Here is a 60,719-nt window from a genome sequence, read left to right on the forward strand (position 1 = left end):
GCCCCTGCCAGCAGCAGCACAGAAGTATGGGTGGCAATCCCACAACCCCCCTACAAGAGCTGTAAACATCTGAAACTGTGAAACTGACTATTTAAAAAGTCCTATAACTGTGAAATTGATGAAAATGGACCGTGAATTTGGTAGGGCCCTAATTATAAGTTATATATGTAGATATACAAAAAACCAGAAATTGCTATAAATTTAACTATGATGGAGCTATTGCCACCCCATAATACATAACCATGTGTGTTGTATAATTTAAAATATATGGGCCTGTTGACTAATATATGCTGACTAGCAAATAAATATATATCATATTAATAATATGTATTATCCACACCATATTTTATATATATATACACACACACACACACACACACACACACACACACATACATTAGTATGCATTAAGCACCAATAACATTAAGTACAATATTGTAACAGTGATATAGCTTAAATTGGCCTATATCATAATCTTGTTCACTTCTGCTAAGGATCCCAAAACTCCTTGCACTTGCTGAAGTAAGCATTTGGCATAAGCAGATAGGAAACTTGTCAAAAATCAATATACATTCATTCTATGTCTTAGCAAAGGCTAGGAAAGTACCTTCCCGGACCCGTACCTAGAATGCTAGTTTCCAAAACAAGATAAGAAAGGAAGAAAACAACAGGTTAGGGAACTGGGACAAACTGATGGGTTGGGTTTTAGTGAGATGTAAAGAGATGTGTAACTTGTCAAATCATCATAGAAATAATACCAGCTGAAATGCATAACTTGGGGAGCACAACTTTGCATCAAGTGAATGCAACATTGCTGCATCGGACCTTTTCCTGTATCATACCAATAAACCTGACTGACACTGGTTAGTGGGTCTCTTGAGTATATTTCATAGCAAGCCAAAGTGTGGTCGAGCAATTGACTATAGAAGTTATAAAAGGCCTGATCCAAAGCCTATTGAAGTCACTTTCCATGTCGGTAAAGTACTTTGAGATCTATTGATGGAAAGTGCTATATAAGAGCTAGTATTATTATAGTATTAATTCCTATGCATTACTATTACAGTAATTAACTATTTCATTATCATACTGCCACATTTCAGACTCTCCCAGCGGCGGCTCCAGGCAAGCGCGTGCCTGGGGCGGCAAGCTGCGGGGGGGCGGCCTGCCGGTCCCCGTGGGGGCGGCAGTCAGGCTGCCTTCGGTGGCATGCCTGCGGGAGGTCCGCCGGTCCAGCGGCTTCAGCGGCAATTCGGCGGCGGGTACGCCAAAGGCGCAGGACCTCCTGCAGGCATGCTGCCGAATCCGCATGACCAACAGACCTCCCGCAGGCGCGCCGCCGAAGGCTTCCTCACTGCCATGCTTGGGGCGGCAAAATACATAGAGCCGCCCCTGGACTCTCCACCACCACAATGCCTACAAAGCACTACCAATTGACAATGGTTAGTTAGTAGTAGTAGTAGTGAGTTCCCACTAGCACATATCATTCACCCACTACCAATCTATTTTATCTCATGTTGCTACAATATTTACTGGTAATGAATATAGCTTTACATTGATAAGAAAATCTGTTTTATTGCTGTCATTGGGTTTTCCCTTATTTCAGACTAAATGAATAAGTAGTTATTTAAAATAATAATTTTATCATGACTTTTTAAATTAGTCTTTATGTCCTCTTCTACTTAAAGGAATTGCAGGCTAGATCTCTTAATTAAGGCATCATTTCAACGAGATACGTATAGCCAAACAGCGAGGCTTTTACTCTGTTATTACTCCATTTTTACTCAGTCCACAGACTCAGGCAAACTCTTATGGAGTGGGTAAAAAGGGAGAAAAAAATGCAGTCCCAGTAAATTCCGTAGATTATGAGCAGTATTTTCACAAGTGCCAAAGGGAAAGTCAATGGGAGTTAGCAGCCTAAATCTTCTTAGTCCACAGTTTCTGATGCTGAATTCACTGACTAGAGAACTTGTTCCCCTTACATCTGTAATAGATGGGTGAGTTTTCAGTGAGTTAAGTGCACCTGGGAACAGCCCATGGAAACATAATGGAATGTCCCTCCACAGGGGGTGCTCTCTGAGAAATTATCTTTGACTAATGGGGCTATTGACCTGATGAGTCCCTGATTAGAGGCTGCTTGAGTTCATGCTAATTGATTGCATTCCTAGCAACTTCCTGTTCTTTCAGCTACTTCCTTATGTTCCTTTAAGCACATTTCCCCATCCCAACCCTCCTCTTCCTTCCCCACCTCACACTGGAAAGTGAAATCCTGAGTATGCTTTAACAATCTGTTTTCACGTTCTGTAGTTCTGATTATAGGATTTAGTACTGTAGGCTCCTAACACTGATACTCAGAAAGAGATAGGGCAAAATGTAAATGTAATTAATGAAACATATATGCAAAAGAATAGGTTTAATCGGTCTTATTTCTAACATTAAAACATAAAGACTCCTTCAATGCTTTGCAAGAACTTTACAATGAACATTTGTTTCCTGATGAAGGCAGCAATTTTGCGACAGGGCCGTTAGCTCTATCCATCTCCGACATTTTAGCAAAATTCCTGATACAGGCCCTGATCCTGCCACTAGATCAGCATAGTCCTTCTGAAATCAGTGAGACACTATGTGGATCAAGGGACTGCCTGTACAGATCCAGTTGTTGAACTGGATCCATAGAGGGTAGGATTGCACAACTCAGGCATATTTTTCTCTAATTGAAGCCAGTTGCATTTATGCATCCTACACCTTGATGTATTGTATTCATTTGTTCAGATTTGTAAAAGTACCATCACTTTGTTCTGCAGGGAACAGTTAAAAAACACAGAATCTGGAGTAACTCCGAATACAACGAAACACAAATAATCTGGACTGCTGGGAACCTCCACATCTTAAAGAATCATCCAGAGGATGAAAGAATAACTCCATTTAACTGCCCTTCCCCTTCAGCTCACCCCTGTATTGAATGTACAGAGGAAAGGAGGGGCTTTGCGGACAGGTTAAAAAAACCTGAACGCTGTAGACTGAGGCAGACAGCAAACTCCATGTCATGGGCCCTTTCTCAATACTACCCTGCTAATTGTCCCAATCCACTCGAATGCAGAGGAGGGAGGTCAGCTCACCTGTCTCCAAGGGCAACCCCTTCAGTTGTTACGCACAGAGAGAGGTGTTTTCTCATTGCCTTTGCATTTCATGCCCTAGCATGCTAACAGTCCCCCTCCCAATCATTTACATTATGCACTCTATCCACAGATGAGGTTTATGGAACCAAGCAGCATTGGTATAGAACAGAGCTTTATGCAAGGACACAGCCCTGTAATGCACACAGGAAGAAATTAATCCCATAGGTTGTAAAAACATTCAGGGCTACAAATTGTCTCCCTGACCCTTGTTTCATTAGCAAGAAGTGATGCTGCAGGCAGGCAAAGCCATAGGTTAGAAATCTTTATTAACCAGGGATAGAGCCCAGTGGTACATGCTGAGAGACCCATGTTTGTTTGGTAATAGTCTAGCCTTGGCCCAGTTTCATTAGCCCCTGGTGTAACATCAAAGTAGGTCCATCTTGAAACCTGAACTCTGTTTCTTCAGTTCATCTCATCTTATTAGCCACTTTATGATACTTAAGTAAATGTCACTCCTGGTTTCCTCTCTGCCTTCTTTTTTTTTTTTAATTATTATTATTCCCTTCTCACTCCCTTATTTTATGCAAATACTTCCACAGACTGCTTATGTAGTTATGGCAAGTAACTTAGGTGTCTCATGTGGGGCACCCAAAGTTTCATGAACTACAGTAGAATCCCCTTCTGAAAATACTAACCTTAACTCCTCTATGGGTGTGTCTACATTGCAATAAAATACCCGCGGTGAGCTCACAGGCTCAGGCTGCGGGGCTAGCCTAGCCCAAGCCCGAACATCTACACTGCAATTTTATAGCCCCATAGCCCAAGTCTGCAGACACAGGCCGGCCACGGTTGTTTTATTGCAGTGTAGATCTACCCAATGTCTCATTTCACCTATTTGTAAAATGGGGATAATAATACTTATCCACAATACATCAAAGGGGTGTTGTAAGGATCCGTTTGTTAGTTAATATTTATACAGTGCTTTGAAAACATAAGTGCTACATATTTTTATCTGGGAGCAGATTTGAGAGCTACTTAGTCTCTAAGGTACCACAAGGACTCCTTGTTCTTTTTGCTGATACAGACTAACACGGCTACCATTCTGAAAGTAGGAAGACAGTTGATCTTACTCCAGTTCTCTTTTATTTCTGTACCACCACCCGACACCCCAAGAAGAGACTAATCTAGATACCTATATGACCCTCATCACCATAGTATCTCAGTGCCTCATATCATTAATAGATTTTATCATCACAATACCCCTGGATGAAAGGAAGGATGGTATTAATCCCATTTTACAGATGGCAACCCAAGACACAGCTTAGCTTAAGTGATTGTCCAGGGACACAAGGTGGACCATGTGTGGTTTGTAGCTGGACCACAAACTGAACTCCAGTCCCAGTGCACTGTTCTAGCAGCTAGACCATCCTTCATACTCCAAGTACCTAACTGATCTACTATTACCAAATGATAATATATCTATTGTACACTCTTATCAAGGGAACACACAAGGGAAAAAGGAATCTTTATACATCAACATATGATGGACATTATGAGTTGCAATGGACTAATATTCTTGAGATGTTCTGGCCATTCATCCAAGAGAAACCAAAGGAAATGTGTTGTTTCGAGTTTTAGAAATTACCTTCGATTCTGAACTGCATGTAGCTTAAAAAAAAAAATCTTCCATGCATGAGTAGAGAGGAAACAACACAAATGTCATTTAATTTACATGACAAAGTGCTGCCATTATTTCAGTATGACAGAATGCCACTAAGGGCAATTTCCGAAAATTATTTAAACAATGTAATGAGTTAAATGTCAACGTTGGCTAATTATGTTTATGCTAATTGTTAATTAGCCCCATAATGGAGACAGTCTTAATTAACAATAGTTATGTGTGTGTATGTGTGTGTGTGTATGTGTGTGCGAACAGAGTGTGCGTGAGAGAAAGAGCTGTGCTGCAAAAGAATGTTGCAAGTAATTTAATTTCCTGTAATCATAAGTATTTCATTTCAGACATTAACAGGAAATTTTCAATATACTTTAGAAAAGATGTGATTAACGTACAATGTATCAGTAAGCAATCCTTTTTGTATTACATCAGTTCTGTCACAATAATAGCAGCTTTTTTTTTTTAACTCTGAATTGTGTAATGCTGTATCTGTCTCTATTTTGCCTCGTGTTTGTTCTGCGAAAGAGAAGACATACGCATCAGCGGCATAGGCAGGATTATGACAAAGAGGTCAGTATTACTGACAATCACATACTACAGAAGATCACTAATTTCCCAGATAACAGGAGACACTAGCTATACATTACAGAGCAGAAAACCCATTAATATATTGATACTCGTGCCTAATAGAGAGAACGTGGATGACACATGTATAATGCCCTAAATTATGAGAACAAACCATTCAATTTTAGAAAATTATATATTATTTGTTAAGTGCCAGCAATGTATCCTATATGGTACAGAACATATTAATACCCAGTCCCTGCCCCAAAGAACTTACAGCCTAAGAGCAAAGGCCCTGTTCAGAAAAGCCTTTAAGCACACGCTTAATTTTAATCCATGCTTAAATCGGTCCTTATTCAGCAAAGCACCTGAGCACAGAAGTGTGCTGCTGAATCAGGGCCTAAAATCATGAGGTTCTTTCCCGGCGTTTATTCCGTTCAGATTAGGGCAAACTCCCATCACTGTCAATAGGAATTTTGCATGAGTAAGTAGCTCAGGTGTTCGTCCTAAAAAAATAAATGTGCAATCTAAAATCAAACGGGCCGATTGCTCACCGCCCCCTCGCTCCCAGAGCCATTCAGAAATGAGAATGTCTGCGTACGGAGCCCCCGCTCCCATGTGTAACTGTGGGTATGTCTGCACTGCAGCTGGAAGATGTCCGCACTGGAGCTGGGAATGACATGCCCTCGGATACCAATGTGGCACTGCCCCGTCTTTCCACAGGCCAGCTGGGGAGCTCTATGCTGCTCCGGAAGGAAGCAGAGACTGGGCAGCTGAAAGGAGGAATGGGAGGGACGCATCCACTGGCCCTGGGGAGCTCACAACAACAAGCCAAAGGCTCTATTACATTTCCGTAGCCCCCTCCATAATGGGTATCCCACAGTACAGGAATGGCTAAGGGCAGCCACAGCCAGGGTAGGTCCAGGCAATGCTGCTCTGTTGGCCTGTCACTGAACCTTTGGGACCATGTGGATCCCTGAAGATCTGCCAGATTTGTGGGCACATCTTGTGAACCATCCCACTATGTGGCAAATCTCCACACCACGATGGAACAACCTGAGAGTGGGGGGAGATCTCCATGAGGGGAACTTCACAGAGATTTCCTCTCCCTCAGCCCATCCTGCAGGAGGGAATCATCTTTTCCTACAGTGGCTTTTTACCCAGATAATAATACATAACCTTATATAGACAGTGTTTTTCATCCATAGCTCACAAAGCACTTTACAAAGGAGGTCAGTATCATCATCCCCATTTTTCAGATGGGGAAACTGAGGCACAGGGCTAACCTGCTTATCTACAAGTAACTGCAAAGGACACTGTAGTTGAGCTTCATTGCCGACCAGTGAGCATGCTAAATGCAGGAATGAATGAACTGGAAGTTCATTTTCTTCTGTGACTTTGAATTTTTTAGTATTTAGGACATTCCCTCAAGTGCATTACTGTAATTAAATGGTCATGCAGAGTGACGGCTGTGAGGATGTTGGGGTTTTTTTTTTTACTAGCAAACAGCCTACCAAGATGCACTCACAAAAGCAGGGGAGCTGGGTTCTGGTCCTCATTCTGACACCGTGTGACCTTTGGCCTGTCACTTAGCATTTACAGAGCCTCAGTTTCTCCATCTGCAACCTGGAGATAACATTATTTAGCCAGCTGTGTAGTGCACTAGGAGAACTTCAGATCAATAGTGCTGTATCCGTATGAATATTGTTCATATTAGGCCAGGTCTTCAGCTGGCATATATTGGTGTCGCTCTGTCAACGGCAGTGGAGCCATGCTGATTCATTCGAGCTGGGGATCTGCCCCATTATTTTCATCTCAGTACTAGGTCCTCACTGGACTGAGGAAGTGGACACACACACATAGAAATGGAACATAACAGGGCAGGGAGAGAAGCAGAAACTACCAAATGTCTTCAAACCTCAAAAGAAAAAAAAGTTTCTGTTCAAGTTTTGGGTGCAGGTTTGGTGGAGGTTAGGCCTATTTTAACCACATCCTGTTCAGGTGATAGACCTGTGAGGGTGATTAACCACTGGAAAAAAACTACCAAGGGAAGTGGTGGGTTCTCCATCTTTTGATATCCTCAAATCAAGACTGGATCTCCTTTCTGGAAGATGTGCTTTAGCCAAACACAAACTACTGGGCTCAATGTAGGGGTAACTGGGTGAAATTTAATGGCCAGTGATAGACATGAGGTCAGATTAGATGATCTAATGGTCCCTTCTGGCCCAATGAACCCCACCCCATTGTGCAATGTGGGTTACTATAAATTGTCTAGAAGTGTTGGACAAGAGACACACGGTCATGTACCTCACCAAGTGGAAAATGTCCAAGTAATAGACCAGAACAAGGATGTCACCAAGAAATTGCATCTGGGGGAAAGGAAGTGAAGGGACAGGAGGGATTGTTTTAATGTTCATCTGATCCATAACAATCAAATTGACAGTTTCCATCAGTGCTCAGTCTCCTCTTTACCCTTGTCTGCAGGAAGCCCTTCCTTCCACTTCTCTTTTTAGTCATGATAAGATCAAGAGAATGGTTTCCATGAGTTTCATGGGTCAATGTCATGAAAGTGGCTACGTTAGGTGTTGCCGGCCTTTCCCTATTTTTAAAATTCCTGTCCATTGCTTCAGTGGATGGTTAGCAACTTGATCTCAGCATGAACATCCTGGACCGAAACCAGCTTGATCATTTATCTGCTGCCCTTCCACTGTTGGCACTATTCAATCCATTATGATCTGCTCATATATCATGTAGGTAGAACAGAGTAAGGATACTGGGTGGTAGTTCTTTGCAGAGTCAGGGTCTTCATGTGGTTTGAATAGTGCAACCACTTTAGCCCTCTCTCCAGAGCCTGGGTATTTTCATTGTCTCTATGCAAGAATTAAAGAAGTCAAGTACCCTCTTCTGTGCTTTCATCCCAAAGTGTAGTACTAGTTCATTGGGTATACTGTCATGTCCCACCGTCTTTCCACATTTTAGGGTTTTCATGGCTGTTTCAGCTCCTCGACGTTGAGCTGCTCATTGTGGACTTTGCTGTCTGGGGAACAGGCGAAGTTCCTCCTTGACTTGTTTTGTTCGGTGCTTTGCTTTGTGAGCTGTTTTACCATTTAGGATGAGTTGATGTGTGACTTGGAAAAGACTGCAGCAATGCACTTTGGTTGCTGTCCATCAGGGTTCAGCTTGCAAATGGTGACCCATGCTTTTTTGTTATTATGGCAAAGTCTTGCTATTTCAATCAGTTCCCTCCAGCGATCGCACTGCTCCTTTCCCATCTCTTTCATAAGCATTTTCCTAAGCCCAGTGGGTTTTTTGGCACCAAAAGGGACCTGAGTCAGGTAGTTCTGAATCTCTTTGTTGGTTTGTTTGTTCTGAAAGCCCAAGTACATCTAGTGTCTGACATCCCAATGGGATGTATTTTGGGGCAGTCTTCCACACCACGGAAACAAATTCTCCATAGTGCTTGTGTATCAGAGTAATATTACAGATGGAACCGTCCAATTCAGAGGCAAAATCTTAGTCTTTCTGAATTTGAATCGTGGCAAGTAAGTTGTTCTCCTGGGTTATACTGCAGCCTCTACTGTCACTTGCACTGGTCTAGGCTGTGATCTTGAAATCACTGCCATGAACTCCCTTATGAAGTTGCCTGCATTTTCAGAGGTGACAAAGGCTTGCTGGCTATTGTACCCTTTGTTCGTCATGCACTTTGGAAGGTACATTTATCCTTGAAGTAATAAAGCAAGATCAAGTGGTTTATTGCCATCCACTTCTCAAATTCTTCCCCATTGTTGGAGTATCCCAGATAGCGTTGTGACTGTTGAAGTCGCCAATGACAAGGCAGGAGAAAGTCAATTGGCCATGCAAACCATTCACCTGCTGGTATGTAAACAGAAACTACTGCTATTTGGTCGAGTTCAACCATGATAGGTTCCATTACACCATGGTGTTTCACAGTAGTGCTTTTCACCAGTCTTTTGTCATGTACCAGTATTGTTCTCCCATAGGTGTTGCTTTTGACGTTCACAGCAATATGCATGCCAGGATGTTTGATGCTGTTCTTTCTCTGTATGAATGGAAGGGCATCATTATTTATAAACATTGGGCCCAGTTCTGCTCTCGGTTGCAGCACGTAATCCCACCGACCTGAGTGGAGCTGCTCAGGTGTAACTGAGCAGTTTGGCTTGAAGTACGTTCCCTTAAACTCAATGAAAATGCTAATTTAGTTCTTTCTTCGCCACTGCTGCTAAAAATAACGCAGCTTTGATGTAAGTTACAAAACAACCAACTAGCGATGCAGATGATAAAATACTAACAATGGCCTAAAAATGCCACTCCAGGTCTCAGAGGACAGGGCAGCCTCCACTTCCTGCACTTTCTCGCACAGCTACCCTTTCTGTATACTACACGGTGCCTGCTTTTGACTGAACTAACGAAATACAAATGATGACTGAAGGCTGAACCCACTCGTCTCTACTGTGCTCTATAACTCCAGTGGGGGGTTAGCCCCAATCAAGACTGAGAGCCAGATTGTCCCCAGACAGGAGGCTGGAAGCCCTGCATGGTTCCTTCATTCTTTCAGTGGGGCAAGATTTTTCCCCACCCATGGAAAAAAATAGTGGGGGGTTGAGCCCCCCAGATTTCCCCTGAGATTTGCATGGATCTCTGAGGAGTCATTCAGGCCAGGGCCATCTGCCAGAGGCCCTGTAACTTTGCAAAGGCTGTCTTCTCTCTCCCCTTTCCCATGCTATGCCATTTTTCACCCTCATGGCAGTACAGCTCCCATGGAAAGCAAATCCACAGACTGGAGGGAAGAGGCACTTCAACTTAATGCTGCCTCATTGTGGACATTGCCCATCTCCAAGCCCTGGTCCTCCCCAGCAAGGGAACCCAAGTCCCCCAACAGGAGAGCTTCTATGGGGTCTTGGGAAGCAAGGAATGATGCCTAAAACAGGTCATTCCCAATTCTAAACCATAACCTTCCCCAGCAGGTATCCACTAGGTGTCCATCCCCTACAGCCCAGAAATGAAGGCGACCACCAAGCCTTGAGGAAGATCTACAGGATTAGGCTCTAAAGCATTATAAAGAAAATTTCTGATTGGTATCTGTAACTCTGCAGAAGGAGAGGGATTCTCTACCGCAAATCCCAATCTGCTGTTGTCACCCCTTTATGCCTTTAATCCGTTAATGAGTATATATGCAGAGTCCCTATTTCTAAGGCTACATCTACACTACAGGGGGGAGTCGATTTAAGATACGCAAATTCAGCTACGTGAATAGCGTAGCTGAATTCAACGTATCGCAGCCGACTTACCCCGCTGTGAGGACGGTGGCAAAATCGACCTCTGCGGCTTCCTGTCGACGGCGCTTACTCCCACCTCCGCTGGTGGAGTAAGAGCGTCGATTCGGGGATCGATTGTCACGTCCCGACGGGACGCAATAAATCGATCCCCGAGAGGTCGATTTCTACCCGCCGATTCAGGCGGGTAGTGTAGACCTAGCCTCAGAGACTTAATAGGTAGCTGAAAGAATTACTGTTGGTTTAAAAATACAGGTTTGCCATCCATGTTTGAGCCGTCTTTGTGCAGTAATGAGCATAAATGCGTGTGATTAAACATTGCAGCTTACCAAACAGTTTTTGTAGTTGGCTATATAAAATGTAAAAGCAGCTTTGTCTGAGACTTCACAGTTACATTCATAAAAATAAATGATGGGCATCTATTAATTCCACAACATATGCAAAAAAGAAACAGGCCCTTCCTTGGACAATCATTGTCTCTCTGGTTCTGTAGCATTCCAGTCAAATGTTGGACGTTATGGTTTGTGCAAGTGTTTAAACTATGCTCTCTGTTATCCGCAACGAGGGAATACCTACGGGCCTGCTCCTGCTCCCTTTAAGTCAATTGCAAAACTCCCATTTTCAGTTCAGCAATGCAGGACCAAGCCCTAAAACTGGGAGAGGCCTGGGGATATTTACTGGTAAGAGCAAGGGATTAGGAGTCAGGACTGCAGGGTTACATTCCCAACTCTGCCAATTACACACTGCAAAAAAAGAAGGCTAGATGTTCCAGTGAACAGAGCATGTAACTGGGAAGCTGAAGATCTGGGTTCTATTTCTGATTCAGCCACTGACTTGCTGTGACTAGAGCTGTGCAAAGGATGGAGAATCCATTGCTTGAAGGACTTAGGAACAAAAGTTCCTAAATTCTCCACAACAGAAAATTCTGAAAAAAAGTTTCCTTTGAGGTCAGTTGAAAGGGTTCATTTCCATTTTGCTTTTTTATAATTTTTTTCTAGAAAATTCTTAACAAAAAGTCACTTCCAAATGGGTCATTTCAACAGTGTCAGAACTTTTTTTCTTCCCACCTATGACTCCATTTCATAAAGCATTTTAACTTCGGTGAAACTGCGTTCTCTGTCAGAAAACAGTCCTGTTGAAATATATCTGACCCCAGCGCTATCTGTGATCTTGGGCAAGTCACTCAGCCTTTCTGTGCCTCTCTTTACTCATAGGTGAAATGGGAAGAGTGTTAGCTGCTTGGGAGGTTTTATTAATTAGGACCTTACCCTGCTGTCCTTGCACAGGAAAAAATAAATCACTCTCAGTGACTTCATTATGGGAGTTTTACTTGCATTAGAATGCAGGATCGTGTTATTGGGGCCAGATCCTGAGCTGGTGTAATCTGGGAGAGCGCCACTGATCTTGATGGAGCTATGCTGATTTATGGCAGCTGAGGATCCGCCCTTTAATTTTAAAGAAGCATTTTAATGTCAGGTGAAAGATGCTTGTTAAATGGATATTATTGCTTAAAAGATGTAATGATTACCATTGCCTGCAATTTACAAGTTAAAACTAATTACAGATAGGAACAATTCTGGAACAAGTTCAGGAATTCCTCATTGTCTTCATGTTCAGTTGATTTTTGTCCCATCTCCCGCCCCCCTCCCCCTTTTGCAGTGGATTAACTCATTATTAAAGTAGCTGTGCAGAAAAGGGCTGTAAATCTCATTTATTAATTACCCTGATCATTTGAAAAATATTGTAAAGCTGCATTTCTGACGGATGCCAGCTTGTGGGGTTAGCATGCCAGTCAGGGAGCTGTAAGAAGACTAGATTGCAACTTTGACAATACACTCATGCTAGGGAGAAAGGACGCTCCTTTCACCCCTGCATGGGCCATCCACCTGCACTACATATGGAGCTGGGAATGTGGGAGTAAGCAGGTGCTGGGAGCCCAATTAATCCCCTTCTCTGGAGCCAGTGAGGTGAGAAATGGGCAGAATTTTTGACTTGACCCACTGACCCAGTACAGCTAAGCCAGGCTGTGCTACTATTTGCCAGTGGTATAGGCCAGTAGCAAATTACTATACTACCTTTACCCCAGAGTAAGGGGGAAGCAGAGAGGGAAATTGTGTCTCAAAGGGTAGTTCCCTGGTGCTACCCCTGGGACGGTGCAATTTATGCACCACTGCCTACTCAGGACTGTGCCTAAAGTCTCAGTCCAGCTCAAAACATTTTTAAAGAGAACACACCGCCACTGCAGCTGGATATAGGAAAATAAAAGTCCACTTGTGCAAGCCAAGTAGTTATGCTGTTGTAAAGTCACAAGTCTGAGAAAGCTGGGGTAGATAGGAGAAATGGGTCTTAATTGGATACCCATACTATATGTGCTATTGCTCCACATTTATGTTATTAAGGAAACATATGTCTAAGGAAACCATTTTGTTGTTGCTTCCTTTGTAGGTTAGTTTCTAAACTACTCAGTTATTGTTTTATTAAGGCAGCGTCTTCCCTGATTGATGGCTTCATTCTCAGGATGACCTTGTCATTGTTTTCTCAAGTACTTGTAATTGTTACAGTGGAGAACAGTGGGCTTTAATTATCTGTAGTAAAAACTCATACACTCTGGTTACACTCTGCTGATCGTATTGGATACACTACAATATTTATTTGCCGAAGAGGGAAAAATGGCAATGGCAAGTCAGTCTAAGGACTCTCACATGAGAAAGTAATGGTGGATATTACAGGTGCCTAAACTACTGTAATAGCATACAGTAATTCAAGCAACCCTGGTAATCATTTGATGCTTGGGTTCAGTACAGATTACCTGCTATTACACTGGGCAGTCTCTCAATCTTGGGAATATATCTGTTAAATGTTTACACCTTAAGGTACAGAATGTAAAAACCATGGATTGGCAAATAGCGCATGCTGCAGACACATAGGACTTCTTAATCTTATTTTAAAGTAATGTATTCAGGTCATATGTCCAGACAGAGGTACTTATTACAAGACTTCAGTTACCATATACACTCATAAATAATTCAATTCAGATAGCCATTCTATAGAGTTTAGTCCACCCGAATTTCCTAGTGACTACACTGGGAGTTATACAGGTTGCAAAATGGGGGACAGATACATAAAAACTGAAAACATTATCAGGGGTGGAGGAGGGTGAGAAAGAGAGGCTGGATAAGTATGTGTGTATGATGTCATATAGAGAAAATTTATTTGTGCCAGGTCCAATCCTAATCCCATTGAAATCAATGGAAAAACTCCTCATGTCTTCAGTAGGAGTAATTTCAGGCTTGTGGGCCTAGATCCTCAAAAGGTATTTTGATTTCCCTATAAATAAGGAGCCTAAATACCTTTGAGGATCTGGGCATTAAACCTAATGTAGTTGGTCCCTAATCAGGTTACACAGTACCTCAATCAATAGAACTACTCCTGAGATAAGATACTGTGTAACCTGATTAGGGCCCAACTACATCAGGCTTAATGCCCAGATCTTCAAAGGTATTTTGGCTCCTCATTTATACGGAAATCAAAATACCTTTGAGGATATGGGCATTAAGCCTGATGTAGTTGGGCCCTAATCACCTGACTAGTGCCTTTAGACCTACTCCTGGAGTAAGGCACCAGTGAGCCTGAGTAAGAACAACAGGATCTCATCCTTAGCGAACAGTGAAGATTATCATATGGTATTTATTGAATGTTGGGATATTATACAATACAGAAGAGCCAAACTCTATTTGATAAAGACATGCAGGGGGGATAATGAATGATAGCAGCAGAAGAGTCGGGGGGAAGAGGATTCCCTCGCTATTCCTTAAATATCTAGATGTTTATCTGTGACATGTGAGCAATGTAAATGTGCACATGTATCGATAGTACAAAACTTCAGTTGCTATATGAACTCAGATAGGGCTTCATTCTGCCACTGTTACTCACCTGGAGTAGTACCTTACTAAATGAGTAGTCCCATTGACTTCAATTAGCAATTTACTGTTCTGCATCAGCAAGGGTGACCATAACAACTGTCTAACTGCCTCACCATCTTTGGTAACCAAATATTATGGATGCTTATGGCCGAGAACTTTGACATTTTTTAACCAGAAAATGTCACTTCATTGAAGCTGAAACTGTTGGTAAGAAAGGGTTAGTCTCACCAAATTTTAGTTAGTTTATACTAAAAGGTTAAAAATCAGCAGGTCAAAAATCAAGACAAAATTTAGGAATTATTGGTTGGTCTGACTGACAAAATTTTTGGACCATCAGTTCACTAAAATTTGAGATGGTCTCAAATTAGGATAAAAAAAATCACAGGGGAAAATACCAGAAACTCTTAAAAAAAAAAAAAAAAAAAAAAAAAAAGGAAAAATTTGCTGCCCAACTCTGCTTTTAAGGTGGTGTTAGAAAATAGAGGTAAGTGGGATGTGGTTTAGTACAGTCAGACATGGAAATAAAGTGGTTTTATAGAGATTGTGGTTAAAGTAACTACACAACGGGTTGATCATATTGAGATGGGAGTCATAACACCCATGGCTCTGCCCAAATTTGCTGTGTGACCTTGTCCAAGCCACTGAACCTCTCTGCAACTCGGTTTCCCTGCCTGTAGGAGGAAGATAACCAATTTCATCACTTACTAAAGCACTGCAAGATTGACTGAAGTATTATTGTTATTTGTGGGGTGGCTGTTAGCAGCACGGAGCAAACCCAAGACCTCTGGTGCTAAAAAAGTCAGTGGTGTTAGCTCAGAGCTAGTAACTAACTGATTAGTCTCTCTGTGAGGCCCAGCAATTAGAGAAGGACAGAGAGCCACATACTATAAGTGTGGTTACATTATAAAACTCTTAGGGGTATGTTGTCAACACAATGCATGCAGAGCTACACAATTCCCCCAACATCCAGAGGAGACTGCGTCCCTCAGGCTGCAATAGTTATGGCGTCATCCTGGACTCTTTGCACATACAAAACTCCCACTGACTTGGGGAAAGGTCAGTCTCTCAACGTTGTATCGCTTCAACTGAGATCAGTAATGGCACTCAAGCTGGAGCCCCTGAATTTTAAGAGAAGGGGCTGCTAGCAGAACATTCTTAAGGGTCCTCACCTTTGGCATTTACTTCTACAAGTGGGCCTGAAATAGCTGAATGTTGACTCTGAAGCATGCTATAAGGTCCATCTATTGGCATGGGCTTTGGGAGCAGGAGAAGGGTTGCAAGGATTAGTGCTTAGAGGGAAGGTGAAGTGGTTTTATACATTTAAGATATGGTTGGTAAGTAAAGTAGGGGAGAAAATAATCAGGCACTAAAGATATCTTTAATCTAACTAAGGCAGGCATCACAAGAACCAATGGCTGGAAGCTGAAGGTAAATTCAAATTAGAAATGAGGCACCAGTTTTAATAGTGAAAGGGTGAGTAACTATTGGAACAAATTTTCAAGGGAAGTGGTGGATTCTCCATCTCTTGATATCTTCAGATCAAGACCAGATATCTTTCTAAAAGATACTCTTTAGTCAAATACAAGTTATTGGGCTCAGCGCTGGAGTAATAGTGAAATGTAATGGCCTCAGATAGACAGGAGGAGGGCAGACTAGATACTGTAGGGGTCCCTACTGACTTTCAAATCTATGAAAAGTATCAATTTCACAGAGTGAAATAGACTCCTGACTGATGTACATGTTTTCTTTACTACGGGTTTTGAATTACAGGTAAAGGACCAGAGAGCACAGGTGAGACACTTTGGAATATTATATATATTCAAAATAAATAAATAAATAAATAAATAAATAAAAAGTATAGAGGACCCAATGAGAAGCCCAAAGGAGACAATTATTGTAGGACTTCTCAGTTCTAGGAGGGCTTCCTGGACACAATGAAGCTTTCAGAGGGCAACATAACATCTCTATGAAATAGACTGTCAAATTTAAACTCCCATAAAAGCACAAGAAAGTGTCTCTGGCTGAAAGTGGTACAGAGGGAAACATGCTCAAGGTACATGTTCCTTTTTTTAAGGAGTCACTATGCATGGTGTTCCTCTTGACAATGTTAATGCCATAGATGTTCTGTGTTTAATGCAATTTCCAAGATCCAGATTCTCTTGCCTTTACTGAGTGACTAGTGCTTCACTTCACAAATAATCCCATTGAAAAAAATCAATCTGATTTTTCACAGAATAAGGTACTACTCTATTTGAATAAGGGTGATGGAGTCTGCCCAAATAATATTTAAAATGCACAGACACTACAGATGAGATTGATACAGAAATGCTGCATCTGAACACTAAACACACATACCATACTTTGGGGGAGTCAGAATCCAGAGTAGGATTTCTTTATTCTATTCTAATTTTTGTATCATTTCCATCACTGTGTCAGCCTCATCTCTACTCTAGATCTAGCTAGAAATCATAGGGGGTTGTGGATGCTTGGATTTTATATGGACTGTATTTATGACAAGCAGAATATCTATTTTACAAAGCTATTTTAAAGTTGCCTCCCTCCTTAATTAAGCTGGTTAAGAGATACATGTATCTATTAGGCATGCTTTATGATCCATCTCAACACTGCAGTTTAGAAAGAAACGTCTGACCTTTTAAAAAAAAATATGCAAACAAAGTTAGTGTAGTTAGTTCATCTCAGTTCACAGAACACAAATTCGATAGTGAAAAGTGATTTGGGAGTCATTTAATTTGCTATTAAGTTTTACACAATATGGCAGCATTAAATAAAGAACATGCGCTAAAGCCCTTTTTTGGGGTCTTGTTTCAATTAAATCGAAATGGGATTGCACTGTGAGTTGACCCAAGCAATAGCAAAATAGTTGTGCCAAATTCGGCGCCAAAGCCAGCTGTATGATGCTGGTTTCCCTTTCCATGCCGATCATACCATCCTGCCAGCAGAGATTCTGAAAAGGTAGGAATATTAAAATGAAAAAAAGGATAGTTATTGCCAGTGTACACAGTGCAGAGTGGCCTGTATTTTTCTACTAACGTGACAGACACTTAAATGAAAGAAGTTAATTCACTGCTACAATAAAACAGTGGCCAAGCCTCCCTTACCTTTATTTTATTTCTAGTAAATGTAATAAAATGGCTGTTGGAGCTCACTCACACACACACACACTTTCAGTTTTGCTTCACAGTCAAATGAAGTGTTAGGTATATGAAAGTAAAATAACGGATATTAAACCATTGTTATTACACTGATTCTGCAGGCAACAGGGGCAGGGTTTTATATATTAACATTGCCGATGACAGTGTTCTGCTTTAAAAAAAAAAAAAAAAGCTTGGAGCCACCTCAACAGTTGTTTTTTCACTCAGTGGGAAAAAGTCAGCAAATGACAAGAAGCAAAACCCAGTTCTGGCAAAGCCTAAGTCACTCAGTATGTGGTAACGATGATGAGCCTCTGCTAATTATTTAAATACGGCCATAAAACCTGGAAGGCTAACAGACTAATTCATAAATATAACGTGTACTTATGCACAATATATGGTTTTACTATTGTTCCTCCAGCCTTGCGCACAGATGCAGACACTGCCAAAAGAAAGATTAAAGGCCAGCACAGAGACGGGGATGCACGGGCTGACCCTGCCCGTGACTGAGCACCCACAACTCATCCTATTGAAGTCAACAGGTGATACAGCTGCCCAGTACATTTCAGGCTCAGGCACTGAAGATGAACCAGCACCAGCTAATATACCTTAGGCCTCTATTAACTCCTTGCAGATCCTGCTATGCAGCTGCTAATGAAAAGCCACAGGGACTGCCAGTAGCAGCACAGCTCAAACAAACTGAGAGAAGGATACCAGAGCACCATGGAAAAAAGGTACTCACCCTGCAAACAGCTCCTGCCTCTTCAGATCTAAGAAGAGGAGGACCTCATTTGCACTTAGCTCCAGTATATTTCTTCCATCTAAAGTTCACACCCCACCTGCATATCCCCCTTCACTTGTAAGGATGCTTTATAGGCTGACCTTGTGGGATTGCCTATCTGATCCATCCTGGCCTTCTAGCCCCATGCCATGTATTAACCAGAGTGTTCCCTCTAATTGAGAAAGCCCAACACATTCAGCTACTGGGCCAATTCTTGTTCCCCCCATTCATGCATGTGTTCCCTTTAATCCCATGAGCCAATCATGCAGGATTTGGCCCATTCTCAACAGCCCTCTTCAGTTAATCCTTCTGAAGAACCTGTCACCTCAGATATTTGTGTCAATGAAGTTATTGATTTCATATCTTTACCACTTTTCCTACAGTATTTTGGGTCATGAGGTCACGTGACCCCACCTCATCCAATAGCTAGCTGGTCAATAGTTTAAGAAACCTCAGTATTGACTGCTGGGCAAATGATCGTGCAAAGAAAATGACCAAACATCCATCAATTGGATTGTGTTTGGCAACACAAGGGTGTTTGCAGTGAACCCAGACAGATAACTGGGTCAGTCTACTAAAGATACATGTGTCATCAGCTTTAAAGCAATTGATTCTTTTAAAAGTGAAATGAAGATGCAATTAGAACCGTCTTTGGTCTTTAGCCAAAACCCTTTGAAGTCAAGACTCCCATCAGTTGCAATAGGCTTTAAATCAGGCCCTTTGTGTGTATGAACAACAGCCCTTCAGTCTCCCAAAATAAATCAAATAAATGAAAAGACTTTTGTAAATTATTTAAGTGCTGCCAAGTTGCCAAAATGCATTTAAACAAGTCAGCTTCAGAGCGGATTTCCAGCCTTGTGTAATCCCACCGACACCAGGAGGATTATAATCTGCGGCCATTAGAAGTGAACTATTTCTGCACGCCCAGAAGGCAGCTGGACATTTCACATTAACATGAAGTCATGGCCACTACCTCAAATTGTGCACAATCTAAGTTCATAAGATACAAGAGTGCGTCAGAAGCAGATTGCAAAGGAGGAAGGGGTTACAGTAATTAGTTAATGTAGTTACACAGTAAGGCACATACATGTCTTGGAGTTTGTATGGAAAGCTTCCAACATGCAATCATATATTAAAGACTGAATTATAATACATATGCACAAAGGGTCAGAATGAACGTTGAATCTGCCAAGAACAGTTTCACTATTTACACCTTCAGTGGTATTAATTTTAAGGGACTGGGGCTCCCTCACCTCCCATGCAGACCAGTTCTAAATCTGATCCCCAAAAAACAGAAGGGACCATTAATTGAGAGATGATTGGAGCCATTTATTTATTATTATTATTATTATTGTTCTTTAGTACCTGTAGGTGTTCATGGCACTTTGCAGACACTGGAAAGAGAAAGTCCTTACCCTGAGGAATTTACAATCCAATTTTAAAACAGTGCAGCGACACAAAGGAGAAGACATTGAATTATAGTAGGGAACGTGGTACGGACAAGTGTTTTTGTCCGAAGGTTTGCTGAGTGTTTTGAGGATGAGGGGCTACAGAATTCTTCAGTGTTATGTTACAATAATTATAGTTTACCTGGATTGGCTGAAGAGGTTCCAAGTTTATACACGTGATTTTTACACAGCCTGTGACTGGATAACACCTTGACCAATACGATTTCAGCTTTCATCCATGCCTTGTGATATTTCCCAATCAAATTTCCATCATCAATAATAGCAGATAAGGCCTCACACTCAGGAGTTTTGGTTTGGTCTGGCAGAGACTTCCTGGGTAACCTCAGGGAAGAGACTCTGTGCATCTGTAAAATAGGGGTGGTAATATTTAGGTCACAGGGCTGTTGTGAAGATTAAGTCTCTGTCTATGTAGCGTCACTGTAGAGCTCCCATTAACTGTATCTAATGTTTGAAAAGAACTTTTGAGCAATCTGGGCCAATGTATTTAGGCTCCTAACTTCCATCTATTTCAACTGATCTGGGTCTTCGTGATCATCAGACAGAACTCACAATAGGAGTGAAAAGTAGTAGTATACAGTGATACAAGCACAGGGCCGTCCTCCCTAAAGAGATCAAGTATTGATTCAGCAATAAAATAACCGAAGCTTGCACAATGACTGCAGACTCCTCCTTCGCCACACCAGGTGATTTTTTAAATTTATTTATATTCTAGACGTGCCTAGAGTAGAGACCCCAGCAGAGACTGGAGCCCCAGTGAGAGAGGCACTGTAAATTTACAGTCTATGTCAACAAAATAGACCAAGGGGAAACAAAGGCACAGAGAAGGGATTTGTTTATAGTCACACAGCATGTCAGCAGCAGAATCAAGATTAGAACCCAGGTTTACTGATTTCCAATCCTGTGCACTCTCCATTGAGCCAATACAACTGCTCTGCTTCCTAGTGTTTCCAGGGCTCAAACACCAGACTCTGCTTCCTAGTAGAGTCTGGTGTTTGAGCCCTGGAAACACTAAATGACAGGGTCTATGTGGGAACTGAGTTTTCTTCTACAATACTGTTACTTTCCTCAGAGGTATCACTGCCCTTTTCCAACTTCAGTCATACTCACAGCGGAGGAGATTGAAGACCCTTCCTAACCCAAATCATCCTCCCCTTACTCCTGCCGGTAATGGGAGTGAAAGAGCAGCAAGCATCCCTCAAGCTAGTGGGAGCTTTGGCTGAACAAGAACTAAATTAAAACTAAGCCTAGAGTTCCAGATTTGCCCAGAGATCTGTCTGGTACAGGATATTTTCTTCAAAGAGAAATAAAACAGCACAGTTACAGGGGGTTTAAGGTATCATAGAATCACAAGACTGGAAGGGACCTCAAGAGATCACCATGGCAGGATTAAGTATTATCTAGGCCATGTTTTGTTTTACTTTTATTTTTATACTTGCAATTAAGATGATGGTTGTGACTCGCAGAGCAGTTTGGGATCTTGACATCAATACTGAGCCATTGTTTTATTACAAAGGGTGATAAATAATAATCCTCTAAGAACTCATTTATCTTACAGCCAGGAACTGATGGAACAAAATTGGAGTCCTTGTTACTTTCATCAGTCTCTATGTCTTCCCACTCCTGTATCCCACGAACCTGTCCCTAATGAATTGCTAGTTTTCCACAGCTATGAAATCAAAGGTATTGAATAGTAAAATCCCTTCATGCTAACATCTTCCATCGCATTACACATCTCTACAAAAGAGGTCCTCTGATGCCTCTGAAAAGTCCAAGATTTTCATCCACACAGGAACACCATCTAAAAAGTGGTATTTGAACTAAATAATTATATTGTTCATTAAGGGCCATGCCCCTTTCTGCGCTCCTTTCCTCTCTCACACACAAGAGCTCCAGTGACTTCAATGGGAATTCAGTACAAAGACTTGCTATTACCACACAGCTTTTAGCATCTCATTTTCCTTCTCCTATTTTCTTAGCTGAGGAGCCCTTTCCCTCTGTAGAGTAGTCTCAGCAGCGGTAGCAGGTCAAGTCACCCAATAAATTTCCCTGGAAATACTCTGTAGTATGGACCTTGTGGACTAGTTGCAGCAGTCACTCTGCTTGAGAGATGCCCTGAAGATTGCTAATTAAATGATTCTGAACTTAAACAACTATTTCCACCAGCAATCATAAGAAACTGAAGTTTCGTATAAGTAAGCATGGCCCAAAACCCAGAGTCCAGATGAGAATTCCCAGCTTGACTTTACAGCTAAAATAAAATTAGTCTCAACACCCCAGAGTTTGGATCTGGATTTCAGACCCCCAAATTAAGAAGTGTTGGGGCTTTGGTGTGACCCATTATAGAGATCATAGACCGGATTCCCCTCATAAATGATTGCACAGGGTGAAAGACATCAGGGGGGAGGGATAGCTCAGTGGTTTGAGCATTGGTCTGCTAAACCCAGGGTTGTGAGTTCAATCCTTGAGGGGGCCACTTAGGGATCTGGGGCAAAAACAGTACTTGGTCCTGCTAGTGAAGGCAGGGGGCTGGACTTGATGACCTTTCAAGGTCCCTTCCAGTTCTAGGAGATAGGATATCTCCATTAATTTAATTTAATTTAGGGTTAGGTCAGTAAATGTGGTTGTAGAATGCTACAGTTCTGATTTTGTAGCATGTGACTCACTTTGCCCAACTGTAAATGGCCATAGAAGGCACAAGAAAGTGGGACAAAGACCCAGATCCACAAAGGGATGTCAGTGTTGCAATGCTGAGCATCATGGAGCCTAACTTTCAGGTGCCAAGAAAAAAAATCACAGGAACAACACTGAGCCACAAAGCCCTGAGGTAGGCACCTAGGCTCCCTATACAGTGAATGGGGAGAGATGGCACCTTAGAATGTGATCCACAAAAGCCAGCACATTGGCTATGAAGCTGCCTATGCTAGCCAGTGAGAGATGCTGACAACAGAGGTGTGTTCTAAGCGCTGCCCTTCTCACAGATATAGGCACCCAAGTCCCAGCTGCAGGGAAGTGCCGATCTCTGCTTAGCAATCAATGAATGGGAACCCCTCTCCTGGCATCCTGCAGGAATTAGTTAGGCACCTGCCTCATCCCACACAAAAGGGCCAAAGGAGGAAGAGAGGGTGCCCACCTTATAACTTTTAGCCCAGTGGTTAGAGTACGGACCTGGAATATGGGAAACCCAGCTTCAATTCCCCGCTCTGCTGGAGGGGGGGAGGGCGCATGGGGAAGCTTACCCACAAAGTCCCCCAACCAGCCAAGGAAGACAGTTGATCCTTCTTTTGTGTTCAGCAGAAGCACAAGAACATTCTGCAAGGGACAACAGGACAACCCCATAGTGTGTTGCCTTCCCAGAGCCCAGGCATGAGATGTCAATCAGAGATTGGATAAGCTTCGGAAGTTGACAGATGTGGATCCACTGGTGGTTGTTCATATCACTAATGACACTGAGGGAAATCTTGCACATAATAGATCACTGCAGAGAAAGTCAGAAGTGTGCTGAAGAATACCCAAGTGATCTTGTCTGAGAGCCTTCCTTTCCCAGGAATAAAAGGCAAAAGATTCTGAAAGTGAACCACTAATTCAGTAAATGGTGTAGGGTTTTGGTTTGTAGAAAATAGATCCAACTTTCATAGCGACAGGGAGCTATATAGTCTGGCTGACCTCCACCTCAGCAGAAATGGGGACCACTCTCCTCAGGGACAGGCTGGCTCAAGTAGTCACAAGGGTGTTAAACTAATAACAAAAGTGGAGGGTGAGGAAAGGGAAGATATGAGCCCTCATTTAGCACCGCATCAAGATAAGAACAAAATGAACAGCAATACTAGGAGCCTAGATAACAAACAAGAGGAACTGGAATTGCTCATTCAATCTAGTTAGTATTATTGAAGCCTGGTGGGATGAGTCCTGTGACTGGTGTTTTTTTTTTTTTTTAAACCTTCTAATGATTAAAACCTATTTAGGGAGGATCAAATGGGTAAGAGGGGAGGGGGAGTGGCACTCTGTCAAAAATGGTATTACCTGTTTCCAAGTCACTGATAACTCAGAAGAAAATGATCTTGAATGCTTATGGATCAATGTTTTAACAGATAAAGCACAAGATGGGGAATTAGTTGGTGTCTGCTACAGACTCCCATATCACAGTAGGGAACAGGATGACTGGCTCCTTACACACCTCTCTATAATGTGTAGGAAAAAAGCTGCATTCTCATGGAGGACTTGAGTGCCCTGCTGGACAGGGCCGGCGCAACCCATTAAGTGACCTAAGCAGTCGCCTAGGGCACTACAATTTTGGGGGTGGCGACCGCAGCAGTATTTCGGCAGCGGGACCTTCCACCTCCTCTGTGGGGGGCGGCATTTCGGGGCAGGACCTTCCGCCGCCTAGGGTGGCAGAAAAGCTGGCGGCGCTCCTGCTGCTGGAGGTCTCATGCTGTCAGTACTAAAACATCTAGAATTTTTAAAAATTCTAGGTGAAGTTTCCTAACTCAACAGTTGTTGCAGCCAGCATAGGGGAATTCTATATTAGATCTTGTCTTGACAAATGAAGAGGAATTGATCAAAGAACTAAAAGTTAATGGTAGCCTAGATACAAGCAATCCCCACATCTATAATGTGCCTGCAAAATAAAGTGCAGACCAGGAATCCATATACTTGGTGCTTCAATTAGGCCAATTTCACAAGGCTGATGTTATGAGACAAAGCATCTTGGAGGAAGAGTTTTATCAGAAAAAATGTGAATGATAGTTAGTAAAGTGCTCTTAAACAATTCCCAAATGCCCAAAAAGCCACAATCAAGGCAGAAATCTGTAGTGATTTAAAGGAGGAAATGAAGGCAGCTATGCAATGTTTTGGGGATCACCCAAACCAATAAGGGGGGGGGGCTCTGTCTCTACCTGCCTTGTAACTTTGGGTGTCTTAATGCTATGCTGTTATGGCTCAGTGCTGACACTAGTAGCCAGCTTACAGGCTTCTATCTACCAATCACTTCTTGAAGGGTGATCTCAACAATCCCATCTGGTCCCAAGTTCTTAACTACTAGACACTGACTGTTCCCCTCTGGTTTGTCATCTTCACAGGCGTGAAAACTGCCCTTGATCAGGAGTTCACTTCAGCACAGAGTTCGCACAACATTGGCCCGCTTGAGGTAAAAATGAACAAAAAGTTTAATAGAAAAATCAGATTCAAAGACGAACTAGAAAGGAAAAGCAAATAAGTTATACAGAAAATAAACAAAGATGCAATCTCAGGCTTTACACTTCTATATTAGCCGAATTCCCTTTTCTAATACAAGTTATCCATCACCTCTGAATGGTTTCCCAGCATGCCCTCTGTACTAGAGGAGATCCAGTGCTTCATGGACTGCACCCTACTTAGATGCTAGGCCTCAGTTTCTTGATGTCCTTCATTTCAAATATCTTCCCTTTCAACGGGGTTTACTGGGTTTTTTCAGACTATGGTAATTCATGGTTACACAGAACAGGGGTGGGGTTTCCAGACTGTGGTTTTCTTTTCATTTTCAAGTTGTTTCAATGTTTTCCCATTAACTTTGGCTGGACAATGAAAGGTGCTTGGAGCCAGTTTGATGTGAACACCTGGCCTGAGATGTATGCTCCCTGCCTGACCACCTCACAGCAGTGTGGTGAGGCAATGCTGTAGTTTCACTAAAGTTACAGTTACTATTTCTCACACACACACACACACACACACACACCGTATATAACCAAGGTGGGCAAACTACGGCCCACATCACCGTCCTACCCGACCCTTGAACTCCCAGCCCTGGAGGCTAGCCCCCGGTGTCCCCCCTTCCCTGCAGCCACGCCGCTGCATAGGCAGTGCTCTGGGTGGCAGGGTTGCACCCTCCTGCTGAGCAGCATGGCAGCGTGTCTGGCTCCGGCCGGGTGGCACGGCTGCCAGACATGCTGCTCTGAGCAGCATGGTAAGGGGGCCAGGCCGGGGAGTTGGATAAGGGGCAGGGTGTCCCAGGGGGCAGTCAGGGGACATGGAGTGGTTGGATGGGGTGGAGGTTCTGGGGGGTGGTCAGGGAACGGGTGGGGGATTGGATAAGCATGGGAATCCCGGGGGTCCTGTCAGGGGGCGGGGGTGTGGATAGGGGTCAGAGCAGTCAGGGGATGGGAGCAGGGGGTCCCGGGAGGGGGCGGTCAGGGGACAAGGAGCGGGGGGGGGTTGGATGGGTCAGGAGTTCTGAGGGGAGCAGTCAGGAAGTGGGAGGGGGGCAGGTCGTTTGGGGAGGCACAGCCTCCTTTACCCAGCCCTCCATACAGTTTTGCAACCCCAATATGGCCCTCGGGCCAAAAAGTTTGCCCACCCCTGCTATATAACATGGTCCTAATGACCAAGTTCACGACATTACAAGCTTTCATAAAAGACATTACTTGACATTTTTATACACGGTAATAGTGTCTACAACCAGTTTATTCAATTGCTTATTTTGCTATTCTCCCCTTGGGGTGTCTGGACCCTGATGGTCTGTCACAAGCTCTCAAAAATTGAATAATATGTAGCAAATGGAAGAAATGGGAAGCTGAAAGTAGTGACTATAAATCCAAAGTTAGGAATTGTAGAAGATTGATACGGTAAGCAAAGGAACATAAGGAGAAATGTCCATCTAGCAAAGCCAAGGACAATAAGGAATTTTTAAAGTATATAAAGGGGGGGGAAAGGAATCCTGACAATAGTGTTGGTCCATTACTAGATGAAAATGGTAGAATTAACAATAAAAATGAAGAAGAGGCAGGAATGTTCAAAATAAATATTTCCTTTCTGTATTTGGGAAAAATGGATGATGTAGTCATATCATATAACATCATCCTCCTGAGATACTAGTCGCATGGAAAGACAGCCACTACTAAAGTTAGAAATTTTTAAATCAGTAGGTCCAGATAGTTTGTATCCAAGAGTTTTAAGAGAGCTGGGTGAGGAGCTCACTACACCATTAATGTTTACTTTCAATAAATCTTGGAGTACTGGGGAAGCTTTCTTCCATTCTTCTGAAACTAACATTGTGCTAAGATTTACATGGGGTAAATAGGATGACCTGGGTAATTATAGGCCTATCAGTCTGACATGGATCCTGGGAAAGATAATGGAGCAGCTAATATGGATCTTGATTAATAAAGAATTAAAAGAGGGTAATATAATTAATGTCAATCAAAGTGGTTTATAGACCCTGTCTAAATTAATGTTTTTTTTAAATGAGATTACAAGTTTGGATGATAAAGAACATAAGAGTGGCCATACTGGGTCAGACCAAAGGTCCATCTAGCCCAGTAGCCTGTCTTCCAACAGTGGCCAATGCCAGGTGCCCCCAAGGGAATGAACAGAACAGGTAATCATCAAGTGATCCATCCCGTCGCCCATTCCCAGCTACTGGCAAACAGAGGTTAGGGACATCATCCCTGTCCATCTTGGCTAATCACCATTGATGGACCTATCCTCCATGAATTTATCTAGTTAGAGTGTTGATGCAATATACTTAGACTTCTGTAAAGCATTTGACTTGGTACCACACATTTTAATTTAAAAAAAACAACAACAACAACCACCCTAGAATGATATAAAAGTAAAATGGCACATATTAAATGGATTAAAAGTGGATTGGTAGGTCTTAAAATGTAATTGCAAATGGGGATCATTGTTGAACAAGTGTGTTTCTAAGAGGGGTGCCACGGGGATTGGTCCTTGGCCCTATGCTGTTTAACATTTTTATCAATGGCCTGGAAGAAAAACAGTCATCCCTGATAATGTTTGTGGATAACCCAAAAATTGGGGAAAGTGGTAAATAATGGAGAGGACAGGTCACTGATTCAGAGCACAAGCGAACAATTGTTTTAATATGGCTAAATTTAAGTGTATACATCTAGGAACAAAGAATGCAGGCCACACTTCCAGGATGGCTGTGGTGGATAATCAGATGACCATGAGCGCCCAGTGACACTGGCCCATGACACTGTGGCCCAATGAGCTAATGAGATCCTTAGATACATAAACAGGGGAACCTTGAGTAGGGAAGTTATTTTCCTCTATTTTTGATGACTGGTGCAACTACTGCTAGAATACTGTGTCCACTTCTGGTGTCCATATTTCATGAAGAATATTGAACAATTGGAGAGGGTTCAAAGAAGAGCCATGAGAATGCTTTAAAAAAAAAAAAAAAAAAAAAAAAGGAGGGGGAAGGCTTTAAAGTGAGACTCAAGAAACTCAGTCTATTTAGCTTAACAAAGAGAATGTTAAGGGATTACTTGATTATAGTCTATTAGTAACTACATGGGGAACAAATATTTAATAACAGCCTCTTCAATCTAGCAGAGAAAGGTATAACAAGATCCAGCGGCTGAAAGTTGAAGCAAGATGAATTCAGACTGGAAAGGAGGAGAACATTTTTAAACAGTGAGAGTAATTACCCACTGGAACAGTTTATCCAGGGTCATGGCAGATTCGCCATCACTGACCATTTTTAAATCAAGAGCAGATGTTTTTCCAAAAAAGATATGGGGAATTATTGTGGGGAAGGTCTATGGCCTGTGTGATCATAGCAGTCACTTTCCATGTTGGAATCCATGAAACAGGGGTCTCCCTCCTCTCAGAGTGCTCTATCCACTGAGCTATGGGATATTCTTCTGTGGGGCTTCCTCACTCTCTCCTCTTGAAGCTGTTCCAATCTGGATCAATAAAGAGTGGCTGGATAAGGGAGACTATGCCCTTGGTCTCCCACCTCCCAGGTTGTTGACCTGACCAGTGGACTACAAAGTCCTTCTCTCTCTCTCTCATCAAATAACTATTTAAATATTTACCCACAGTGGAACAATCATTGGGCCAGAGTGAGAACAGAAGTAGGGCACCACCACCGCCACCTGAAGTTTTCAGGGTGGAGAAAGTTGGTCAGGTTCATGAATACCTTGAAAGAATTTGCTGTAACTCAGCACCTTGTTAATAGGGCCAGCCCAGAACAGTCTGTCAATAAGGGCAAATCAGGAACATGGTAGTCTTCATTTAATTCACCCCAATTATTCCAAGAAAACAATTCATCTAATAAGGATAGATTTTTGGCACCCTGGAGTGCTACTGAACTGAAAAACTTGGAGCTCATCCCCCCACTGCCCCAGCTCTTAGCATTTGGAGTCGCAACACAAGCTAAGAGACTGAGCCGTGCTCTAACCCATCACAAGCACTAAGTTATGTCAATGTTGTTAACCTTCCCTTTATCAAACCATTGTAAATATTAAACTGTTTTGGCTTCATACATTAACTAGCGTCTTCAAAAGTCAAAGCCATGGTGGTAGCAACCACTGGCGGTGATGCTGTGCACCTAATAGACTGGAATGGAAGTCCTGAAATGCATGGATACATTAGAGTATGCAAGCTAGGAGGAAGGACAGTCCCATGGTTAGTGAACATTGAAACAGGATGAAGCACCATGCTCATTAACAAGTCATAGAGCAGCATACCAGCTATGCCTCCAACAGGTGGTGGTGCTTTGAGAGGAAGCTATTCCCTATGCACAAAACACCCCAACAGCCATTCAGAAATGTTGCCTACAAGGCAAGCCACCTGGCCAGCCAAACCATGTTTGAGCAAACTAGATCCAGTGGAAAAACCTGATGTTCTGAGGTGCTAACTGCACGTGTTGCTACAGAAAACCCTCTGGTGAACTGGATTTGTAGTGACAATAGACCTCCCCTACTCTTAGTGGCCAGTCATATCCCACAAATTCCACATGTATGTGACACGTAACCAGTAGGAGCTTGGGCCTTCCCCAATCAAGTGGTGGTATAGTAGACAGGACATGCACTGCCACAGCTCATAACCAGTCTTTTGGGAAAGACAGCAGTTCAGGGTATCACTCTGGAAGGACTATCCCATCTATGGCATGTGCCAATAAATGACACCAGTAAGGCTAGTATGTCTTATAAATTTAAAATTTATATTAATGGAGATATCATATCTCCTAGAACTGGAAGGGTCATGAAGTCCAGCCCCCTGCCTTCACTAGCAGGAGCAAGTACTGATTTTGCCCCAGATCCCTAAGTGGCCCCCTCAAGGATTGAACTCACAACCCTGGGTTAGCAGGCCAATGCTCAAACCACTGAGCTAGCCCTCCCCCTTATATCTTACTAGAGTCAGGACAGGACAGCTAAGCAATGAACTATGGCTAGATAGCATGCCTATGTGCAAGCCACTGATGCATTTGTGCCAACCCAGTACCTTACTGGAGTGGGGGTCCTAGTTTGGTATGTTTTCACAGTTCATTTTTGTCTGCATACCTATTAAATGACGTGTGGGAGCCTGAGAAAAGTCCTGATATCTCCTTTGTATGACTATCATTCTGGTTAAATACCCTTCACCTCTGCCTTGCAGTGAAGGTATTTCACCCTGCTTGTGGTACATAAAGACTTCAGACTAGAGACAATTGTCGCATGTATCCTTCCATTTCAGATATTAGCCCCAGTGCATGTATTCTGAGCTCTACAGTGACTCGCAGCGTGCTGTGCCCTCTGCCACATGAAGAGTACAAATTGCTACCTTTGGGCTTGGTTTTCTTCTGTTCAGCTGCAGGTGCAGCTTCCAGGCTGCTTTTCCCCCCTATTGCCTCTAGAGTGGACAGGCTTCCCTGAAGCCTACATGCTAGTGAATGTACCTTACTCCACATCAGGGCTTGAAGTACTTTGCTGGCCTTCCTTCAACTTCTGCACTCTCCTTGAATCTGGTATGGAATGTGGACAAGCAGCCTGGGGCTCTGTCAAAAAAAACAAAAAACAAAAAAAACAAACACACAACACCACCACCACCACCCACACACCACTAACAGGGTTCACAACCCACTTTGCTACCCCCCCAATAAGGCTCAGAGAGGCTTCAGTGTTGTGCCTATGTCTTTATTTACTTCAGGTTATCCCACCACCGGTATCTACCTATATAGAAGCTTTACAGAATTAGTCAACACCTTTACAGGTAGAATCAGCCTTCAGCTAAGAGACCTCCAGTTCCCACCCTGACTGACTTTTCCCTGGATGCCTTCTGGCACACTCCCAGCCTTTATAGCCCTTGGTTTGTCAGACCAGCAGGTGTTGTCAATCCTCAGGCCAGCATCAGGCCTTTTCCATCAGCCTCAATCTGTTTCCCCTGATTGGAGCTGGCTGGGCAGGGATTAATTGGCTGCTTTTGCACCAGTACCCTGCTACAAACACCTTTTCCTCATCTATTGCACCTTATGTGCAGCCTGGCGTGCTTTGTAATGCACCAAGACTGTATGAGAGGGTGCACAGCCTACTTCTGTATCTGGAGGAGCAGCCCACTTGCTGAGAACTGGGCCCAGAAGCACCATATCTAAGTTGCCTCTAAAGAGGTGCACACACTTCCACTCAACTGCTCTCTCAGCGTGACAAGTATCTTAGAATAGTCCCAAATTCTGCCCTAGATACATGGTCAGTTTTCTTGTGTGCCTCCAGGAGCAGGTCACTGCACGGCACTTCTGAGCCAGATTCTGAAGTCGGGGCGGGGGGTGGTATACAATTGAAATTCAGGGCAGAGTTTGGCCACCAGTGATCCAGCAAGCTACAGTAGAACAGCTGCTACTCCACATGCTGCACTGAGTTCCCATGGCTGACCCACTTCTACTGCACCTCTCTCCCTAGCCCTAACACAACCACTACCTGTGGGACCCAATAAGGCAGCATGTTGGAGTGGGATAAGGTCCTGGCAGCCTCTAAAGAAACTTATTCCTATAGGATACATGCATAGCAGCCATTTTGTGCCTGCAGAGCAGCTGCATGTCGCAGAAGAGCAAGGGGCTTTTTAAGGTTGCTTCCAATAGGGGCCCAAAAATTGGGTTGTTCCTGTATATGAAAATCAATCATCTGTTCCCTGAGGACCAGGAAGCCATGATGACTTCTGTAGGGAACTGGGTTGTTTCACTAACCCAGAAAGGACAATAAGCCATGGCAGAGGCTGTTTCACTCTCCCCTCAGGGTATAAGCTGGTTAAACAGAAACTGAGACAGGCAGAAAATAGTTCCACTGCTCAGCCTAACCTACAGTTCCCAGAACTATTCCCTCACCTCCCCCAGCCAGTACTCTTCCAGGTCCATTCCCAGCCCTGGAATGCCTATCGGAACCTACCTGCTTACTGTAGTTCTTATACCCCCAGACCATATACCTCAAAATCCCCTAATCACTAAATTACTTCCCCTCCAGCTCAGCTGAGCGCCTACTGGCCTTTATAAAGAGGTAGGCAATCGTGGAGACCCACAGCCTCAGCTGAGAAACAGCTGATTAATCACAGGTGGTGTTAAACCCCATCTTCCCTTAAATGGGCCAGTCACCCAGTGACAACATGAACAGAAGATTGTGGAGCATACAGACTGCTGGGTTCGGTATTTGTACAGTGCCTACCACAATGGGATCCTAGTCCAGGGTGAGGGCTCCTAGGCATTACTGCAGTACAAAACCATACAAAAACAACAACAGCTAGACAGACATAGGAATACATTATAGCCACAGGCTTGGCAGCCTCTTTGAATTTCACTGTCAGTTTTTGCTGTAATACATGGCACCTTCCCTTTCTAGTCATTCTAGAGCAAAGGCTAGCATGAACATTCTGAATTGAACAGATAAAAACTGAACAGGTGGTATCCATACATAGGAAACCCATATATATGTGCCACCCTCTTACATACAGCATCAGATAAGGGATTCATGACTGGCGTGAAATGCACAAGGTGAAAAGGAATTGTATGTCTCACCCTGCTGGGGCAGCATTCCCTATCACTTCCCACAGCCAAATATGCATTTGCAGAGCTGCCTTTTCTATTACAAGTAAAGAATACACTTTTGTCTCACCCATCACTAATGTGCCTTACATTTCTGTTGCCCAGTGGAGTAAAGCCCAAGCGTCAAGGGATTTTTTTTCCTCAGGAGTCTGCATAAGTGTAACCAAGGTCAAATTTGGCCTCAGCATTTTATAAAGCCACAGGAGGACGCCTTTGAAGGGTAATTTTAACATCACTGATGCTGCCATAGTAGACAAGAGCAGAGATTTTAGCAGGCAGAAAAATATATACAGCACATGAAGAATCTGTCTGCCTTGCGTGGCTTTCTCCCCCTTCAGTTTGCGTTAAAGATTCGTGTGTTTTTCATGATATCCAAAATTCATTGAGTCATAAGCTTAAATTTCCTGTTCATTACAACAGCATAAAAAAATTAGTATTTCGTAATATTCTGTGCCATAAGAGCTCAGCTTCTGTGGAGATGGGTGAAGTGTAATTTCCTGGAATAAAATAAAAGATTTATTAGTTATTTGCTATGGGTGCAAGTCAACCAGCTGCAGAGACTACTCTTGGCTTATGCACCACTTTAGTCTCACTGACACCCTATTTTGGAGACGTTCAACATCTTTGTGCTGGTTTTCAACACAGGAGCGAATTTACCCTGAATTAATTGCATCTTTCTGGACACTAGCATATTTGAGAAGAATCTTTATATTTATTAATGTACCTGGTTGCTCAGTGGAAAAGCCTCTCTATCTAGGTACTTAAAAAGCTGCAGACACCATAGACATCTGTGCACCTTCCAAGTATTTAAAAAGAGAAAGAAGAAGAAGAATCTCTTGCTCTCTCTTCCTACCTCGCTTGATTAGTCCATAGGCTTTTGTTTGCTTGGGATGTGAGAGGTGTTCGGTATGAACCAGTTAATGAAGGAGCATTAAGCTGAAGAAATGAGTTTTGCAGTTAGTTCTGAAACTGGTGACATCCAGGGTTATTTCTATCTTGTACTATGGGGGCTTCCGTAGTCTAAATCCAGTGCCTGTAAAAGTTCTGCCTCCCATCCTCATGAGCTTCCTCCTACTGGTCAACAGTTTCATTGCTACAGTGGCATGTAGCTGTTGGGAGAGTCAAGCTTGAGGCAGTAGAGGCAAATTATCAGGTGGCTAGAATCAGATCCCTGGAGAGTCTTGAGTATCAGGACTCTCTGTTCAATAGGGAGTCAATGCAGTGGCGTGCTCCAGGTGACCTATGTAGTAGTCAGATGGGCAGTTGTACTTTGAACTAGTTGGAGCGTTTTAGATATAATGAGTTGCAATGATCAAGGTCATGAGTATGTAGATCATTGTGGCCAAATCTGTTTCTGATAGGATGGCAGTGCAATATTCTGGCTGATGGAAATTGGCTTTTTTGGTTTGGTTGGTTTTTTGCCTCAATGGCTATTTGCCAATAGCATTGAGCAGACCAAAAGGACTCCAAAGCCATGGACCAGCTGAACTATCTGAGGGCAGATCCCTTCAATTCTAGGGGATGTTAGAGAGGAGTCAAGTTCTTTAAGCACTTCCTTCTTCCCATCAGCATCGCCTCAACTTTGCCCGAGTTCAGCTTTAACCCGCTGCTCTTTGTTCAGGTACTGGTTATAGTTAGGCACTGAAAAAGCTGGGAGATGATGTATTAACATTTGATGCAAAAAAGATGTAGAGTTGGGTGTCATCGGCATACTGTTGGCATTTCTATCCATGTTGCCTCACCAGCTCTCCCACTAACTTTGTATAGATGTGGAATAATACAGGGGAGAGTACTGAGCCTTGTGAGACACCACCACCAAGGGCTTTAGAAATGGAGGAACAGTTACCCATAAGACCCTACCACATTCCGTTTAAGAAGAAGAATCTGAGATATCTCAGGATGTTTCTTGTCACTCCTGCAGTTTTCAGGAGACATGGACAAGGGGTATCTTATTATTAAAGTTGGTTCAGAAAAGTAGAGATAGGCCTAGTTAGAAAGAAAATTCCCTGTCTAATCTAAGCAGAACAGGAAAATTTAGTTCCTTCATTATCTTGTATGACAGGGAAGTTGTTCGACACACCCACCTTCTTCAGCCTGTAACTAATTAGGGTGGAACTAATATGACAAATAATACCCCCCTGGAATAAGGATTATAATAAAAACACTCTTTGTGTGGCTATAATTACTGTAAAATAGGTGTAGTCCTGTGTGTCACACCTGTGGTTAATAACACTAAGAAAAGAGATGGTTTATAATTCTTGCAGTCTGATAAAGTTAATTTGAAAAGAGGGAAATAAAGCCATTTTATGTGGGGGTACACACAACACATATACATTATATATGTATAGCTATACATACATACACTATACACACACATCTATTAGGGAACAGATGCCACTTGGTACAATCTGGGACATGCCAAAGGCATTTCAAATGCTCTTTAGGTGCCAGGGAAAATATTAAAAGTCTTACTTGTCAAGGGTGGTTTAGCAGCATCCAGAGAGAGGGGCTGGCCTCCACCAGTGGCTAGAGCAGGGTTCTCAAATTTCATTGCACCGGGACCTCCTTCTGACAACAAAAATTACTGCACAACCCCAGGAGAGGGGACCAAAGCCTGAGCCCTGCTACCCTGGGGAGGGGGAGCCAAAGCCCCAGGGTTTCATCACCAGGCAGGGGGTCTGTAACCTGAACCCAGCTGCTAAAGGCTGAAGCCCTCGGGCTTCGCCCGGGGTGGTGGGGCTCAGGCCCCAACAAGTCCAAATCAGCCCCGGTGACCCCACAGTTTGAGAACCGCTGGGCTAGAGATTTCCCACCATATTTCCCCTTCCATAGGAACTCTCGTGAGGCTTATTTTTTAAATGTTATTTAATCCATTAGTACACGTTTAATCATTTTTACATTAAAATAACTACTTGGGGGTGTAACATCTCCGTGCAAATAAAGGGGCATGAGCATGAAAAGGAGAAGTGGAGATGTTCTTGCGATGAGACTCTGAGATGAAAGCAGAGGTGTGTGTACTGGGTCTGCTATATCCCTTCTCTCTCTCTCTCCCTCGCTATCTGAAGTCTGTTGTATATTTGTTCCTTCACGGCTCCTCGTCCTTAGATTAGATTTCTCCTTTCTCATTACCAACCTTAATAGACCCTTCAGACCTCATTCCAGCCCCAGATATTATCTGACCCGTATAATTAATTAATTATAGCCCAAATATTATAGATTATTAAAAATAGCATAACTAATAGTGTAATATCTCAAGCTGTCGACTTTAATAGTCAACATTGTCTTGGTCTCTCTTATCAGGCTGGGACACCCGGTGAGAATATTGATTTCTGGTAATTTTAACCATCATCTGCCATCCTGATGGGTAATTGTCAGATTTTCACCAGAGTCAGAGCTCATTTGAAATCGTTAAACCGTCGGCAGGGCTCACAGTTGATCTTAATGTTTCCTTTTTCTACCCCTTCAATATGTTTCAGCAACAGAGAGGAAAATAAATAGAGAGAGAACGAAAGAGAGAGAGAGAGATGCTTATGTGCAAACCATCGGATTTCTCTTTTATTTATTCCCATTCCCCTTTTGTCCACAGTCTCTGAATCCCAGGAGGAGAGTAGGGCTGTTTTAAGGTTGATTTTTTTGCCACCACCCCCTTTCTGTCCTTAGCTTCCCCCCCCCCTTTCTTTCTTTCTTTCCTTCCCCAGCTTCCCACGTTCATACCTATGCCAGAGAATCTTCTCCCGGTTCTAACCCCAAAGTTAACGTTGTGTCCCCAGGCCCCCTACAGAGGAACAGATGTCAATTTCAACCCACGTGCAAATAAATAAATAAATAAATAATCAAACCAACGGTCTAATTTTCTGCTACACCTCCCCATGGGAGGGGGGTTGGCTCCCCTCTGCACACACACACTCTTTCTCCAACCTGATTATTGTCTAGGCTTAGGAAATCAGAGTGCAGTATTTACAAAGGGCTTGCAGGATAGAGGGGAAGAGATAAGGACAGACAGGGACACAAGGAGGGGCTGGTTTTACCCTCTTCTTCATACCCACATGGGGTGTCCGCTGGAAAAGTAGTAATACCAACCATAGAAACAGACACTGCATGGCTGGGACACCCCCTCCCTCCCTTTATAGGAAAACCACATACATATTACAAGTATGCCCATTGCTAATGCGAAATGGAACCCTCTGGAGAGTTCATGCAACACAGACAGGTTAGGCAGGGGTTGCTGTTAGAGAAACCCACCTATTTGGGTCCGTTTGTAAAAGGATCGCAACAGAAAGGCCTAGCGGGGGAGGAGGCTATAAAGGAGAACACTAAAGTATTTCTATAATTGGCCAGCCCTCCATTCCCCTTCTAAAGACTCCCAAAAGAGTCCCGGGCATTTTTTTTAGTTGGGGGTGGGGGTGGTGAGTTTATAACGGACTCTGAGCAAAAGGGATCAGCTTTCACTAGGTGTATAAATAAGAGCTGCAGATGAGATCTTTCCCCGAGATAAGTGAGAACAAGCCACTTTATTAGTATTTTATATATACTCCAGGGTATAGGCAGATAAGCGCCTAGATTAACTAAGGGGGGGGTGTTAAACAGGAATTTGCTGAACTAAATCTTGGAAGGGAACAAGGTAAGCTGCCTTTGAACCTCTCGCTGGGTGTCATTTCGGAAGCAAAAAGCCTCGTGTCGTGAGTAGATGTTTCTCTCTCCGAAGCGTTCTTAATTTGCAACAGAATAAACATACCTCAATTCCACAGGGCCCTAGGGCAGCCGGGCTCTCCCCCTCTGGCTGGTTTGAAACTCTAAGGGAATCGGTGAGAAAGAAGAGAACTGTTTTAATAGATCCTCCGAGGATTCCCCTGGCGCATTATTTAAACTTCTAATTATGATTCATGTGTGTGATAATATTAATTTAATAATCAAGGAGCTGTGCAGGAAGCATTAACCTCAATTAAGCTCATTACTACCCTAACCTGGAATCCCCTGGGCTTTTAAATCTTCTGCTGTGAGGACCTGACATTGTATTGATAGAGGGCAAGATCTGCTTCATAATCTCTCTCTCTCTCTCTCTTTTTTTTTAATAATCATTTTCTTTCTTGGATAGAGTTAATTATTTCCTTGGCTTTAACTGGGTTAACATTAAACATCCTCCACCACCCCTTTCCCCCACAGCTTTACCGCTCACTCCTGATACGTCTCATAATTTCAGGGAAGGGGTGAAAAGGCAAACAGTCTTTAAACTAATTATTGTTTATCCTGAAACAAGCGCACTGTTGTGTCTGGAGACCGATGGCCATAATAATAAATAAAATAATAATTAAAGCTACCAGCCACCACCCTCGGCTCAATAGTGCCAGAACAGGTAGGATGGACTCTCGCTTTGAGCTGCCAATACAAATGCCAGTTTTAAACATTCCTCAATCTGGGGGTGCTCTTTCTCAGCACAGGACCCTGACTGGGAAGATCTTTTGGAAACCAGCCATGTTTGGAATCGAAGAGAAAATGGTAGTGGTTAAAGGACATATCGATAGATCATCCCGCTATGTGCCCAAGAAATAGATGTCATTAGACGCTGCTTCTGATAAACGTACAATACACACACACACATACACACACACATTCTCTCTCTCTCGTCCTGACTTCCAATTTCAGTCCTCCCGTTTCCAGTTCTTCCAGGGGAGACAGACATGGCATATCCCTAGCTTTCTAGTCCCCTTATCTCATCCGTTCTATCCCCTTTATTCTCCTTTCATATTCATTCTAGTGGGTCTGCCACTACCCGGGCTCTAGTTTACAGGAGCGGTGCGATCAGGAAATGGGGTTAAAGCACATTTCTGCAAGGCGATATTTGCCTCCCTGCGTTTATTGTATTTGAATTAATATTAGCCGTAGGTAGCTTAGATCTTTGTTCTTAGAAAAAAAACATGTATCTTGGTCTGAAAATTTCCTAATCGCGCAGATATTTTAAAGGACAGGACAAAACTCAGTCGGATTCCAAAGTTCCTGGAGTCACTTGGCCTCCAAACCCTTTGGATAAAATGCGCGAGTTTCCGATTTAAATTAAAAGGTGGGATTTGAAAAGTCTTTCTTCTGCATGTGTTACTTTTGTGGGGGGGTAGGGGGGCGTGGAAGGGCCATCCAGGCTTCCTTCCCACGCGGTGTATCTGGATTGTACAGACGGGAGTTAACTCCAACTTGATGTTCCGCGTTGCAGGGACCATGTGTTTCCATCGACTCAGGAAAGATACTGGAAAGACTTTATCCTCAGTGACCTTCCATTGCTCCCAGGGCACATTTCTGATCAATGCAAACCGATCAAGAGTGCGGGGGAAGCGAGGCGGATTTCTCTTGCACCTGTTCCACCCCGAATCAGCCCCCCCCCCTCCTCTCCCAATCCTTTCCCCCATGGAAATCCATCAAAGTGACCTTCCCAATATAACAAGAACTGCTAAACTGTTTTACCACCACGATAAATGCCCCTAATTACCCTGAGATCCGCGCTGCTGGAAGGGAATGATGAATGGCCAAAAAGAAAAGCTTCGGTTTTTGACCGGAGTTGTAGAAATCTATTTAAAAAAAAATGGAATTTGTTGCTTAAAAACTCCGGTGCGGGCTGCTGGAGCCGGTGCTCAGGGAGGTGTTCGTGGCCGCCACTCCTGCTGAGTCGAATGGAGCAGAGGGCTCCAGTCCCTTCTATAGAGCTGCAAAGCACATCCAGGCAGAAGGGGGACACCGGGTGTTAAGGTTGATATTTACTAAATGCAAATGTTCTGTGCTGACAAACAACGAGACGCATGTCAGTGCAGCCAGCCCCATGGCCGCACAGGCCAGCAAGGGGGCTCTGATTTTATGCAGCTCGCTTTGCTGTTCAGTGTCTAAGGATCATCTTCCAGTTGAAAATGCAATGAGGAGCCAGGCTGCATTGTCTGAGCCTAGACAACTCAGGGATCAGGAGGAAGGAGCAGTTTTATCTCAGCTTGGTTCTCAGTAAACGTGTAGCTTTAACAACCGGCTAGGAAGTCAGGGGGATGGACAGAGGGTCTGGCCTAGGGGCCTCTCTCGCCGGCAGAGGTCATTGCGGCGGGCTGAAGGAAGGGGACGGAGCGTCCTCTAGATCCAAAAGTCATTTGAAAATGTCCCTGGGAGCTTGATGCCTGTGCGGATCTGAGATAAGAGGAGCCTAGGGCGTCTCTCTCCCTTCGTGGTGTTGCTGAGGATGGGGCAGGACAGACCCAGCTCACCTCTGTCGGTGACTGGGAGACTGTCGCTCTGTGGCAGCCCTCCCACCACCAAGTATTAGCCTCTCGCTCTCCCTTTAGCCAGCCCCTGTGGCTTGCACGAGGGTGGAGGGGAAGCCCCACAGAGTGATGGGTTCCACTGGCCAGCTGCTCTGGTCAGGGCTGTTTCATTCGTAGGCAAAATGATGCCCTCTTCCTCCCGTCCCTAAGCCCAGCAGCCTGGGCCTGGGATCCCCTAAAGGATCCATCGCCCCTGGCACCGAGCGGTTCTGCTCTGCTCTCCCGGCCTCCCCAAGACCTGGGGTGTAAACATGGTTTGAAAGGGCTCCACGTTTACCTCCCTGCTCCCCGGGCACCCGCCCGCAGTGCAAACCCGCCCCAGCCGTCGGTGTTATACCAGCAGTATCTCCCAGACTGGCTGCAGTGGGGGCGACCATCCTGCCAAAGGAGGAGGGAGTCAGGGGGTCTCTGCACACTGCATCTCACCCACGCTGCTGTGGGAAGCAAAGGCTGCCCCGTTCTGTGCTATCTAACCACAAGCACCTCCCGGCTTTAGAAAAATCCCCTCCCTGCAGATATAATTCAGTCTAACTACAGAGATCGCTATCGGGAGAGTTGTAAAACCGATAGGGTTGGTTTGTTGGGTTAAAGAAAGAGCCATTTCCATGCCAGCCATTCTCCTGGGTGGTGGAGGGGCAGAGGTTTGATGACATGGCATTTAATTGGTGTTAATCTAACCCTCCTGCGAGTCCCCCTGCCCCACCTTCCCTTCCAAGCCATGCGTTCCCCGAACGCGTCCCCCCCGGGCTGTGATGCTGCTGGTGTCTTTTTTTAAGGACAAGGACTAGGACTGTCTCCGAGCAAGAGGGAAGTGGTCACCCGCCCCGATCACGAGCGCGATATTTACATGTCACAACAACTCATCTCGTGCCCCATAATCAGCGCTCACTTTCTGGTGAACAGATAACCAGAGATGGCAGATGGATGGAGATTGCACAAATGAGGCTCTAATTGACAATCAATTGTGATTAGGAGCAATAGAACATCTTTATAACACTGGCTTTAAAACCCAGGGGCGCGCGCGCACAAAGGCGTCTGTCCGCTTCGGTTTATTACTCTGGGGAGAAAGGGAGAATTCGGAGCAGAATTCTACCCCATTGCCATGCTCAGCTGTGTCTCTATTAATCGCGCGCTCTCTGCTCCCTAAAACTTTTACACTTGTACCGAGAGCATCACCGCCTTTTGATTCCTCGCTTTGATTGGGTACATCAAAAAATAAACACACGGCATCGTGTATGGAAAGCGAGTCTTAGCAGTACACTAGAGAGAAAGAGAGAGATTTATTCTACGCGACATCTGGGGCTCAGATTCACTTTCCTTCCTTCCTCGGAGCGTTTATTGTGCAGCCTTGTGCCCTGTATATGTTATTAAATGATTATTAATTCAACTGCTGTTGTCGTTTATAGCAGTGCTGGTCGATGGTCCCTGTGTTGTATAGGCCCCGCTAGGACATTCGAGCGCAGAGTTTTAATTGCAATTTAGACCAGACATTGGTGGGTGCCCAGGCAGAAACTTACGAGGACGCCAATGTACTCCAGAGATAAGAATCCCCGCCCCCTAAAAACCGTGTTCCCTCCCGAGAAGGTACCAATTGAGACGATGACAATAGGAAATCTGATCAAAGTCATTGGCGTCTACCTAAAACACATCGCCTTTTCATAAACAATCTCCCATGGCTGCGGGCAGAAGTATTGAAAGAGAAATTGCCCCAAAGCTAAAGATCAGACCAAAGACACAACTCCAGGAGAAGGGAAGAAAGAGAAGCTTTTAAAAAAACAACCAAATGTTATATTAAAACTATATAGCTCGAGCTGTGTTTGTGTGGCAGTGAGGTCAGGGAAGTGAGGGAGGACGTAATTACCTACACATGATCAGAGATTATACATACCATTTCCACCCAGAAGGTGATTTATAATTTAAAGATAAAGCATAACAAAGTAATAAAAGAGGAAGGACACTGTTGTGGTGTCTGATTAAAATCTAAGGGCTGGTCTATAATATATGAGAGGGAGGTGTTGTGGGCTCCAGCGCTCCAGGAACTCCCCTGGGCCCAGCCCATTGATGGGCTAATCATGTCCAACCCCTACCAAAATTACAGCTGATTGTTTTACCCATTATTTCTCCCAATTTTTAATTTCTGCTTTCCAAAGGATCATTGCCCGCGGTAATTGCAAAGGACCTGTCCTTGTATGTGTCACCAGCCTCAAAGACAAAAAAAAAATCTAATTTTCTTTTGATGTTTTGTCTATTTTCCTACCTTTTTTGGCAGCTAATTCAAACTAAGCAGCCATTTGGACAACCAAAACAAGAATGAAATTGATATGGTCAAAGCGCGCGCGCACACAGAGAAAACTGGGGAGGAAAGGAAAACAGATTTTTGTAGTTCAGAGTCAACGCTTTTCCTAATTTCTTCCTTTTTTCTGCATTCAAACCCCATGAATGAAGGAGTGTTTCTCAGAAATGAGAATGGGCTGTGTTTATTGCATTATTTCTAGGTGGGACGAGAATAGATCCCCTCCCCCCCAGTTATTTAGGATGTATTGATCGTCGTGTTTTGCCTTGTGTCGTTTAAGCGTATTATTTTGCTCTTAGTATTTCCAGGCACTTTCATCTGGTATGTAATTTTAATTAATGGGGTGGGGGGAGGGACAACGTGTGTATGTATGTGCCTATACACTCGGTATAATTCAAAGCAGTCAGCCTCGGACAACAATTTGATTCTATTGTTCTAATTTAATAATGCAAGGGTGGGGGGGATGAAACAGGTGAGATTGTTCACACTTTTGAGCACAAATAATATCCTTTCGATCATATAACTACACCATTAGGAGGGGAGATCTTACGTTCCCATACGGCGTGTATAATATCTTCTTTATATTGATCCCGCAATTATTTCAAAGAAAGCGCTCTCCTCCCACTTCGCCAAATAAGGCTATTTAGATGCTTTCCAGATGAGTGGAGGTGTGCTGAAACAGAGCTGACAGCTAAGTATATCACAGCCAACACCATCCTTCACTCTCTCTCCTCTCCCGCCCCCCTCCCCTTTCTCAGCCACACACACTTCCAGTGTCTCTCTCCTCCAGTGATGGAGATTACTGACTATTATGGGCAAGGGATTAATTTGTAGCCAATTACAACCCACTGCTAAATATGAATGCATAAATAAGACACAGCCTTGCCCGTGTGTGTGAGTGAGTGAGGGGGGGGGGCATAAATGTTTAGGTAGCCCTGTGAGGATGATGAGAAGAAAGAAGGAGCAACTGAGTGGAGCATCACCCTTTGACTTCCTTTATCCACGGGAGAATCCAATTCAGCTTGGACCTAGCCACGTGCAATCCTGTAGACCTAAAGGAACCAACTCGCCTCTACGCTAAATTAACGATACACAAAGCAGCTCCCGCGTTGATTGCAAGACAGGAGTTTCCCGCTGAAGTTGGCAGACAGGGAAAGAGTTGCAATTGGAAGGGGCTCTGAAAAGTCATGAATGTGAGCAGAGACAAGACTCAGGGGAGTGACATCTCTATCCCAGCAGTAGCAGCAGCAGAAAGCCAGGCTGGCATTGTAGTGGAGCCAGTGTCCGGCTGCCTTCACGGGGAAAGCATGGACAGCCACGGGGACCAGAGACTTTCTTCCAGCAACGACCTCCCCGTCTATTCGTGTCCTGGAAATAGAGACAGGCCAGGCGACAATCAGAGCAACACCCCTGGACAAGAGGGGGCAGTGGCAGCCCTACCCGTGGTCCACAGAACCACCTCTTTTTCAGTGCTGGACATTCTGGATCCCAACAAATTCAACAGCAAAAAGCGGCAATGTTCTGTGTTGTACAAACCCGCAGGGAGCGAATTCACTCTAGGGGCAGAGGATAAACCCGAGGAGTCAGGAATGGAACTAGCAGATCAAAAGGCTCTGAGTGAAGATTTTGAAACGTGCAAAAAGTCCTCGGACTTACTCAGTAAGTACGTTTTGCATGTTAACCTCCACAGAGTGTCTGACTCGTGTCTGGAGCAAATAGCCGACTACGGGGGGGAATGCTAAAGAGCGCCTGAAAATATTATGCAGTGTGATTACATGCTTCTAAAGGTGAGTCTCAGAGACACCCACCGTCACCACTGCCTTCTGTCAGATACAATAAAGGGCGCAACTGCACGTGGGGGTCTGCTGTAAAGGGCCAATGTTCCTTAATTGTTGCTTCTACACTTGGCTAAGAATGTACAGTGAGATAGGTACTGCGGAGGGACTAACGCATAACATTTTATAAGCCCCTCTTCCCACTTATTAAAGTGGGTGGTTTCAGTGTGTAGCGAGGTCTGACTGGTTTAACGTATGTGATGTCTGCTGGTTTATATGCCCAATGCAAGGTGAAACTTTTCTGGCCTGGCCCTCCTTTCAGTTGCGTAAAGTTTAATGCTGGGCACTACTTCCAAGTTGGAGACGGTGTGGTGTGCATGCCCTCTCAGACAAATGTACCCTTTGGGCCTTCCTTTCCTTTTCCCGAACAGGTGGCTTGACAATTCAATCAGACTTTAGCTGCAGTTCTGCAAACGAGGAAATACAAACGCAAATCTGGGGCAGAAACAGTTAGCAAAAGTCAAGCGCCTTCCTCCTGGGCTCTGGTGCCTGCGATCTGGCTAGAAAGCGTTACATTTCAGGGGGTAATGTTGTATTAAATGTACCTGGTCCATCACGCCTCACTGAATTCATTTGATTACTGGGGGCGAATGGAACCGGACTCCGCATTATATCACAGAATAACAGCTTCCGTCCTGGTGTCTTATTTTTGTCCTCGAGGGTAACAGGCATGTGTAAGTTACTGCTGAAGCAAACTTGCAGAGAGAATTGAGGGGGCTGCAGGCCATTTGAATGAGCAGGCCCAACAGGATTTTAAATTCATTCTCAGATCATCAAATAAGTCCCACTTTGGCTGGATTTTCCAAGTATCAAAGTCGCTTTTATGACTTTTATGTATGTTCCCCTCTCCCCCCCCCCCAGCCTTCAGAACCATCTCCCCTCTCCACCCCATCCCCCGCCTGCTGAGCGTTGCTCTGGGCGACAGATTCAATTTTCTCTCTCCCCTTGGCTTTTTTAGGACAAATCAGACTAATTGTGACAAAATGCTGGTTATCTCTGGAAAAACAATTAAATTCCTTCGATTACATTTAAGGTAAAATGTGCTTAGCAGCGTAAAGAGGCTGGATAATGGGGGAAATCGCCCCAGAGTGGCATGTAGGACTCCCTGGGTCGATATCCTATTATCGAATTGTGCATATCTCTTTCAAGCACCTTGCAAACTCTCTCCTAACATCTAAATTATAGGGTCAAAATTCGGATAATTACTCGATTAAAACCTATTACACTTATTAGGGCTCGCTATTGATCGGGAATTGCATTCGACCCAAGCTCTAGATTGCTTTTTCTTTCCAGGTCCAAATATTCCAACTTTCTCACCTCTAAACGCTGTGACTCTGAGGATATTAGAGCACTTCCGGGAAAAGACAGCACACATGAAAAATCTCTCTTGATATTCTGTATTTTGAGGGGTGGGACAGCAGCGGGTTGTGTTTGAAGACTGGAAAATAAACTTCTGGGATAGGATTACCAGAGAGATCGGTGTCTTTATAATTCTATGGGTGCTTTACAATTCTGCGATAGAATGCCTAGATCAATTAAAATTAGGCTGTAAAATAGGTTTTAGTTCTACCTGTTTTAACACAAGCCCCTTTATAGTAGAGCTGTTTTTAATCATCAAAGCAATAGCAGGAGCTAGACGTAAACAGAATTCCAAAGAGATTTTTAAAACTCCGAGTACACCTAAAGTAAGTATTTGTCTACACAGATCTGACTTTTGTCATACTAAATAGATCTGTTCAATCAGAAAGACCGACGAGGTCAGCCTATCACCAATCTTCTACTTTATCTCCAGACAAGGAGAGAAATGCAATTCTATCATTCATTTCTCTAATAGTAAATATATTTAGAAACCTCATGCAATACTAAACTTTGCCCAATGACAAGTTGCCTAGAGATTTTGCACGATTTATCTCTTCGGTCCTAACTAGGCTAATATTTTGTAAAGCTAGAAACATGCAAAAATAGATTTGTGAGTACTCAGAAATAATGAAAGTTAATCGCATTATGGTCCCATCATCACCATCACCTTGGGTAACCGTAGATCAAGCAGTTGGTTTAGTTCAATGGGGGTGGGGAAAATGATCCGAAAATCATTATGATTCTCTACACCCAGAAAAAGTACAACTACATTGAAAATAGAAAATATTTAAGTTAATCTTGCAGAACACATTTAGTTTTAGAAATAATTGACAAAACTCTGGTTAATTTGGTTTGCATTAACAGTTGCAAAGCCAGAGTGATGTTGCCTTGGACAATTACCAGTGCAGTTGTTGTTTAGAAAATATTTTAATATTCCCTTATTGAAGAGGGGCTGGGGAATGTTTAGAAATTATTGCCAAAAAAAAAACCCTAAAGTAATCAACACACACATTCTGTGTCATCTGTATTGAACGTAAGTATGTTGTTATTTTTACCCCTACACATATAAACACTCGTATATGTTTGCAACAAGAATATGTGGAAAGGTGTGTGTACAAAAATATCATATACAATGGCATCCATCTATAATTTAATTTCTACTCGATGTAGATTATTTGAACTTTATTTCATCTTCATACACTATTTTACATTTAAAACCCCCTTAACCATAGTCTCATATTTCTATATATCTGTCATAATTCCAAATTTCCATTTTCTAATTTTTAACACCAAGATGGAAAGTATTATTCGTTAAAAAGTCCCCAGATTACTAAACATTGGTTTTGCGGGTTAAGGTGACTATAATAAACTTCTCTCTCTCTCTTTCCCGTAGGGAGCAAGCAATATCCAAGGCTTAGCCGAAATCAGCTTATTTCGCAGAACAAAATCTTTTCACTTTTTTAAATTTCTCAATTAAAAATAATCACCTAATTGAATATGCAGCATTTGGTTTTAAGATTTGGCAAAGTTTGAGAGAGACTGTATAGCCGTAGTATTTATGGAACTGAAATGACTAAAGTAAACACATAATGATCAACTCGCTATTTAATTTGTGGGAGGGAGGGGGGTTTTACACATAATAGCTATAGTGGGCTATCTAGGTGTAAAAGGCAGACTGATTCAGGAAGTTTAGAAGTATCTAAATGTGATGAGGACAAAGTATTTTATTTATTTTACTCCAGCTTGAGGCCCGATCCTGCATTTGATGTATTCCTAAATTCCTTTTTTACTTCTCTGGGACTTTGGGATGGTCAAATGAATACAGCATCCGGCCTTCAAGGTGTCAGAAATGTCTGAGGCATGATCCACAGGGAGAAGCGACTCCTTTACAAATATTATTTCAGGTTTCATAACGACTTGATCTTCCCCAGAAGTACAACGGCCCTAAATATCGGATAATTACCTTGTTCTCATTTGGAGTCCCGTTAATTGGAGCATAATATAAACCCAAATAAATTAAATGACCGTTAACTAGTTTGTACATTACACAAAATGAGTTTAATTAAGTTTGTATCTGCTCTGCTAATCAATACAAGTATTTACTCCAGTTTAATACTTCTACCTTAGGAACAGCACGAGAACAAACAAGGCACAGAAACGGTTAAAAACATGCCAAAACAGAAGGCAGCAAATCTTCCATCAATGCAGATAATTTAAATAACTAAAATAAAAAGTAATAGCAAGGGTGTTCTTTTCTTCCTACAGAAAACCACTGTGTCATTCCAAAATGTTCCATATTAGTTATTGTTCATTTCTCAAGCCCTAATTTTTCAAATCTCTATTCTGAAGCCATTGTATAAAGAGATGTCTAACTTCTAAAAATGTCAAATGATTTCAATATTTTAATATTAGCATTCCTGATGCTTCTGGAAAGAAGTGCCATGGAAGATACTGTGGTTGCTTCTACAAGCAATAATGAGATCAATTTTATTCCTTAGCATTTCACAATCATTTTTAATTCGGATGATGAACAAAGAATGATTACAAAGTAGGACTTCTCATTATTGTCCACTAAGTAATGTTCTATATTTGTAAAGCGTTTAGCTTGGTCAGTTAGAGTTTTAGGATTGGAAGCTATTATATACGGTGTCCCAGGTTTAGACAAAGGTGATTTCTTACTAAAAAGCACTTCGGGACTTCCTATTCGGAGAACCTATGGATGGAAGATTCCTCCCTCAGAGTTATTACAATAGAGACAGACCCCCTAACGTTTTAGAAAGTTACACTCACTGAAATTTATTTTTCTGAATTTTTGCAATATTTGTGCCATCCGGATTACAGTGAAAAGGGAAAATATAAACCGTGATCTACAAAGCAACTGTTGCAAGCCCCGTTTATCTTCTCTCCCATGCCCATTTACCCATCTAAATACTTAGTACATATGTATGGTGTTTACAAGGGACAGAAACCACTCACGACTCAAAGGAAAATCTTCTCCCAGAGAGCTTTACAACGCAATCCTTTCAGGTCAAGAGGGCTCTCCCTAAATTTCCTCTTTGCAAAGGGCGAATTTGCTCCAGGCCTGCCACCTTTCCTTCCCTTGGGGAGGGGATATGGGAGACTCCCTCATGCTGCAAGAATGGTAGGACAGGGTTTATAAAGTGCCTCTCTTAGGATGAATGATTTTGCTGTGTACCCCCCAAAAATGTAGGAAACCTCACATCACCTTCATTCCAAGTCCTTCCAGTTTGAGGCCCAGCAGCGACCTTGAGGAAAGAAAACAGGGCAATTTACTGCCAACTTCCCCCTGCCCTCTAACAATTCTACTTCTCCTTCAGAGGGTGGCTTGGCCTAAGGAGCTTGGACTGGAGGCTGGGAGGGCAGATTCGCATTTGGTGCCCCACTGGAGCCTGGATTCTGCCCCCACCCCCCTTTCCAGTAGGTGTGTGTGTAAACAGCCTGGATTTAGGTTTGGGGGCCATCTTTTCTTATCCCTTTCAGCTTGGCTGTAGAGCTGGGGGCCTCACAGGGCCCTCTCCAGGCTGGGTGGGTGGGTGCTGGGGCAGGGTGGGATGGGAGCTGCTAAGCTAACGCCTCTCCTTGCTTGTGCGCAGAGGATGGGGAGCTGTACAAGGCCGAGGAGTGCGACCTGGACTACAGCAGCAGGCCCAGCCCCAGCCCCGAGAGCGAGCTACAGGACGAGGAGGAGCTGTGCAGCGAGGAGAGCAGCAGCCTGGGCGGCGTGGCGGGGTCCGGCGAGGCAGAGCCCGGCCACCACCCCGAGGACGGGGAGCCGGGCAGCCAGCAGCCGCCGCCGGCCCAACCTCCTGCCCCGGGCGGGGGCCCGCAGGCCAAGCCCAAGAGGAAGCGCACGGGCTCGGACTCCAAGTCGGGCAAGCCCCGGCGGGCGCGGACCGCTTTCACCTACGAGCAGCTGGTGGCGCTGGAGAACAAGTTCAAGTCCACGCGGTACCTGTCGGTGTGCGAGCGCCTCAACCTGGCGCTGTCGCTCAGCCTGACCGAGACCCAGGTCAAGATCTGGTTCCAGAACCGCCGCACCAAGTGGAAGAAGCAGAACCCGGGCGCCGACACCAGCGCCCCGACGGGCGGCGGGGCAGGAGGCGGCGGGGCCGGAGGAGGCCTGGGGGGAGGCGGCCTGGGCGGGGGGCTGAGCCCGCTCAGCCACTCGCCGCCCATGGGCAACCCGCTCTCTATGCACGGCCCCGGGGGCTACCCGGGACACCCCACCGGAGGGCTGGTGTGCGCTGCCCAGCTGCCCTTCCTGCCCAGCCCCGCCGTCCTCTCGCCCTTTGTCCTGGGCTCGCAGACTTACGGGGCTCCGGCCTTCTACACCCCGCACCTATAAACCTACCTCCCCCCGCCCCGGGACTGCGAGCCGCTGGAGCAGCAGACCCTGGGAAGGATACGACGCGCCGCGCCCTCTGAGTTCTCCCTGCGCGCTCAGAGCTCCCATTCGCCCCAGTGGGATGGGTACTACGCGCCGCGCCCGCTCTGAGTTCTCCCTGCGCGCTCCGAACTCGCAATCACCCCAACGGGCAAGAGACGCCCCTGAATTCCCTCTGCGCGCCTGGCTCCTCCAGAAGCCAAGGGACAGCCCCGCGGACTGCAGTGAACAGAGGACTTCACAAAGCAACAATAAACTATTATTATTAATAATAATAGTTTAATAATAAAAATATATATCCATCCCCGCCCTCCCACCCCTAAAACAGTCACCCGCCTGAGCTCAACTCCTGACGAACTCGACGCGCTTTCTCTAGCCCTTGAGTTTGGGGGGCAGGGGCATTAGAGGGAAATGGGTACTGCGGGGGAGGAGAGAGTTGATGAAATCGCATTTCCCAAATAAAACTCTTGTTCGGCCTTTTGTTTTTTAAAAGCCCCCCCCCGCTGAATAGTTCCTTTCACCCCAGTTATTATTTAAAACGAGCAAAACTCTTGGGAGCGAGGTTGGCTTCCGCCTTAGAACCAGCAGGAACTTTGGCAAAGGAACCCGGCACCATCCTAACACCGTGGGAACGCGGCCGCTGGACGGGACACTGAGGCTCGCGGGTGGCCGGGGAAAACCGTGAGTTGCAATGTCAAAGGGCGGCAGCCGGGTTGGCAAAGGCTGGCGCCGATCTGAACGCCCCATTCTCGCTAGGCGAGCAAGAGCTGTCTGTCCCCAATTCCCATCCCTTCCTCCCCACGGAGACACAGCAACAACTTTTCATCTGGCCTACAATCATTTCTACGACCCTTTTTATACACGCCGTGTCCGGAGTTGGTTTCTGGGAGGGAGGAAGAAGAAAGAGACAAAATCCTCCCGCTTTCCTCTTTGTAAATAGACGTAGCTGTAAATCATCGTTATCTGTATTTTTTCACTGTTCCTTGTTTTTTGTCTGGCCACTTGTAAAAGACTTGAAAAGATTATGTACCCATTTGACTCTCAGGGTAAAATAGAAAACTGTAGGCTTGTCACTTCGCCACATTGTTGGTAAGACAATGGGTTATTTTCTTTCGCGTTCTCACGATTTTTTCATACTTTAAAAAAAAAAAAAAACGACTAACAGGTAAAAATCAAATCAAATCCATGGACCGCGAAAGGAGTCATGTCTGGTCAGTACCAGGTGGAGAGAGAGACATTTATTGGTTGCATTTTTTTACATTAATCATCTATGTATATTTCTGGTTGTTACGAAAGTTTTAACTTTATAATTAATGTATAAGGTATGGGAAGAATGGGGGTCCAAAATTATAGAGAAAGAGAAAGCACTTTGTTTGCTAAACACTTTAAATCACTCAATAAACTTTAAGTAAACAGTGTCCTCCTGGGTCTGTGTCTTTCTCTCATTTTTTAACGCTGAAATCTCTGAGGCGGCAAGTTTCAGTTCACTTTGTAGGAGAAACAAATAGCTAAACGGAATCACTTCCCTCCTGTAGCTTTCTAACACATCACACGCAGGTGCAATGCCTTTCGTTAACATTTTTTGTCCCATTTGCCTTGAGAACCCTATCAAACGCGGATAGTTACTTATACACGAATAAACTTTATTCTTCTTTGCTGTAAGAGGGAACTTTACATTACTAGCGATTTTTTTCCTAATTATCTTGTTTGAGCTCATTAATCTCTCCTCAACTCTGCGATATAAAATATAAACCGGAGTGTTGAAGCTGCGGGGTCTATGATTTAGCGGTAGACACGGCGACTGTTTGGATGTATGTACATTTCATAACATGTATGAAATGTACGGGTTGCATCTGAAGAAATGGGTTTTTTACCCAGGAAAGCTTATGCCCAAATAAACCTGTTAGTCTTTAAGGTGCCACCGGACTCCTCGTTGTTTTTGTACATTTAAAAAATTAACTGTTTAATTATGTTCGCACCTTTTTAAACTAGCGAAAAAATCAATTGAATTTCTGTACATTAGCTTTTTATTGAACTTCAAAATTAATGTTGCCTGCTTAAAAAATCTTCCCCTATTTTATATTTTTTTAAATAATGGATGTTCTGTCATGGATCCAGGAGAATGAAGGGAAAAAAAGAAAATAAAACGCATTGACTATTAAAGATAGTTTGCCATTTAAACTAAAGCTTATAAATCTCCCATTAAAGAGGATACAAAGTTCTTATCTCGCTCCCAGCTCTCCTATCTGATCCTATACTTCACACTGGGGAAGGGAAATGTATATGTCTAGGATCCCTTCACTCCAGAGAGCTGACTGCTGCATTTCCAGGGCACCGAATAATATTAAGAAATGCAAACAAGCGAGTGAGCTGTAGATTATTAATTTTCCCTCCTTTAATCAGTTCTAGTCCATCTAATTCCAGACAGCAATGGACGGGTTTATCTCTTTTTCCCTGTGACCCCCACCATACCCCCCTCTCTGCACACTATGCCACCCTCACCAAGGGTGCCCGTTGGCTTTTCTTCACCCACTACCTCTTCTGAAAGGTCCCAGCCGAGGGAGGAGAGGAGCGGGGCTGGCAGCTAGCAGCAGCCCCACTGTCTTTGGAGGATGGGCTAGAAAAGCATTTTTAACAGCGAGCCACTCTCAGAAGAGGGTGAAATTAACTACCCCTTTTGGTGGGAGGCATAAAGGCAGCTCCCCTCTTCCCCAGCCACACACCAGGCTGCTCCCCGCCCAGGACTCAGGGGCTCGGCTCCGCTCAGCTGTCGCCAGTCCCCACCCTCCGCCCCAGCTGGGTGACAGTATTAAATGATATCTTTCTAATCCCATTAGCTCCTTCCTCTTGTTTGCTTCCTCCAGTGAGCGTTTCTGACAACCTTTTACTGCCGCTGCTGGCACTTGAAGCGTGAGGAAGTTATAGTTTCTGACAGAGGAATTACATCTTCCCCCAGACGTAGCTGTCTCGAAATGTACAGGGAGTGGGACGGCGGGGCAGACCGAGGGAGCGAAGCGGAGCCTCTCACGGGACGCAGTGACCGCTCTCAGCCAGCAGAGGGGGCCCCAGAAGAGGGAACGCTCCCCCCGCCCTTAGAGGGAAGGCATGGGGAGGTGAGAGAGCAAACGGCATGTCTTGTCCATGCACAAGAGAGCTCCCGGCAGGCAGCGGCTGGCACATGACCCAGTGGCAGGCACCTCCCTGGATCTAGTTTTATTATTTCAGGTCCATATTGAGCCATGCCAGCCCCCGCCAAGACCAGACTAAAGCTGGACTCAAGCCCCCCATTTACACACATGCGCATCCCAGCTGGATCCAAACTTTGGGTACATACCTCTACACTACATGCTGGATCGGTGGGTAGCGATTGAGCTATCGGGGATCGATTTATTGCGTGTAGTGTAGACGCAATAAATCGAGCCCCGATCGCTCTCCCATCAACTGCCAAACTCCAGCTCGGAGAGAGGCGGAAGCGAAGTCGACCGGGGAGCGGCGGCCATCGATCCTGCGCCGCGAGGACGCGACATAAGTGATTCTAAGTCGATCTAAGATGCGTCGACTTCAGCTACACTATTGTTCGATTCTCCCCCCTCCCCCCAGTGTAGACCAGGCCTAGTAACTCCAGCTTGTTTCCTGTACAGACCGTACTGCCCTCTACACAGATGTGTTAACCCACAAATATGTAGCTGGCCTGGGGCTGGCCTGTGCCCACAAAAGAATTTCAGCGTTCAGGACCAGACTGTACTGACCCCACCTTGTCCACCTGGAAGCCCCTGCCAATGACTGCAGAGCGTCCAGGTGGAGTCCTACTAACAATGCTATTCATTTGTGTGTATGATAAATCCTTAGTACCAAATACAGAGTATAAAACACCAACAGCTGGGTGAAAGATCTACAACAGCCAGCTAATAAACTTTTCCTCTCGACTTCTTAAATTAAAAATATCCAAACTGCTTCCCCACTCTTGTGAAAATAAAATATAAACCAATATTTCTGCCCACAGGTTCCCAGGTGTAACCCTCCATAGAAGTAAAATAATTAGCAAGGTAACAAATTACTGCAGAAAGTAACTTGGAGTAGGACTGAGTCCAGATCATTTCTTTGCTGTGCTGTTGTGGCCGTGTTAGTCCCATGATATGAGAGAGACAAGGTGGGTGAGATATCTTTATCTTTTATTAGACCAACTTCAGTTGCTGAAAGAGACAAGCTCTGAGGAGCTTGAACTCTCTCTCTCTTTCACCAACAGAAGTTGGTCCCATAAAATATATTACCTCCCCACCTTGTCTCTCCATATCATTTAGCATTAATGGAGCTTGTTACAAACATTAATCAATGCTCACAACATGCCTGATGGACAGTGTTATCCTCTCTATTTTACAGATGGGGAAAGCAAGTCAGAGAAGGTTGATTTGTCCAAGGTCAGGTCTGGTATTCCATCTCCTCTCTCAACCACACCGTGTTGTGTTACACCAGCGGTTCTCAAACTTTTGTACTGGTGACCCCTTTCACATAGAAAGCCTCTGAGTGTGACCTCCCTTATAAATTAAAAACACTTTTTATATATTTAACACCATTATAAATGCTGGAGGCAAAGCAGGGTTTGGGGTGGAGGCTGACAGCTTGCGACCCCCCATGTAAGAACCTTGTGACCCCCTGAGGGGTTCCTGACCCCCGGTTTGAGAACCCCTGTGTTACACTGTCTCCCTGGTCTGAGAGGTTGTACGACAAGTATCAATAGTTGCCATCCCAGGCAAGTTTTCACGATCAAGAATAAGGAATAAGGAGCTGTGGTGGTGAAATATGGTCTAAATTCACTTCTTCAGTGATAGCAAGTGAAGGAGTGGATGGCTGAGGGGCTTTTCATAATAGAATCCGGAGCCTACGTCACTGGTTTGAATATGGCTCAGGTTGGTAGTGAGTGAAAGTCATTATCACTGATGGCTATTCAATAGCCTAAATAAGAGTCAGGCCTGCTGGTAATACTTTAATCCTTTTCTTAATTAGACTGCATAGTCCGAAAACAAAGGTGGGTCAAACAATGAAATATGAAACTACAGTTTTGGCTCATCAGGCCTTCATCAGCAGTAGTACAAAGCGATCAGATAGATGCCCAGGTTCAGTATCTGCACTGTTCAGCGTGGGAACATGTCTGTCTATATACAGTGAGACTATGTGGAAGATAATAAACCAGGTGTTTGGCAGACTAATCCCAAATGCTGCAGGTTTGAGGTCAGCTGGCTTGAACATGCAGTTGCGTGTTCATGTTTTCACAGAACCAGATGGGGGAAAGCGGGCCACACCTATTCTGCAGGCCTCTGAAAATCTGGACTGGAATGTTTAAAAAGAATTTCAGGTGCCCATGCTCACAAATCAATCAACTGCAAAATGTCTCCCAACAATCACTACCTGAACACAAAAGCAGAGAGGAAAAAGGAAGAAGAAATGCACAGATTAATTCAGAAAGATCAGCAGGTGATATGTAGTGTTAAAATAACTGTGTTACTTTTTTGTATATTATCTCACTGTTTATGCAAAACTGTCAAGTTGCACTCACCGCGTTCTCACATAAAACTCCATGTTACAAAAACTTGAGTAGTCAACCACTAATAGAGAAATTTTCTTATTTAATTCAGTGGGATCTGTGCCAATCTTAGTCCCAGGATGATTAGAAATCTCACTGGGTTCAGTGGGTACAGTCGTGGTAGCTCAGTCATTAGCATTTTTCTTGTGAGTATTCAATATTCAAAAACTGGGCTGTTTTGCTTGGCTTCTCAGGTCACATGACATGCTTTTTGTCTCTTCCTGGTTTAGTGTGTATGAATCTGGAATCTGTTTTCTGAGAATACTCTGTGAAGTCTGCTCAAAATCTGCGGGGCTGGCAAACATCCTGTCCCAGGCACTCATGTACTAGGATATCCACAGGTAGAAAACACAACCGGGGCTCAAACACCGTCCATTTAATTAATCAAGGGATTGTTTTCAGACATTGTTTTTCAGTGCCAATCAGCTCTAGAATGTACTGTATGCAAGTTCACACTGGTCCAGTGGTGCTGGAACAATTTGTATAGTGGGGGTGCTGAGAGCCATTGAACCAAATTGTAAATCATGTGTATGATGGAAACCACTTCAAGCCAGGGGGTGCAGCAGCACCCCCAGCACCCGTAGTTTCAGCACCTATGCACTGGTCATGGAGCTAGAGCTCAGGTAACTAGGCTGATGTGCTTGTTGTGGAGTCTCTCTGAAGACTGAACCACCACATACAGAACTCATTACATTTCTGGGAAATCCAGCAAAGCCCTGGGATTTAAACCCATTCACAGATCATAACAGACACCAGTTAAGAAATACATCGGAACGTATTCATTGAATTAGGAAAGATGGGCCTTGCAACAAGCATTGTAAAATGGATAAGGAATTGGCTAATGGGGAGAAGGCAATGGGTTGTGCTGAAAGGAGAAATAGTGGACTGGAGAGAGGTTACTAGTGGAGTTCCTCAAAGATTGGTCTTGGGACTATTCTTATTCAATATTTGTATTAATTCCCTTGGCACAAAAAGTAGGAAAGTGCTAATAAAATTGGCTGATGATACGAAGTGTGAAGGCATTGCCAATACAGAGGAGGATCGGAATATTATACACGAAGATCTGGATAACCTTGAGGAATGGAGTGGCAGAATTGGGATGAAAGGTTATGCACTTAGGGTCTAATCATTAGAATTTCTTCTACAAGCTGGGGGTTTATCAGTTGGAAGCAACAGAGGAGGAGAGATACCTGGCTGTGTGGATCAATCACAGGATGACTATGAACCACCAATGTGATGTGGCTGTGAAAAAGGCAAATGTTAATCTAGGATGTACTAAGCAAGACATTTCCAGTAGAGATAAAGTATTAATGCCATTGTACCTGGCACTGGGAAGACCTCATTTGGAATACTGTGCACATTTCTGGTCACCCACATTCAAGAAAGATTAATTTAAATTGAGCAGGTGCAGAGAAGGGCTGCTAGGTTGATCAGGGGAATGGAGGGTTTATCTTATGAGATCAGACTGAAAAAGCGTGGCTTGTTTAGCCTAGCAAAAAGAAGGCTGAGAGAAGCTACGATTGCTCTCTGCAAATACATTATGGGGTAAATACCAGGGTGGGTGAGGAGCTATTGAACAAAGGACAAGGTTGGCACAAAAACAAATGGATATAAACTGCTACGAACAAATTCAGGCTGTAAATTAGAAGAAGGTTTCAAGCCATCAGAGGAGTGTGGTTCTGGAACAGATTCCCAATTGGACTTGTGGGGGCAAACAACTTAATTCATTCTGAGAGCGAGCTGGACAAATGTATGAGTGTAGTCATATGGCGGAGTTGCTTGTTATGGAGGAGGATAGGGCTCAACAGCCCTGGGGCTCACTTCCGCTTTATGTCCAATGTTCCCAAAGCTCATGCTTCAGGGTTTCAGCCAGCCACCTGACCACCAGGGGTCAGGAAGGGATTTTTTTCCCCCTTCAGTGTATTTTTTATCTCCTTTCTCTGAAGCATCAGGGATGGCCATGGCTGGAGATGGGACATTGGCGGTAGTGAGCCAGGGCTCTGAGGTGGCACCAAACATTTTCTCTCTCAGATGCTTGGCTGGTTGGTTCTTGCTCACATGATTGAGGTTTAACTGATTACCATATGTGGGATCAGGAAGGAATCTTCCCCCAAGTCAGATTGGCAGTGAGCTTTGGGTTTTTTTTTCACCTTCCTCTGCAGCATATGGGTGCAGGTCACTTGCCAACATTATCTGGGTACATCTCATGTAATCATTTCCCTGCCACTGCAGGGGCCTTGAGCACTTTTGGGCCTCAGTCCCTCCTATCCTCTGCCTATGGCACAGTAATAGTGGAGTAATAGTAATAGGATGAAATTTAATAGTGAGAAGTGTAAGGTGATGCATTTAGGGATGACTAACAAGAATTTTAGTTATAAGCTGGGGACGCATCAGTTGGAAGTAACGGAGGAGGAGAAGGACCTTGGAATCCTGGTTGACCGCAGGATGACTATGAGTCGGCAATGTGACGTGGCCGTGAAAAAAGCTAATGCGATCTTGGGATGCATTAGGCGAGGTATTTCTAGTAGGGACAAGGAGGTGCTGCTTCCGTTATACAAGGCACTGGTGAGACCTCATTTGGAATACTGTGTGCAGTTCTGGTCTCCTATGTTTAAAAAGAATGAACTCAAACTGGAACGGGTACAGAGAAGGGCCACTAGGATGATCCGAGGAATGGAAAACCTTTCGTATGAAAGGAGACTCCAGGAGCTCGGTTTGTTTAGCCTAACCAAAAGAAGGCTGAGGGGGGATATGATTGCTCTCTTTAAATATATCAGAGGGATAAATACCAGGGAGGGAGAGGAATTATTTCAGCTCAGTACTAATGTGGACACGAGAACGAATGGATATAAACTGGCCGTGGGGAAGTTTAGGCTTGAAATTAGACGAAGGTTTCTAACCATCAGAGGGGTGAAATTTTGGAACAGCCTTCCGAGGGAAACGGTGGGGGCAAAAGACCTCTCTGGCTTCAAGATTAGGCTAGATAAGTTTATGGAGGGAATGGTTTGATGGGATAATGTGATTTTAGTCAATTAGGCAATAACGTGCCATCGCTGGTAAAATGAGGGTCCGGCTGGAGAATCTTGCCTGTATGCTCGGGGTTCTACTGCTTGCCATATTTGGGGTCGGGAAGGAATTTTCCTCCAGGGTAGATTGGCAGAGGCCCTGGAGGTTTTTCGCCTTCCTCCGCAGCATGGGGCAGGGGTCGCAAGCTGGAGGATTCTCTGCGACTTGAAGTCTTTAAATCACGATCTGGAGACTTCAACAGCTGAGTTAAGGGAAAGTGGGTGGGTCAGCTTTTGTGGCCTGCATCATGCGGGAGGTCAGACTAGATGACCATAATGGTCCCTTCTGACCTTAAAGTCTATGAGTCTATAATAGTCTTGTCCTGTGGGTCTGTGATGGGGATAAACCCCACACTGGGATGGAAGGGTGAAAGGACTATAGTGGGCCCAGATAGTCCCACCCCTCCAACCCTGCAGAGCATACTCTGACTGGAGACAGGGCTGAAAAGGGAGCAACCCATCTCAGAAGCAGGAGGCTGGGGAGGAGTGCAGACCTACCCTGAAGGCTCCTGCCAAAAAGGGCTGGTGAAGCCTCCCTGAAGGAACAGGGCTGTATGCAGAGGCAGTTTGGTTTCTTTATTCCTTTCTGCTCATCTGGGAGCAGAAGCTGAGGGAAGAAAGCAGTTGAAGGTAGCTCAGAAAGCCCTTCCCAGAGGCCAAATGTTGCTGACCTTCCTAGGTCCCTGGGTCACAGCCCGGTGGAGTGGGTGGGCCTAGGCTCCCCTCCTACCTCCCCATGACCACTAACCGCTAGGCCCCATGGCCCACCGAGGACCCCATTACAGGGTCTCATTAACTTCGGTCTCATTTCAGGGGTGGGATTTAGCGTGCTTATGCTGGATGGTGTTAGTGACGAGTGATATACAGGAGTCAGACCAGATCCATGGTCCCTTCTAGCCTTAAACTCTATGACTCAAAAGAACTGGACCAAGATTCTTTGGTCCCAGTCTCTTGCCGCAAACCATCTTTCCAATAATAAAACTCTTCTTTGTCTGAACCAGGCTGAATATCCCACGCTAATCAAAAGCTCACGATACGTAAATGCCTGAAGTGGCTTGTATGATTGCCTGGCGCAAAAGAAAACACACTGATCCAAAGTTCCTGTCTGCTTCCCTGATCCTGGGCCAGTTGACTGCTGGACTTGTCCCCCCAGAATAAGTTAAAGCAGCCTCAAGGCTACTCTAACCTACCCTTGCTGCTAACAGACCCCAGGGGTTATTATGGCTGCTGGGGGGCATCTGCATGCAGGGATGCCCTAGCTACACCGATACATCAGCCATAGGGATGAGGTTGACGTAGGAGCTGCTGCATCATTCAAGGAGCACCTTACACAGGGAAAATCCTCTGGAGCCTGGATCTGCCAATCCACGGCTGCTCGACACCAGTGAAGCGGCACCAAACAGCTAGAGTTCAGCTCAGTCTGGACATGCACATGCCCATGCCCGGCAAGGTGATGGGTAGAATAACAATCCCTAACACTTGATTCGTTGATTACACACATTATATGACAGACCCTCAGCTTGTTAAAATATGTCATTCCGCGCAACGTGATGACTTGTTTTTATACATACCACCATACGTCACTATCTTTATACCTCCGTGTCAAACCGCGTCATAAATCAGTAATATTTTACAATCATGTATTAGTGACTGTATTTCAGTAGTCCTAGAACAGCATGTCATAGAAATATTCACTGTTCATTACAACATGAGTGGCCATGGACTCTTCCGAGCGCCCCAGTCCCAAACCTCGGCAATACGCCAAGGGGCACAGTTCCCTAAGGCAGGAGGCCAGGTCTGCTCACACGGAACTGCTGTCTTCTCTCTTACTGTTTACCCTTTAGAATATCATTCCCCTTTTGTGCATCAGCAGCAACTCTCTAACTCAGGGTATGTCTACACTACAATTAGACCCCACTGGCCCATGCCAACTGACTTGGGCTCAGATTAAGGGGCTGTTTAACTGCGATGTAGATGTTTGGGCTCCAGGTGGAGCCCAGACTCCAGGACCCTGTAAGGTGGAAGCCAGAGCTCTGCAAGCCCAAGTCAGCAGCATGGGCCAGCCACGAGTGTCTAACTGCAGTGTAGACGTACCCTCAGAGGTCAGGAGTGGCAGGAGCCTCCTCCACAA

At 44.3% G+C, this 60,719-nt stretch overlaps 1 protein-coding gene and 1 long non-coding RNA gene across 4 annotated transcripts; one reads left to right on the plus strand and one right to left on the minus strand.

The window, feature by feature from the left end:
- Window positions 1–17,313: 17,313 nt before the first annotated feature.
- Window positions 17,314–37,641, minus strand: LOC135983801 (uncharacterized). 3 transcript variants are annotated; one of them, XR_010601615.1, is made up of 5 exons: window positions 37,497–37,621; window positions 32,385–32,426; window positions 30,632–30,730; window positions 20,096–20,318; window positions 17,314–17,537 (listed from the first exon to the last, which is right to left on the minus strand). It is a non-coding gene; the product is annotated as an uncharacterized LOC135983801 (long non-coding RNA). The 3 variants fall into 3 exon arrangements; XR_010601614.1 differs by lacking the exons at window positions 32,385–32,426; window positions 37,497–37,621 and adding an exon at window positions 32,112–32,374; XR_010601616.1 differs by lacking the exons at window positions 30,632–30,730; window positions 32,385–32,426 and having other exon boundaries at window positions 37,497–37,641.
- A 5,428-nt stretch (window positions 37,642–43,069) lies between these two features.
- On the plus strand, window positions 43,070–51,140 carry NKX1-1 (NK1 homeobox 1). Its single transcript, XM_042855680.2, has 2 exons — window positions 43,070–44,002; window positions 49,152–51,140. Exons 1-2 carry the CDS (start codon window positions 43,531–43,533, stop codon window positions 49,901–49,903), a joined length of 1,224 nt encoding a protein of 407 aa, XP_042711614.1. The 5' UTR covers window positions 43,070–43,530; the 3' UTR covers window positions 49,904–51,140.
- Window positions 51,141–60,719: the final 9,579 nt, after the last annotated feature.

This window comes from Chrysemys picta, chromosome 5, assembly GCF_011386835.1.
Source record: "Chrysemys picta bellii isolate R12L10 chromosome 5, ASM1138683v2, whole genome shotgun sequence".
In the NCBI taxonomy this organism is placed as follows: domain Eukaryota; kingdom Metazoa; phylum Chordata; order Testudines; family Emydidae; genus Chrysemys; species Chrysemys picta.

Coding starts and splice junctions, on each gene's coding strand:
- NKX1-1 (XM_042855680.2), top strand. CDS start 43,531: ATGAATGTGAGCAGAGACAAGACTCAGGGGAGTGACATCTCTATCCCA. Junction 44,003..49,151: donor AAAGTCCTCGGACTTACTCA/GTAAGTACGTTT, acceptor GCTTGTGCGCAG/AGGATGGGGAGCTGTACAAG.